Source organism: Panicum virgatum, chromosome 7N, assembly GCF_016808335.1.
Source record: "Panicum virgatum strain AP13 chromosome 7N, P.virgatum_v5, whole genome shotgun sequence".
NCBI classification, from domain to species: domain Eukaryota; kingdom Viridiplantae; phylum Streptophyta; class Magnoliopsida; order Poales; family Poaceae; genus Panicum; species Panicum virgatum.
Window position 1 is genome coordinate 50,310,259 of NC_053151.1, and position 58,869 is coordinate 50,369,127.

The following is a 58,869-nucleotide window of genomic DNA, read 5'->3' on the forward strand; positions in this document are numbered from 1 at the left end:
AATATTAGGTTATGCACCGGGGTTTGCTTGGGAGTAACACTAAGCTAGTGTTAGTACTAACAAGGCCTTGGGCCCTTCCGACTTTGAGCCGGGTCTTTGGTTGCTCCAGCGGGTCCTTCTTTCTTCAGGATGCGTCCACCCAACACCGTCTTGTGGTTTGGTTCCGTCAGCACGTGCTCCACGTCCGCACGTTGTACGTCTAGCGTACCTAAATGATATGCAACGAGGCGAGTGCATGAACATAAAGAAAATAACACATGATGCATTAGTGCTCATGATGCAATGAAATTACAAGAAAGACCTGACTGGGCAATCATTTATCGAGTAAACACGACAAACAAGCTCAAAAGGCAAAAACGGGTTGGTGCTACAATACGATAGTTCATTCAATTTATTTTAGCCTAAAGTGTTTCCTCCAAATAACAGTTACTAAACTTGCTTCGGAGGATTAAACATAGCCCTAAAGCAATATGGATTAAATTATGAACCTAAAAGAAATTACTATCAAGCAACCCTAGGCAAGGTACCTACAACAAGCATCAACCTGGGCCTACAAAATTAGAATGACTAAAACAGGAGCTCACATGCATGAAGCAATTAACTAGCAACACCTATAAAAGAAAAGAGCATAGCTAGAAACAAATTAAAAGCAAGGACCTAACTTACAGATGTGATCTAGAAACAAGAATATATCAAAATAACATGATTTTGATAAAGCATGCCACACAATTTTTCCAATATTTATTGATGATAGAAAGTATTTATTTTAGCTCTAGTAAGGTAAACTAAACATAAATAGATGTACTCAACAGTGCACAGCACCGGCACATGAATTTTTTACGGTGGATTACACATACAAGGAATGAACTACTGCCTAAATTTCACGATTTTTAGAGCAATAGAACAATCGATACAAAATAAACCACCTTAAGCACAAACCAAAATTTTAGCAGGGGCAAAAGTGACATTTCACAAGCATGAATATTTTTCCTATGAAGATCTCGATCTAAGCAATCCAACAAAATTTAGTTTGCATTTTTCTATATTTTTCTACAATTTTTCAAAGTCTCCAGCTAAATAAACAATTTAAAACCCTAAACCCTAAACGGGGCTGACAGCTGAGCCCCACCTGGCAGTGGAAGGCCCAGCCCAGCCTGGCTCCCCTGCTCTGCTCCGCACGCGCGTGCGCACGCCACGGCCGGCGCGCGGCCGGGCACGGCGGTGGCGCGGCGCTCCCCCGCCGGCGGTGGCCGGCCGGCGGCGAGGCCTAGCCGGATCACGGCCAGGGTGGGCAAGGGCATGCACGGGGCGGCGGGGACGGCACGGCGGCGCCCATGGCGGCCACGGTGGTGGCGCTGCAGTCCAGGCGGCCGCGGGGCAGGTGGCGGTGGGGCAGGGCAACGCTACGGCCAGCGCGCAGCGGCGTGGCGCGGGGTCGCACGAGCACGGCCCGCGACGGCGGCGGCATGGCCGTGTTCCGGCGGCGCCCGCGGAGGAAGAGAAGGGAGAAGGGGTCGGGAAGCACGAGGGACGCACGGGAAAGCTCACCGCGTGTTCGATTTGGGCTGAGGGTGGCCGGAGGTAGGAGATCGACGAGCGCGGGCGAAACTCCGGTGAGCGGCAATGGCGGCCGGCGATGGCGAGCGCGATTCGGCCGGGGAACGGCTCAATCGAGCTCGTGGAGGGGCGGGACAGGTACGGGGCGAAGCTAGGGAGCTCGGGGCATGAAGGATTCGAGCGGGGGCAGCGAGGGGTGGCTAGAGCAACGCCGGCGGCGGGCTCTGCTCACACTGCTCGGCACGAGCTCGAAGAAGGAGAAGAAGGGGAGGGGAAAACGATGTTGGGCGCCGCGAGCGGATAAGGACAGTGCACGGAGGGCGAGGATCGCCGGCGCACGCGACGCGTGGAGTCGTCGGCGTCGGTCGCGGTATGGGCGTCGGTGAGCACAGTGTCGCACAGTGAAAACACAGTGAACATTTTGACCGATTTTTGACCCAATTTTGATCATCCCGAACTCAAATTTTCATATAAGAATTTGATATTTGGTCAAAATAGAAGTTGTAGAAGAAGAGAAGATCTACAACTTTTGTTTTGGGCGAAAGTTGATTTAGAGTTTGAATTAGGGAGAAAAACGTGCTCAAATTCCTGCGAGGTTTAAGTAATAACAACAGTCATGAGGAAGCTAATGTCATTACTTAACCATAGTTAACGATAAAACATGTGATTAGCGCTAGGATTAACACAGGGGTGTTACAACTCTGGTGCCACCAGCGAGTTTGGGAGCTGTTGTACAGGAGTCCGGGCTTGGATCTTCGTCGTCCTTCAGGAGATGTTGCTCCTGCCCTTTTGCTTCAAGGATGCGGGATGTGCTGCGGGTGCTGTGGAAGGTGGCTGGCTGGATCTGCCTCGGTCTTCCCTCGACGGCGGGGTTCGATGCCGAGTTCAGATCTAGGAGCAGGATGGGTCGAGGCTCGGCCTCGGTCGATGGGCGACCGCCGAAGGCTTCATCCCGCCGTTCGCGACGGGTGTCTTTTTCGACTCCTTTCAAAGCCAGTGGGCGATGGGATTCTTTCTGCTCAAGGTGATGCCCGGCGTCTTCTTCAGTGGCGGCGGCCGGCGACGAGGACGACGAGTGCCTTCGGCTTGCTTTGGATCCAGAGACTTCAGTGTAATTTTTATTTTCTGTCGGGTCCTTAGCACAGTTCGGCTGGGGCAGCTGTTCGTGTATCCTCCCCGTACGTCTCTGTATTTGTACGCCTACTTATACGTTTTCCTTGCCTAGAAATTCAGATACGTATTATAAAAAAAAGGAGAGGAGGTAACGCACGAGAGATCCCATCCAACAACTCCGCCCCCGCCGTCTCCCTCCTCTGCGCCCGCCGCTTCGGTCCCGCCCGCTTCGCTTTGCTCGGCGCAGGTGAGAGCCGCTTGCTGCTTCCACCTCCATTCCATAGTTCGATTCGGTGCTCAGATCCGAGCGCGCTTGGAATTCCGCTCTCACTTCCCAGCCTGCTGCTCTCTTTGCTCACCTGCAGGTTGCCTTCCGACTCTTTTTTTTTTCCTTTCCCCCCTCCCCTTTCTTCCTACTCCGTCTCCGGGTTCGGCTGGATCCAAATGGGCGCCTGCGTGTCCAGGGTCACCGTCTGCTGCTGCCGCACGCCGCGCAACGGCGTAACCAACGACAACACTGATGCTGGTGGGGTGATGCTTCCGCCTCCCATGTCTGCTTGGCTCTTTCTATTTATGGCGCCTCCTGGTTTTCCATCTCCCAGATATATACACCATAATACTTTTTTTGGCGTTTGCTATATGTCCCTATTTTGTTTTTCTTATCTGGAGTAAGTGTTTCCCCCGCGAGATTGTAGGATTTTTGGGTGTTTGGATTCGCGTATGGTTGCCCCATCCGCATTTGGAAGGTTGTTAGATTGAGTAGAGTGCTTGTTGATTTCTTCCACCCCATTCCAGTTCGATTGCTGATATCTGCAGTTCCGTGTTCACACTAACTACTCCCGAGTCCCCCCCCCCCCCCCCCCCCCCCTAGAGTAACCGTTTCGGATTTCGATGCTACTTCATACCTAGTAGTAGTGATTAAGGCTGGAAATGGGTTTTTGTTAGGCCTGCGGATTACCTTTTCCATGGGATTCGGACTTATTTGAGCGGAACACCTTTCCTCTTCTTTCCATAATATAATAGTGACGGAGGAGCAGGGGGAGGCATACGAGCTACCGGTCTTCCAGGAGTTCACCTTTGAGCAGTTGCGCCTCGCTACGTCAGGGTTCGCCGTCGAGAACATCGTGTCTGAGCACGGCGAGAAAGCGCCCAATGTGGTATACAAGGGGAAGCTCGATGCCCAGCGCCGCATCGCCGTCAAGCGCTTCAACCGCTCTGCCTGGCCTGACCCACGCCAGTTCCTGGTATCCCCCGCTGCCTTCACTTTTACCCTTTCTAATTATGTGCATTTGGTCGTGGGTGAAATCGATAGCTCATTACCTGGTTGGTCATTGTCGGAATGGCAGATTCTTTGCAACTTTTTGATTGACATACCTAAGCCTTCGACTTATCATGGAGGTTGTTGATTTGTACCTGTTCCATAGATGATATGCATGCTTGTTATTTACTTAATTTCACTTTTGGATGGATTATGATGACTTGCAAATGGAATGTGGCACCTACCATCTGCCTAACATTTTTGTTTTGTTTTGTTTGATTATTAGATTCCATTCATAAACAAGTGTTTAGCCGTGTGAGACAGCAATCATATCAGCTGCTATCAGCCCCATCATTTTGTCCATCCCTAACATTTGCCTTTGGTCCCTTCTTTTTCAGATTGAACTGGTTAATGCAAGCTTACACAAATACACATATATCTAGAATTAGAATGCATATATTGTCATCTCAATAACGAAATCATGCCAAGTAAGGTGACTTTTCGGCATTTTTATCCATCTGAATGGTGATGCTTTAATAGTGGCCATCAACTTTTGTCAGCACTTTTTGTATTTTCGATTGATTCTATCAGGTCTACTTCTACTAGTGCTTTTTGTGCCTTGCAAATCGCCATATTCACCCCACAAGAGAAGCTGCCTTAGTGCAGTTGGCTAGTGTCCTTGGGAAAGAGCTGGCGGACCAGGGTTCAAATCCTAATTCCTCATATTTGTTCAGGTCGTGGGGTATTTAGTACCTCCGCGTAGCCCACATCATTTTTTTACTCACCCCACAAGATATTTTATCACTTAGGAGTATGGTTCTGTTAGTCCATTCTAAATTTGGTTTGCATCACATGTAATAGTGTAATACATAGAGGAAAGCATCCTCTTTATTGATGTGGAATTACAGACTTAGACATGCCGAAACTGACCTTTGGGGAAATAAATATTTATCCTTCAGGAAGAAGCTAGATCAGTTGGCCAGATCCAGAGCAAAAGATTGGCAAATTTGCTTGGTTGTTGCTGTGAAGGTGATGAGAGATTGCTTGTTGCAGAGTACATGCCCAATGACACGCTAGCCAAACATCTTTTCCATTGTGAGTCCTTTCAAAATGCTGATGTTTTAATTATTTTTAGCATTACAAACAATTACCATTCTCCTAAATCCATCGCTAAGTACTACAAGGTTGATGCCATCACATTTCTTAACTACTAGCTTCTGTCTGTGCAATTTATTGATAGTGTAATTATGCGCCCCACATTGTTCTGTGCATTTAACAGGGGAATCACAAGCAATGAAATGGCCCATGAGATTAAGGGTTGTTCTCTATCTTGCCGAGGCTTTAGAATACTGCACCAGCAGGGGTCGTGCGCTCTACCATGATCTCAATGCCTACAGAGTTCTGTTTGATGATGTAAGTATAATGTAATTTACTTTTTCAACATGGTCAGCGGTGTTTTCTATAACCTAGTTATGTTGTTTACACGCTGCAGGACTGTAATCCTAGACTTTCCTGTTTTGGCCTCATGAAGAACAGTCGGGATGGGAAAAGTTACAGTACGAATTTAGCCTTTACACCTCCAGAATACATGAGGACTGGTAAAAGGAAATCTCTTCTTACTTTCTAATGACCTATACCTAGTTCCGTTAAATAGCCATTTAATGCGAGTTCAATAGTTAACGCTGGGTTTCTGAGAAACTATTAATAATGTTGTCATGTACTGTGAGATATCGAGATCATACATTTTTATTCTTTGTGAAGCTAATTTGGCTCTGCCAATTCGACGGAGCATCCCAATACAGTGCAAGGTTATTTTATGTTATATTTTAGAACCATTTTATGGCAGTCCTACGATTTGGGCATAACATTACGCACACTAATGGTTTGATTTGCGAACTAAGACGTACTTGATACAAAAGATGATGAAACCTCATAATGCATGCAAATTCATATTTTTGATCGTGTGTCCTTCAGAACGGCCTTATATTTAGCTTAAAAATTATAAATGGCTGGAACTGGTTGGAAGCTACAGACCATTTATTTTTGCGTTCCTTGCACAATTATGTTTGTTTAGCTTTGTATAAACATAAACCTCAAATCATTAACATCCCACTCATATTTTTCTCCTTTTGTTTTACTGGCAGGACGAATCACTCCTGAAAGTGTCATATACAGCTTCGGGACCATGCTATTGGATGTTCTTAGTGGGAAGCATATTCCTCCTAGCCATGTAATTAAGCTTTGATTATTTGAGAAATGTTCTTGTTTTCAGTTGCTTTTAAGTGCTTTTTTACACTTACTGGTATGGCAACATTTGCTATCAATTTAAGGTGAATATGACTAGCTAGCCCATAGTCCATAGAAGGCTTATTTAGCAAGAAATGTACCCTTTCTTTGTCTATATATTTCAGTCTATTGTCTATATGAAGCAATGTGAGTTGATATAATATCGGGTTAGAGGTCCTCATTCATATCAACCACAACCTGCATGCAAGCATTTGGTGTTATCTAGACAATAACAAGGGAAATCTAGTGTGTAGACAATAAGAAGGGAAATCTAGTGATTTGGTTATCATCTTGACTATTTTGAATTGTGAGGAAGAGTGGTCTGATGATGATGGACATACCTGTCTGGGAACTAAGTACAACAAGTCAAACAGTACTGTTAGATAAAAGATTGTTATCACTCATGCAATTCTCATTTTTTTCTTCATCTTTACAAGACTATACTGACTCTGGGGCAAATATGTGCAGGCCCTTGACCTGATTCGAGATCGGAACTTTAATATGCTTACAGACTCGTGTTTGGAGGGTCAATTTTCGAATGAGGAAGGAACGGAACTGGTGCGGTTAGCTTCAAGGTGCCTTCACTATGAACCCCGCGAGCGACCTAACGTAAGATCACTTGTGCAATCATTGGCTCCTCTTCAGAAGGATGTTGAGGTGAATACTTTCCCTTTCTAATGGTACCATGCTCGAATTATAGTGTCTACTATCCATGACTATGCGGAGAAAATTATGCAGTGGGTAGGCCATTTCAGTCATTGTCTTCCAACAGTTCATTTATATCAGCACACATTGTGCATAGCATTTTAGTATGTTCCTAATTTTACCTGATAAAATAATTGAATTAGGCAAGGGCCATTATCAGCCTTTTTGTTTAATTTAGACCATTTTAGCCCTTGTCACAAGATAATGTTTTCCAATCATGTTGAACTAGTATGTAACATTTAAATCTTTTGCAGACTCCGTCTTATGAACTGATGGACATTCCACGTGGCGGTGTATCATCTATCCAATCATTACCTCTTTCCCCTCTCGCCGAAGCCTGTTCCAGAAAGGATCTGACAGCAATACATGAAATTCTAGAAAAGACAGGCTACAAGGATGACGAGGGGACAGCAAATGAGGTTCGTTTCATTTATTCATTTTTCTTTAGAGATTAATAAAATTGCTTGTCCATTCTTTAACAAAACATGATTAGATGCACAACAAAACATAGATAATATTTACCAGTTAATCATTTTGATGCACAGCAGTCTCTTAGAGCAACACTATTATTAATCATAATACGATGTTCATCTGCAGATATTCTGAATAGTTACACAACCAAAAATTCATCCTGCAAAATATCATGGTGTTCATTTGATGTAGTTGCAGCGTGTAAAAAGCCATTCATATGCTACATAATTGTTAATTACACAGATTGCATTACACTGACTCTTTTGGGGGCTTGATCATGTAGTTTGAAATTTGAGATTTTGTACCCTATTTGTTTCACCAAATTGTTCATATTACTTTGCTGTTATGTGATCCTCTTTATGCCCTATCTGCCGCAGCTCTCGTTTCAAATGTGGACAAATCAAATGCAAGATACTTTGAACTCAAAGAAGAAGGGCGACAATGCTTTTCGTCAAAAGGATTTTACTACAGCCATTGATTGTTATTCCCAGGTTGCTTTCTCTTCAGTTCTGCTCGTTTATATGGATGTAACAGAGATATTGGAGTTTCATGATTGATTGTGATTATAATCATGTTTTCCAATTTGTCTCTTAATATTTTGAAGCACTATCATAACCCAATAATTCTGGGTTGCATAGCCTAAAACTTTTGCTGTTCCATGTTTTAACTATGGCAATAGAATGGGAATGTTCATTGGAATTACCTCATGACCGTTGTTGACTTCATCTTTTTTTTGCCAATTCTTTAACATGCAGTTCATTGAAGTTGGCACAATGGTTTCACCAACCATTTATGCTCGGCGCTGCCTGTCATATCTGATGAATGACATGCCACAAGAAGCATTGAGTGATGCAATGCAGGCTCTAGTAATATCTCCAACATGGCCAACAGCATTCTATCTTCAGGCAGCAGCATTACTAGCACAAGGCATAGAGAATGAAGCTCAAGAAGCACTAAAAGATGGTTGTAACCTAGAGCAAAGTAGCAGCAGTGGGCATTGAGTGCGAACAGATTTGTAGTCACAAAATGCACATAATTTTCAGGTACATACTTTCTACAAATCTTAATGTTTTACTAGCTGCCTAAATGGTTACACTTTTTTTTTTGGAGATCTAACCTGCTTAAATACCATGGAAATGTCCTGCTTATCTGAAGGACATGACAAGGGTTTCATCTCTTGTTTTAGTTTAGAACATATTACTCCCTCCGTCCCATAATATAGCTACATTTAGATTTTTCAAAGTTACTTTTTTAACTTTGTTCAACAATATCTCTAAAAATAAATTATTTGAAACAGAAAAGGTTACATGTTATAATAGTTGGTTTTACGATACTAAAATATTTTTTTATGTTATTAGCCTCTATGATTATTTTGCTATTTGTAGTCAAAATTGAAAATATTTGACTTTGAAAAAGTCTAAGCGTTCTACGTTGCTATATTTTGGGACGGAGGGAGTATCTTGATAACTCTTTCCTTCCTGAAACCTTCGAATATTTCTTGGATGCTTTGAGTTCTGAAGTTTGGAATCTGACTAACTGGTCATTATATACTCTTATATATTTGGCAAGAAGACGGGATTTATCGGAACCTATTAATTAATACGAGGCTGGTTTCAGTTTTATCTATTACTAATAAGAACTGGATGGATTGTGCTCGGTGTTCAAACCCCTAGTCACTTGTCGGTGAATTTTGCTACGCAGCATTGTTCCTAGGATCCCTGGACCTTCTTTTTTTTCCCTTTGACTTTGTTGAGACCGTGGTAGTCAATTGAAATTTCATTGAGTTCACCAGTATGGTGTTGTCAGAACTTTGTAGTCGTGCGAAGTTCCATAAGCATGATTATCACTATGGTTTTTCTCATTATTTTGGTTGTGGTGCAGGTGCTTGTTTGAACAGAGTATTATTGGATATGGAAGCAGGTGTTGGTGATTTGTCAATTCGGCTAGGGTTGGTTAACCTTGTTCAGATTTTGTGCGTTTGGAACGTCGTCCCTCCCATATCTTCATGTAGGATGATGTATATATGGAAGAAAGCGACAACAGAGAGGCCCTGAAAGAGATGGCAAAGACATTCAAAGGTGAATAAGTACCGCAGACAGGAAATTAATGGAGAAAGGGAAACTTTTTCTTGGTTCGTCCAGCCGAAAAAGGAAACCCAAGGAAAACGTCAAAAAAGGGGTTGCTCATGTACATGTCCATCGTGCTAGTAGTGGGTGTGTAAACCTGTACAGCGAGCGTTGTTTTTCTTTCGTCTTTGTTTCATATGTGTTAGCTCCCATTGGTATATTTTTGGCGAAGATGGTGGAATTCTTTGCAGAGGCGAAAAATTGCAGTGTTCGATGGGCTGTTCCATTTATGAATCTCCGACGCATTCATCCCTTGCGGCCCTGCTCCAGCTAATTTTCTAGTTCTTGGGTGTGGGTTCCAAAAAAAATATTTATGAATATAAACCCGGTGTTCTAAAAAAAGTACTTGGGGGGGTGGGTATTCGTGCGCCGGTTGCATTGTGTCTGATTGTTCATGCGATGCGTGGGTCGGTATTTGGTATTGGTGTGGTTACTCGCAGATCTTGTGGAAGGGTAACTGCCGTGCGGCGTACAGGCACAGTTGGTGCTCGTTATAGATTCAGATTTGAGCTGCAAATTAAGTGCGAACAACAAATCAAACGCAGGCCGCTGGGCCTCCCAGGCCCCGTAGGCTACGCGATTCTTGGCAAGCTAGCGACGATCCTGCGTGTCATCGACCATGTCAGGTACTTAGGTGTTGTGAATCCGTACCAACGCTTGCAGCTAAAAGGACCTGCTGGGAATGATACCTGTGACATTCCATCCTAGGCCTCGCTAACAGAGTTGGCCAATCGCTCATCTGCTTTTCCCGGCGCTTGCATTGCATAGCAGTTGGTAACCACTCTCCTATCTCCATCCCTAAACCACGCCACCACACCCTCCCGCTTCCAACCTCTTCACCAACTTTTCACTTCACAACGCACAGACAGCAGATACCCAAACGTACAGCTCCTAGCTAGTAGCTCTATAAATCCTCTGTTGTGCGTTGCCCATGCACTACTCAAACGCAAACACAGAGGATTTATAGAGCAGCAACTTCAATCCGAGCAGCGAGCAGCAACTTGAACGCGCGACAACAACGGCCATGATGAGCACCAGCAGCGAGGCCGCCCCGGCCCCGGCCGCGACCGTCATCCCCATCGACGACGTCGCCCGCCACCACGGCAAGGCCCCGGCCGTGGCCACGGCGCCTCCTCCCGCGGCATCGTCAGCGGCCCCCGCGGCTGCTGCTGCTGCTGCGACGACGGCGGCGCCTCGCAAGACGGGGCTCCCGTTCTTCCGGCGCGCCGACCGCGGCAGCCGGTGCGTGGCGCTCGTCGACTTGGTGCTGAGGATCGCGGCCTTCGGTCCCACACTCGCCGCCGCCATCGCCACGGCCACCTCCGACGAGACGCTCTCCGTCTTCACCCAGTTCTTCCAGTTCCGCGCCCGCTTCGACGACTTCCCGGCGCTCCTGTCAGTAGCTAGCTTAGCTTGCATTGATATATAATTATATATTATACCTGATAGCGTCGATGCCCTGCCCCAGCATCGATCAATCGCTGAAGTGCATACCTGCTGCGCGCAGGTTCTTCATGGTGGCCAACGCGATCGCGGCGGGGTACCTGGTGCTGTCCCTCCCCTTCTCCGCCGCCATCGTCCTGCGCCCACAGGCCATCGGCCTGCGCCACCTCCTGCTCGTCTGCGACTTGGTGGCTAGCTAATAACTCTCTCTCGCTCTCTCTAATTTCTTGCACTCGATTATATTATATTGCCTGACGCATAGTATGCTTATTATTGTTGCTGCACGCAGATCATGGTGGGGATGCTGACGGCCGCGGCTGCTGCTGCTGCGGCCATCGTGGACCTGGCGCACTCGGGGAACATTCGCGCCAACTGGGTGCCCATCTGCATGCAGTTCCACGGCTTCTGCCAGCGCACCAGCGGCAGCGTCGTCGCCTCCTTCCTCGCCGTCCTCGTCTTGATATTCCTCGTCATCTTGGCCGCCTTCGCCATCAGGAGACGCTGAACTGAATGCTAGCTGAAGCTCTCTACCCATTTCGCGACTACGTGTGCGCTTTGCTGCCTTGAATCGTCTAATTTCGTGTACTTGTGCTATGAGATGTTTTGTTCCAGTGTGAGCACTGGCTAGTGGAGTGGATTGTTGTAGCTGGTGCATTGAGCTTAAAATTTATTGCCTGCAAATGCAAGCCGATCAGCCAGCGTGGTCTTGATTGCAAGTATATTCAACGGTCTTCTTTGACTCTTCAAGTAAATGAAGTGGGGCAATTGTTCAACGCGTAATCATATGAACAGCAAAGGCGTCATGGAAATGGCTGGAAGTAAGTACAGTACAGTTTCAAAAAAGGAAAAACAAAGGAACATATGCATTTTTTTTTGCAAAATCCGGCCCAGTTAGCCCGATAGAAGCCCGGCCCAGATCAATGTGGATCCGCACCAAACATTAGAGCAAACCAAGGGCCAAATCAGAACAAATCTGGTTCGAGTCGAGAGCTGCTGTCGCCGCCGGCGCTGCGCCTTAGGCCCCGTTTGGGAGGGCTTCACCGCCGCTTCAAGAGCGGCTTCAGGTGAAGCCCTTCCAAATATTTGTTTTGGGACCGGCTTCACGTGTGAAGCCGGTCCTGAAATTATCAGCGACTTACACAGGCAAGGTGAAATCATGAAATTGTGGCTTTACACGGCTTACACATCAATCTAACAAGTGAAGCTGTTGTGCCAAACATTTTCTAAAACGGCTCCAACTCCACCAGAAAAGCCGCTCCATCTGAAGAGCAAGAGCCGGAACTATTTTTGGAAGAGCCGGAGCCCTGCCAAACACACCCTTATCCTCCTCCATCCATCTCTGACTGCACCTGCACCTGGCTTTGGCATTCGAAAAGGGAACTCCGACGCCCACCACCATGCCCATGCTGATGCAATTCCACTCGATCCCCACCGCCTCCCTCGCCCACTCCCCACCTCCCACCTCCCAGGACGACCTTCAAGCCCATCGCCTCCTTCCGCCGCCCCTCCCCGCCTCCGCCTGCGCCCCCCAAAGCCTTCTCCTCCACCCCCGCCGCCTCCTCCCACGAACCCCCTCGCCTCCAAGCTCTGGCTGTCGAGCAAGCTCTCCCCACCGCCGCCTCCGCCGCCGTCGCGCCAGGCGATACAGGAGCCTCCGCCACCGCCGGAACCGGAGCAGGAGGCGGCGCCGCTGCGGCAGGAGGACTTCCGGCACAAGGGCAAGGTCTTCGTAGGGAACCTCCCGCTGTGGGCGCGTAAGCCGGAGATCGCCGAGTTCTTCCGCCAGTTCGGGCCCCTGGAGAAGGTGGAGCTCGTGCGCGGCCACGACGACCCCGAGCGCAACGTCGGCTTCTGCTTCCTCTACTACGGGGGCGACGACCCGGAGGCCGCGGCGGAGCGGGCGGTGGAGGTGGACGGGGTGGAATTCCGGGGAAAATCTCTCACCGTGCGACTCGACGACGGCAGGAAAGGGAGGGCCAGAGCGGAGGACCGGGCGCGCTGGGTCGAAGCCGGGGAGCGGCGGGAGGCTCGCTTGCCGTGGCACAAGGGCAGGGAGGAGGCGTGCCGCGAGTTCCGGAGGGTGCTGGAGTCGCGGCCCGAAAACTGGCAGGCTGTCGTCTCTGCTTTCGAGCGGATACCCAAGGTGGCTTCGCCGATCACCTCACCATTATCACCCGTGCTTATTTTCTTTTTACTGTAGGGTGCCATTTACGCAATTGCAAGGTGTAGGCAGCGTCATATGCTGAAGAATGCAGAGACGGGTGAACTTCTCCTGTCTTTGCGCTATCAATTATCATCTGCAAACGTTGCTGGGATACCAGCTCAGCTCTGATAGGCTCTTTTAAACAGTTGACAGCTCTGCTTAGAATCAGCTTTGCTAGGATGACACTGAATATGTCCATCTTCCTATCCTAGTTGTAGAGATAATTACAATGTTACATGGTGTCTGTTTGATGTCATTTCCAATCATGAGCTGATAGCAAAACTTAATCTCCAACTTGATCAGATAGCCTAGCCTCCTTCTGTTACTAACTCGGGTATTAATCAATGAACAATTTCATTCTTCCTATCCTAATTCAAGTATGAAACCTTTTCTTATTCCACAAGGTACTCTGTATTAGCAACATGCAGCCATACCCCTGATAATTTTGACATAAACTTTGCTACCTTGCCCTACGATTTGTTAGAGATCTGGATAATGACGGGAAAATTAGTGTATATCTCCAACCCTAGATGGGTGGGTATATATAGATCCTATACATGGGCCTCTAGATAGGCCTCTATTCACAAGGGCTCAATATACTCCAACACCCCCCCGCAGTCTGAACTACCGGCACAGCGGTGTTCAAGACTGGACAACAAGAAAGCTAACACCTCTCCCGCAGTCTGAACAACCGACGCAGCGGTGTTCAAGACTGGACAAGATGAGAGTACAAGTAGAGCACAAAAGGGCTAATACCCCCCGCAGCCACAACTAGCCACCGGCTACGTTGAGGCTGGATCGAAACTCCGAGAAGGTCGACGAGGGCAGCCCCTTCGTGAAGATGTCAGCAAACTGGGAGGTAGTCGGGACATGGAGTACCCGAACATCGCCGATGGCGACTCTGTCGCGCACGAAGTGTAAGTAGATCTCCACGTGCTTCGTCCGCTGATGCTGAACGGGGTTGGTGGAGAGATACACGGCATTGACGTTGTCGCAGTAGACGAGCGTGCTCTTGGCGAGCGGGCTGTGGAGCTCCGCCAAGAGCTGTCGCAGCCAGGACGCCTCCGCCACGCCGTTTGCGACAGCCCGGTACTCCGCCTCGGCACTGGAGCGGGAGACAACCGGCTGCCGCTTGGACGACCAGGAGACCAGGTTGCCGCCCAGGAAGACGGTGTAGCCGGAGGTGGAGCGACGAGTGTCCGGGCAGCCAGCCCAGTCAGCGTCTGTGTAGACCACCAGCTCAGCAGAGGACGAGCAGTGAAGTACCAGGCCGAGGTCCACAGTGCCACGGACGTATCGGAGGAGACGCTTCAGCGCAGCAAGGTGTGACTCCCGGGGATCATGCATGTAGAGACAGACCTGCTGAACAGCGTAGGTGAGGTCCGGCCTGGTGAAGGTGAGGTACTGCAAAGCGCCGGCCAGACTCCGGTAGGCTGTAGGGTCAGCGACCGGATCACCCTGATCAGCAGACAGCTTCGCCTGAGTGTCGACTGGAGTGGAGCAGGGCTTGCAATCAGTCATCCCAGCCCGCTCCAGAATATCGAGGGCGTACTGCCGCTGGTGCAGAAGAAGACCAGATGGGCGAGGCTCAACAGTGACGCCCAAGAAGTGGTGGAGCTGACCAAGATCCTTCATAGCGAACTCCTACTGCAGAGAGGAGATGGCACTGTGAAGCAACTGCTGACTGGAAGCTGTGAGCACAATGTCATCGACATATAGCAGCAGATATACCGTCTCATCCCCACGGCGGTAGATGAAGAGAGACGTGTCAGACTTGGCCTCGGTGAACCCCAGTGTCAGCAAGAACGTGGCGAACCGAGAGTACCAAGCCCGTGGAGCCTGCTTCAGTCCATAGAGAGACTTGTTGAGCCGGCAGACCATATCCGGACGACTCGAGTCCACAAATCCCGCAGGCTGAGAGCCGTGAAGAAATGCATTCTTCACGTCCAGCTGGTGCACTGGCCAAGTGCGCGAGAGCGCAAGCGAGAGGACCGTGCGCACCGTAGTGGGCTTCACGACCGGGCTGAAAGTCTCATCATAGTCCACATCAGGCCGCTGAGTGAACCCCCGGAGAACCCAGCGAGCCTTGTAGCGCTCCAGTGTGCCGTCAGCCCGACGCTTATGCGTCCAGATCCACTTGCCAGTCACCACATTGCAACCAGACGGACGCGGCACGAGGTCCCACGTCTAGTTGGTAAGAATAGCCGCGTACTCCTCTTCCATCGCGCGACGCCAGTGAGGATCCGCCAAGGCGTCGCGGACAGAGGAGGGTACCGGAGAGACCCGCGGCTCTCCCTCGGTAGCGGAGAGAGTCGCGGCCTGGGACGCCATCCGCCGAGTCACCATGGGATGGATATGCCGAGGATCCCGATGGACGACTGGCGGGTGGTACACCTCCGGCTCTGCTCGAGAGGGAGCCGGAGGAGGCGGCGGCGGCGGCGGCTCCGGTGTCGGCGTCGCAGGAGCCTCCGGAGCGGGTGGCGGCGCCGGTGTCGACGCGGAACGGCGCTGGTACACCTGCACCGGCTCAGCGTACCGCCGCGGCGCCGAGGTCGGCGCCGAGCAACGCCGGTACACCTGCACCGGCTGAGCGTACCGCGCAGGGGCAGGGGAAGGCACCGGGGCCGCGCGTGGCGCAGCGGGAGACACCGGGGCCGCGCGCGGCACGGCCGGAGGTCTGGGGGCCGCGCGTGGCACGACCGCTGGTACCGGGGCCGCGCTCGGCGTAGCAGGGATCATAGGAAGTGGTGCCGGTGCGCCGGGAAAACCTGCAGGAAAAGGACAGACAGGTAACGGTGGCTGGACCACCAGGTCAGTCGGAAACAGGGACGCCAGCTCGGGATCAGGAGATGGTGTGGAAGAGGTGGAGTAGGGAAATCCGACTCGTCGAAGACAACGTGTCGGGAGATCAGAACGCGGCGAGAGGTGAGGTCAAAGCATCGGTACCCCTTGTGGTCAGGGGAGTACCCAAGGAACACACAACGAGTCGAGCGGGGCGCCAGCTTGTGAGAAGCGATGGCGGACGTGTTAGGGTAACACGCACACCCGAAGACCCGAAGGTGGTCGTAGCGAGGAGGGGTACCGAAAAGAGCGTGGTGTGGAGTGGGAGCAGGAGAAGCAGTGGACGGAAGACGGTTGAGCAGGTAGGTGGCGGTGTGGAGGCTCTCAGCCCAGAAGCGCGGGGGGAGAGAAGCCTGGATCAGAAGGGTGCGCACGACGTCGTTCGTCGTGCGAATCATCCGCTCAGCCTTGCCGTTCTGAGGAGAGGTATACGGACAAGACATACGCAGCTGAACACCCCGAGACAGGAAGAAAGACCGGGAGGTAGAGTTATCGAACGAACTCCCGCCCGTTGTCACACTGGACGGCCTTAACGGTGAGGCCGAACTGAGTGGACACCCAGGCAAAGGGAAGGAGGAGAGAGGAGGGGGAGGAGGAGCCGGCGGCCGGCCATGCTGGCCGGCGGCGGCGCAACAGGGGAGCCCTGGCGGCTGGAATAGAGAGGTGGAAAACCTAATCTACTAATACCATAATGACGGGAAAATTAGTATATATCTCCAACCCTAGATGGGTGGGTATATATAGATCCTATACATGGGCGTCTAGATGGGCCTCTATACACAAGGGCTCAATATACTCCAACACTGGAGTTGGTGGTCATTTAATTTGTTTTATGTGAACAATTATGTTTTGGTTGCAATGTTGTTTTTTTTGGGCATCTAGTAGTCATGTATTAAATATTAACAAGTCCCTTCCTACAAAAGTTCCATAGCTCTTTCGCTAAGTGTGCAGGGCTCCAAATGAAGGGGGAAAATATGTAGGTTGATATTTTTTTCCTTTGGAGTTTATGATCAGAATATAGAGTTGTCTCATAGTTTTAAGGTTTTCCTTTTGGTGGCAATGTGGCATTACTTATAGTCTCTTTTTATCTTGATTTTCAGCCATCAAGGAGAGAATTTGGTCTGATGGTTGTGTATTATGCCAAGCGAGGTGATAAGCATCATGCTCGTGCAACATTTGAGAACATGAGAGCAAGAGGAATAGAACCCAATGCATTTGTCTTCACAAGGTAGGTGCATCGTTCATTCATTCCTGTTGTTTGAAACTTCCTCCGATCACAAATATAAGTCCATCTAGGTTTGTCCTAAGTCACCTCTGTCAGTTTTTCTTTAATTTACTATATCATATGTGTGTATGTGTGTGAATGACTGGCAAATGAGCTCTATCAATGTCTCTATGCTGGCTTGTCTCCTGCATTAAGTTTACTTCATTTCATGCAGCCTTGTTCACGCTTATGCAGTTGCTAGAGATATGTGTGGTGCACTTTCATGCATTGAGGAAATGAAATCTGAGGGCCTTGAACTGACAGTTGTTACTTATAGTATCCTTATCGCAGGATATGCCAAAATCAATGATGCTCAGTGAGTGTTCCCCCCACCCCCACCCCCACCCCCACCCCCATTTACTTCAGCATTGCTCTATGTGGTACTCAACATTCTTTATTCCAGGATTCTGATATAGCTACAACTGTCCTTTCATATATGATACTCGGTCTTTTCATTTCTAGTCTTTCTCGTATCAGTAGTTCAGTACCCTTGGTTTCTTGCTAATCGTTTTACCTTGTTCTGGAAGATCTGCAGACAACTTGTTCAAAGAAGCTAAGACCAAGCTCGACACTCTGAATGGAATCATATATAGCAACATTATACATGCTCACTGGTTAGTAGTTACTGGATACCAGATTCATAAATATCGTAAACTTGAGGGAAAAATTATACAGCTATAACGAAAATGATTGCTACATTGTCTGTTTACCAATAGATTATGTTAAAGCACTCAGATAGTGTACTTTTGCAGCCAATCTGGGAATATGGATCGAGCTGAAGAGCTGGTCCGTGAAATGGAAGCGGATGGAATTGATGCTCCTATTGATGTTTATCACAGTATGATGCATGGATATACTATCGTTCAGGATGAAAAGAAATGTCTAATTGTGTTCGAAAGGCTGAAGGTACGGAAGACATTCCATGTGTTCAAAAGAAAGAATTGCCTTTTCATTTATTATGATCACCTTCTTAACCTACAATATATTTGAGGCTTTTCATATGGGATGGAAGGGGAATGAAGTGCTGTATTGGCCAATCTGATTCGATGTTTTTTTCACACTTTGCAGGAGTGTGGCTTCAAACCATCAATAATATCTTATGGTTGTCTTATTAACCTGTATGTCAAGGTTTGTTCATCTCTTGTATGTTCTCATGTATTGCAGCCCGTTCATCGTGCTGAATATGCTTCATTTTTTCTTCTATCATTTTCCTTTTTGGGTCAATGCATCAAAGTAGCTTTATTAGACTAGTTCTTGGAAACTTCAATGGAAGGTGATTGACAAAATAAGATACTTCACGTGCAGTTTTGATTTAAACTGTGAGGTCATAAAATTGTTTGACGAATCATTTGATCTTGAAGCTTTATATTGTTTGTACATACTCTGTGCACATGTTTGAATGAAAAACAATAACTGATGCCGGTTTGGAATTTCTCTTTCAGATTGGGAAGGTTTCCAAAGCCTTAACTATTAGCAAAGAAATGGAATCATGTGGTGTCAAACATAACAACAAAACTTACTCTATGCTGATCAATGGATTTATCCATTTGCATGACTTTGCAAATGCTTTTAGCATATTTGAGGACATGCTAAAATCAGGTTTGCAGCCTGATCGTGCCATATACAATTTGCTGATAGAGGCATTTTGTAAGATGGGAAATATGGATCGTGCTATTCGCATATTTGAAAAAATGCAGAAGGAACGAATGCAAGCATCAAATAGAACATTCAGGCCTATCATAGAAGGTTTTGCAGTTGCTGGAGATATGAAAAGGGCTCTGGATACCCTTGATCTGATGCGGCGAAGTGGCTGTGCTCCTACTGTAATGACTTACAATGCTCTTATCCATGGGCTAATTAGAAAGCACCAGGTATATTTTCAACTGCATGTTAGGTTCTTCACTCAGACTTACTTCTGGCATGAACCTTTTTTTTTGTGTGCTCGCAGGTTGAAAGAGCTGTTTCTGTGCTTGACAAGATGTCTATTGTTGGCATTGCACCAAATGAGCACACATATACTATCATTATGAGAGGTTATGCTGCTGTTGGAGATATTGGAAAGGCTTTCGAGTATTTCACCAAAATCAAAGAGAATGGTTTAAAGCTTGATGTGTACATTTATGAAACATTGCTCAGAGCCTGTTGCAAATCAGGAAGGATGCAAAGCGCCTTAGCAGTCACACGAGAGATGAGCTTTCAAAAGATACCAAGGAATACATTCATATATAATATTTTGATTGATGGGTACGTACTAATATAAACACATTAGTTAAGGCCAGTTAACTTCATTTCTATCCAGTCTTATGGCATCTGAATATTTTTTAGTTTTTTTACTGCCTCAGTAAAAGGAAATCTTTACAATTCAATCTCTTTTAACATTTTCTTTTACATGTACACCTCTTGGGGAACAATTTTGAAAATTGACCTTTTTGCACAGCATCGTGACATTTGGTGCAATTGTAGAATAGCATATCGCTGTGACCTTCGGCGCTTTCTTCTGTGTTTGACTTGCAGGATCCTACAAGGCAACAATTACGGTGCCAAATGTCAGGTTGTCAGGCAAAAGGGTCCTTTTTCAGATATTATTACCCTATGGGCCCCATTTATGAAAAATGTTTTAAAAAAGGACGAAATATAAAGATTTTACCTCAGCAACTCAGGCACTTTTTTCATTTCATGTTGATTCATTGTTACTTGAGCCATATTATTACTTGGAATACTAATAGTTTTTCAAATTCTTGTTAGAGATTGTATTTTCTTGTATCATCACTTATATTCTGTGCAGTTGGGCTCGGAGAGGAGATGTCTGGGAGGCAGCAGATTTGATGAAACAAATGAAAGAGGATGGAGTTCCTCCTAACATCCATACATATACATCCTACATAAATGCTTGCTGCAAAGCAGGAGACATGCAGGTATGCCCATTTTTCATCAAAATATTTATTACTAGTTTCTGGTGACAGAGCTGGGCATAGCCTGATAGTGATAGTACGATGCAATGGGATACACATTAATGGATGTTGTTTAAGGCAGCCGAGCACAATGCTTGTATGGCCCTGCATTGGTATAATGTGCCTGCACGGCTTCATGTTATTCTTACTGGAAGGTTATGAATGTGAAAGTATTTATCCTAGCCTTTGTTGCACGCTGTTTGTTAACCTCTTGTTGAACTATTTATTGTAGAGAGCAGAAAATGTGATTCAAGAAATGGCAGATGTTGGATTGAAACCCAATGTCAAGACATATACCACCTTGATTAAAGGTTGGGCTAGGGTGTCACTACCAGATAGAGCCTTGAAATGCTTCGAGGAGATGAAAATGGCTGGGCTTAGGCCTGATGAGGCTGCTTATCATTGCTTGGTGACCTCACTTCTCTCGAGGGCAACTGTGATGGAGGGAAGCACCTACACAGGAATCTTGAGTGTCTGTAGGGAAATGTATGAGAATGATTTGACTGTTGACCTGCGAACAGCTGTTCACTGGTCAAAATGGCTTCACAAGATCGAGAGGACGGGAGGGGCACTAACAGAAGCACTTCAGAGAATATTTCCGCCTGATTGGAATTCATCAGAAAATTTGGAGGCTTCAAATTCTGTAAGTGATGGAGATTCTGAGTCTTGCAGTGATTCAGACTTTAGTGACAATGATGAAGATCATGATATTGGTGACCACTGACATAATATTGAGACAGTGCTAACCTTTTTGCAATCCTTCATTACTGCTTCAGGGCCAGAGTTAAGCCATCAAGGTATGCTGCGCACATGTGTGCTTACGATATGTCAAACTTTTTGTGACCTTAGATACATAGTAATTTAGTATGCCTATCATGAATGGATTTACATTTACTGTAAGTTCTTGTAGCAATCATGTTTGAAAGATCCGCCAATATTGATCACTAATTGCCAGTTTGTGGAGTTTCTGATAATTTTGTTCCAGGGCACAGCTAAAACTATTTTCAAATTGATAGTGTTTCTGACGAAGCCCTATGTATCCACTGTACAGGCTATTTGCTTGTGGACTGCCAAAGAGGAGGGTTTTGAATCTTATCGTGTTTTAAGCCTCAGCTGTCTGGCCTCTGCGGCATTTCCTCAAGAGTTGCAGACGCTCAGTAACTGTTCTGCTGGGGCTGAAGGCACAGGCTGTCAATGCAACAGATGAAGGTCACTCAGTTATGTGTGTTGCTGTACAGATCAATGACTCGTAGTACAGGTAAATATTCTCTATACTCTTGAGATATTGACTAGTTCATTCTTGTTATTGCTATTTCTAGTGCAACCTGACTCATGAGTTAAGTTCAGTTTTGTGTGATTGGAGAAAATCAGGCTAAGCTATATTTTTACTTAGCTTATTTGATATCTGTTCCAGGTAGGGTTTTTGTACAGTTACTTGGAGCAACATTTTGTAAAAGGAAATTCTTGGCTGTCTTTCGTGTTGTTCTATGTCAAATGTACCAGCCATAATAAGAAATTAAGAAGGGCTCTGCACTCATTTCATAGTATGACATTACTAGGACCTACGGGAGTAGGGGTTTGTGGGGCTACGGTTGGTTACCACCTCTGTGGCTCTGTCATTGGCATTGAGCGAGCATTTCTCAGCGCAGAACTCGTAACTACACTTGGTCAGGACAGTACTACGTTATACTAGTGTACATACAGTTTGCAACCTCTTCTCTTCATTTGATAAGCTATGAGCTGATTAGCTGAAATGCGTGCTGCGAAAACCAACTGGTGATTTTAAACATGGTAAAATAGGAGTTTAAACATGATGTTAAACCAACTTGCTAGATAATGTGTGTGGATCCTTGTCTTTGTTCTAATGATTTTACACATGGTAAAATAGGAGCTTAGATTCGTGGCTTCTGCTTTAATGCAGCCTGTGTGGCGATTGAATGGGAGGAATTCCCTCTTGAAACTGAAGTACAACTCCAATCAAGTGATACATGATGACTGTTTTCTCATTTAAGGTTTGGCATCTTCCAGTACAGCAGCTTCAATCAAATGAGCCTTAACGTAGCACAGACCGGTTCAGTGTGAGCTTGGAATTGCTCGCCCCTGTCCAAGCTGAGAACTTTTACTAGCCGGGTCACTTGAATGCCTGCCTGCACAAGACGGCATTATATTTCTTGAGACTGGTGTGTGTGTTTGTGCGCTTGTGTGTGATATGAGCTGCGAATCTTAGCTGGCCGGTATCTTTCATTGAATCGAAAGTGGCCTCCCACATTCAAGTCTTGCCACAAGATAAAACAGTGCTTCATTTATGCCCGCTATTTATGCTTGCTTACTGCATTGCCCTTCTGAATTCATTTGCACCATAAATTCTTGCAAGGAAAATCTTAATTGTGGTTGCAGTGCAATACTATGTGGCTTGAATGTCCTTTTCATAAATAATTCGCCGAATAAACCTTTATTATATATATCGAATATGTGTTTCTTTTTTTCTTCTTTTATTTGTGGAAATTCCATGTGAGTTTTCCTTCGGGGTGGGGGTGGGGTTAAGAAATTGCATATACATTAAAAAAAATTGAAGTAACATATGCATTTTCTTAGAGAGATTTTGCAACATTGTGGCAAATAGAAAATCCGGCAGAGTGCAGTGTTTGATTGACGTTGGAAGGTGGAAGGTTAGGTCTATGTGTCCAGCTTCAGCTGGATGATGGGAGCAATATTTTTGTTCCTACAGGAGAAACTGCACGTGATACGGCAAAAGCGCAACAACTCCCATAATCTCGTTCTTTAGGGGGGAAAATGCTGACTTCTGAGCTCATAGGGGTGGAATTTCAGCTGTTTCAAAAGTTAGCAATAATGGCGGCAGTGTATGGTGGTGTTTTGCTTGATCATTTGGTGCAACCTGTAAATCTTTTCCAGTCTTTTTTTTTTGTAGAAAACAATATTTTCCAGTCTGCCAAAGTACTTCCTCTGTTTCAACATACTATCTCAGGTTTATTGGGGGTTATTTCAAGAATGGTTACGGCATGAGGTGTAGCTTTTTTGGTTTGCCCCATACGTGCCCCTGCCTAGAGTACTCCCTTTGGCTATAAATGTAAAGCATATTCTGTTCGAAGGAAACCATAAAAGTAAATTTTGACCTTTGTTGTTTCTTACAATAAGTCAATTGCTATAAAATCATTATTGCTGTGAGTATTTTGAATACAAATCTATTGATGTGACTTTATACCAAAAGATATGTAATTCGGTAAATCATCATAGTCCAAGCTCGTAAAGTTTGACTTTTCTCGATCAAAATGGAACTATGAAAGCTATGCACAATTCAATTTCATTGATTGATTACCGCTGCATTTTCTGTACCACTAGTCTGTGGTTGTTGGACGACATTTTGAAACAGATGCTGCTTGCACGTGTTTGAAATGACCAAGTCCTAGCTAATCATGCGCATGGACTGAGGAAACAAAAATGATTTCTGGGAAAACAGCATGGATGGGCCAAAGTGGCATTCCTTTCTAGAAATATAGGGGTGGCTGTTTTTTTTTCTATTAGTAACCGTATGGAGAATTAGTATGAAACTCTGTTCAGTTGGTTTGTCAGCCAGCCAACCAGCAAAAGTTGTGAAGAAGGGACCAGTGCTAGGTAGCTGGCCTGGCCCTTATTTCGGTTTTTGGCCTAGTAGCAATATAGCATGGCTGTAAAACTAATGGGTCCTGCTTGACCGACCTAAAATGACTTTGATTGCAACTATTTTATTTGGTGGCGACCATTGTAGCTGCTGCAGGAAGACGGTCTTTGATTCAGAGGAGAAGAAGCTCGAATTGAAGTGTTGAGCAGTTGATGCACCGAAGTGGCTCGGCAGTGGCGCCAGCCATATACGCCCCTCTTCACTCCACCCGCGCAACCGCAAGGCACGCTCAGCACAGCGCTATATATAAATGCTCTGGAGCTGCACCATTCTTTGACAAGCCAATCAGCAAGAGCTAGATAGCCTCGCATCTCTGCTCCGCTCTCCTCCCCTCTCCTCTCTTCCGGCCATAGCCTATAGGCAGAGAGCGAGGCAAGTAAGTGAGGAATCGAAGGTGCATGAGCGGCGAGGAGCAGGGGAAGAGGTCGCCGATGTCCGGGGCGGCAGAGTCGTCGTCGCCGGCGAGCTCGTGCGTGTCGTCGGACGCGGAGGACGAGGTGGTGGTGGTGCAGGCGGCGAAGCCGATGGTGGTGGTGGGTTGCCCGCAGTGCCTCATGTACGTGATGCTGTCCGGGGAGGAGGCGCAGCCCAAGTGCCCGCGGTGCAAGAGCCCCGTGCTGCTGCACTTCCTCCGCGCCGACGCCGACGCCGACGCCGACGCCGCCAGCAACAACAACACCAAGCTGCCGGCTGCCACCGCCAGGCGCTAGCCACCACAGCCCACAGCCTCTTCTGTCTGTGTCCCTCTAATTTATATTAATATATTAACCCGTCGTGTGTTAAATCTAATTTGCTCGCTCTGTAGTTTCTTCTTCCTCCTCCTCCATGTCTATTTTCCTCATTCGCGTGTTAATCAGCAGTTTCCATTATTCTATCTTCTATCCGCGCGCACTAGTAGTACCGTATCTTCTCTCCTTTATCAGTTGGAAGTTAGCTAGCTAGCTAGCAAAGGGTGGATTTTAGGCAAGTAATATATTCTTATATATATAATGTATCCATGATGCAGCTGTGAGTTAATTTAGCCGATCCATTCAAATGCTTTCAATTAATCTCAGCTCAAAGCAAAGTTAATAATACACCCGACTGATGGTTGTAAGGATCTTTGCACTCTCTCTCAATTAACCTACTCGTATAGTAGTGAGCTCTTTACCATTAACATATGTCACATCTGTCCCCCTCACAAAAATTTATTGGTTCTTGTCGAAGTCAGCTATAAGCTTACAGTTTGCTTCTTCATTCAGCCTGCTTATTACATCTTTTTATTATGCTTGCTCTCATGAGCTTCGTAGTCAGCTATGTGCAGTGGAGGATAGAATTAAATGGCAGCTACTTTTAATTAAATTTTGGGTAGAGTAGCCTGTGACCATCCCATCCAGGTCGCTTAATTAAAATGGCGAGGAGAGCAATAAAATGGTGGGATGGATCATGCGTAACTTGTGTGCATCTTAATGGCTGGCCGGTTAATTATTGGGCAGATATGATGTATAGATGCATGCATGGAATGCAATAGCAATGGCTACCTGAATCGTCGTCATCATCATGTAATAAACGGGACTTTACTAATATATAGTTAGGAAAATAATAATTAGGAGGAGGAGGGGAAAAGGGGCCGTTGAGAGGAGGAATCGCATCGCATCGCAGCGGAGGCTTGAATTAGCATGTGATGGTGATGAAGCTAGCACGGCCACATTTATTTATACCCAGACCCAGCATCCAGTGACCGGGGAAGCAGGCCAACTTGTCTTTCTGTGCGTGCGTGAGCTCCAGAAAAGTGGTGGTGGTTCGCATCTCGGCCGGTGCGTGGTTCGCACGCACACCTCCTGACCTCCCCTCCCCCAAACACATGATGAGCCACTAGCTCCGCCTTGCTGCCTTTTTATGCCGCCCGGCCCGGCCGGGTTGCAAAGGGAAAGCTTGCTGCTGTATCCTTCCTTCCTCGTCTTGCTCCGCCCCGCCGCCACCGGCACCGGCACCGGCACCGGCACCTTTCCTTTGCGCTCTTCTCTTCTCTCTCACCATTGTTGCATTGGCCGCATGCATGCATGCATCGCAGTGCCCCGCAACTTCCGGCTGCTGGAGCGCGGCGAGAAGGGCATCGGCGACGGCACCGTCAGCTACGGCATGGACGACGGCGACGACATCTTCATGCGCTCTTGGACAGGAACCATCATAGGGCCCCTCAACGTACGTGCCGTTGCCGCCCGCCGTGCGATTCCACTCCAGGATCAACCTCACCTGCGTCAACCCACCCGGACACAGGCCTCGTACGTCGTATACTTGCTGTAATTAACAACCAACTAATAACTGTATCATGCATGCAGGTTGAAGGGAACAAGTTCCAGATGCTGTCCAAGTGGCAGCGGGAGTACACGATGGAGCACATCCTGACGCAGCTCAAGAAGGAGATGGCGGCGCCGCAGAACCGCAAGCTGGTGCAGCCAGCAGCCCCCGGAAGGGACTTTCTTCACCCAACAAGAAAATTAATGAAAAGATATATATGATGGATGCATGGATGTTTTCGTGCTAGTAGGCTAGCTCCAATTAATTTCTTCATGACCGTACCGTACTTGATCAAAGAGGCTGTATGTGTTGTGTGTACTTACGCAGTAGCTAGTAGTGTCGTATTACTATTAGTACGTATGTGCGTCGTCGTCTTATTAACTTATTGATCCAATTGGTAATGATGATTGTTTGCTTGCTATATACATACAAATTAAATATCCTGCACACTGAACACATAACACACTCAGTTTGGTGAGGAAATTGCATGCATTGGGCTTTGTTTCATGTGGACGTTGGGCTTGGGATGTCCAGTCCAGTCCAGTCAGGTTGAGGAATTCGGGCTGCGGCGCCCAGCCTGAGCACAGGTGCCAACCAAGCAGATTAGCCGGCATGTATGCTGCTATATGCAGTATGCTTGTCCCGTGACGCCACCGGCGATCAGATTTATTTTGCTACCGAGCTAATGAGACTCATCCAGTCGATGCTGACCGTCCATATATACTGGGTCAATTGCGGTTCATCAGGGTGTTCAACCCAATCATGCTCATGCCTTAAACAACCCTCCTTTCCTTCCATCCTGGTCGACCGCACGCCAAAAATGCGTCGATCCCTGTCGCCCGCCCGCCCTGGCCGCGCTGCTCATGTCGTCGGGCCTCGTCTGCAACCCGGACGTGGCCTGGGTCACCTTCCACTCCGCCTACGACCTGGCCTACCTCGTCAAGCTCCTCATGGGCCGCAAGCTGCCAAGGTCGCTGCCCGAGTTCCTCAAGTGCGTGCGCGTCTACTTCGGCCCCGAGGTCTACGACGTCAAGCACATGATGCGCTTCTGCGGCGGCGCACTCCACGGCGGCCTCGAGCGCGTCGCCGCCGCCCTCCAGGTGCAGCGCGCGGCGGGGCGGGGCCACCACTCACCAGGCAGGCTCCGACAGCGTGCTCACCTGGGACACGTTCAGGCGGATGAAGAGCCTCTACTTCGCAAAGGAAGGCAGCCTACAGCAGCTCTGCGCCGGCGTGCTCTTCGGACTGGAGCTCCAACTCCAAGAGGACGCCAACAAGCAGCTTCTCAGATGAACTCCCCGACCAAGAGCTTTTCTTTCTTTTCTTTTCTTGTACATACAGTACAAAGCAGCTCGACTCAATTGCTCCTCTCCCGAAATGAATTCGATGGGGACAATAATAATTAAATTAAATTAGATTAGATTGAATTGAATTCTCCTGTACTACTAACTGCCAGTAGTACATGCCAAGGCCGTCCAATTTAAGCCCTTGTTTAGTTGTATAATTCAAAATTCTAATTTTTTTTCCGGCCCTGCATGAAGATTTAAATCTAGACGAAATAAAAAACACATTGCACAGTTTGCCTGTAAATCGCGAGATGAATCTAATGAATCTAATTAGAGCGTAATTAGACGCTAAATTGCTACAGTAATGCTACTGTAAACAATCTCTAATGATGTATTAATTAGGCTCATTAAATTCGTCTCGCGATTTACAGACGAGTTCTGTAATTAATTTTATGATTAGTCTATGTTTAGTATTTCAAATGTAGAAAGATTCCCTTTCAAAAATTTTACGCCTTGCAACCAAACTAATTTCATAAGTCGCGACTTAGCTTGATTGTAATTATTTTTATATTAAATTTACATCTGAACACTCGAATTTACATCTTGATGTGACAGCGATTTAAAAAAATCAAACAAGGCCTAATATTATTTGGTTCGTTGAAGATGGAAAAATTAACCGGCGACTGACCTGACTTGGGCAGGGGCGTGGCTAGTTTACGGTTCACCGTACAGGACCCTCCGTAGATTTTTCGACAGTAATTTTTTTCGTTTTTAGAAATTTTTTTGTCATTTTCTGAGAAAAAAGAATTCAGACGTTTTTTTGAGACAAATAATTTTTCAAGTGAAAATTTGGTGGGTAGAAAAAATTTCAAAAAACAAATTAGTGAGATAAAAAAAAATTACGAGAGAAATTTATCAAATGGAAGAAACAAAAAATGTACATCCAAAATCCGTCGTTGCTTGCGCCTTCGATTCAGGAGTGAACGCCCCAACTGCCGCCCCGCCTGAGCTCTTCCACGGCAACTCTCCGTCGACACTCGACGCCCGTGTACCTGCAACTAAAGACCAAGCACACGATCACACCGCACGGTTGACAATGCACCCATCACAGCCAGGAGAGAGTACTGCTCATTCCTCAATCTCCCCCTTGATGAGTGCATACTCATCACAGACAGGAGTGAGTACTGCTCATTCCTCAATCTCCCCCTTGATGAGTGCATTGTCAACACACCACCTATAACCAGAGAAGTGATAAAGATAAAAAGTGGCAAGAAAAGGTGAAGAGCTCAAGCAAGTGACAAAAAGCTCAGAAAGGCAAGAACAGTCACTTACTCAAGCAAAGATCGATTCCCTAATACAAAGGCAACGGCTCGACGCACTCGATCAAAAGCCAAAACATGACTCCTCATAGACAGAGGTGAAGCTCGACGCAGTCATGCAAGAAGCAGAGGAAAAACGAGGAAACCAGGAGCCAAACAAAATAGAAACTCCCCCTGAAATGCATTTCCCCCTCACAAGTGCAACTCTCACCGCATGTATGCACTCTCAAAGCCCTGTGCGCAACAAGTTTTTCAAAAATCAAATAGGTCACCCCCTTGTTCGATCACTTCTCCCAAAAATTCTCCCCCCTGTTGGCACATGCACACATCAAGCCTAAAATATGCCTAAAGCTCCCCCTAAAATCATGCTATGCAATGAATATCGTGCAGAGGGTGTAAGTGAAACACTCAGGCATACACAGATATGATCAACTAGTGACAGGCATGTGTGCTTCATAAACAGGAACTGAATCTAGCTCAACAGGGTATATCTATCAAGTCTAGAGCTAGCAAGTTCAGTTCAGTAGAAATAAAAGCATCACCCATGATCTAGCAACAACAAGTAGGAGAAAGAAAGCAGTGCTGACCAAACTCATACAAGGTGATCCAAAGCAGCCAAAATGATTTATCATGAAACAGTTCTGCATTTCAAAACTTGCATTTTAATAAAGATTTAACATGTTATATCAAACAAGTGATTCTGCTAGGGGTTGAAAGCTTGTCATGCTTTACTTAGCAGCGAGGCCAAACCTATACCAAAGGCAGTTAGAAGTTTAAGGCACTCACTTCAGTCATGCACAGGCTTGCCCAGGTTCTCACTAGTGCTATGTGAGCCGTCCCGAAAGCTCGATTAGTGCGACAATCAATCCCACCTGGATCTTTTCATTCTATTTCAGACATATATTAAACAAATTTATCAATTTTCAACTCATGTCCAAGATTAAGAGTCACACTAGCATGAATAAGATAGCAAAGCATATCGATACATCCTAACATGCTAGTAGCCAAAACAGGGTGATCATATTTTCAGATTTTCAAATCAAAATAACTTAACTCAGATGATATGACATAAACTGAGGAGCAAGCTATACATGATCAAGTTTAAGAAATTACACTAGCAAGCACTAGAGGATCATAACAGTGTATACAAGAATGCCAGTACAGTGAAGAAATGTCAGAATGCAGAAATATACAATGCATATACACAATGCAACTACCAAACCTAGAAAACGAAGAGAAGGACAAATAAAACATACAAAGCTAACCAAAGAAAAGTCTGCGATCAAAAGGGGTAACAAACTCCAAGCTCCCCTCGCAAGCGAGCAAAGATGTCCTGCTCAAGTGGTTTGAGGAGGATATCTGCACTTTGCCTCTCTGAAGGGACATGGATCAAGTCTATGTGGCCTCTCTCATGGTTATCTCGCAGAAAATGGAACCAGATATCTATTTGTTTGGTTCTGGAGTGTAGGACAGGGTTCTTTGCAATGCTAATAGCTGACATATTGTCTACAAAGATGGGAACCCTACCGAAACTCAAACCATAATCCTGCAAGGTTTGTTTCATCCAAAGGATCTGGGAGCAACAGCTAGCAGCGGCAACATACTCAGCTTCTGTGGACGAAAGCGCTACGCTAGCCTGCTTGCGAGAGGACCAAGACACCAAAGATGTACTGAGAAATTGACAAGTGCCGGATGTCGACTTGCGATCCAACCGACACCCACCGAAATCAGCATCAGAAAAGCCCACCAAAACTATAGAAGAATCTGCAGAATACCAAAGACCAAATTCAGGAGTGAATTTCAGATACCTGAAGATGCGTTTCACCACCTGCCTGTGGGAGGTGCGCGGCGAAGCCTGATACCGCACGCAGAGGCCGACGCCGAACTAAATGTCCGGCCGAGTTGCCGTCAGGTACAGGAGGGAGCCGATCATGCTCCTGTACTCCTTCTGGTCCACCGCCTCGCCATCCAAGTCCTCATCAAGCACTGTCGAAGTGCTGATCGGAGTCGGCTGAGGAGACAAGTCACTCATGTCGAACTTCCGCAGTAAGTCCCTGGTGTACTTGGCTTGATGGACAAACGTGCCCTGGGAAGTTTGCTTGATCTGCAGCCCGAGGAAGAACTGCAGCTCACCCATCATGCTCATCTCGAACTCCCTGGACATCTGCTCAGAAAACTTAGAGATAAGAGCATGAGAAGAGCCACCAAAGATAATATCATCCACGTATATCTGAACTAATAAAAAGTCAGATCCAGAGCGCATGAGGAACAAAGTCTTATCAACACATCCCATTTTGAAACTTTGAGCAAGTAAGAATGTTTTCAGTCTATCATACCAAGCTCTAGGTGCCTGTTTCAAACCATAAAGTGCTTTCTGAAGTTTATAAACACGGTTTCGAAATTTGGGATTTTCGAAACCAGGGGGTTGTTTCACATAAACCTCTTCTTCGATAAAACCATTTAAGAAGGCAGATTTCACATCCATTTGGAAAACCTTAAAACCCATGGAAGCAGCAAAAGCAAGAAAGATCCGAATCGCTTCCAAACGAGCAACTGGGGCAAAAGTTTCCTCAAAATCAATCCCTTTTTTTTGGCAAAACCCCTGGGCAACAAGACGAGCCTTGTTTTGAACAACCAACCCATCCTCACCCTGCTTGTTTTTGAAAACCCACTTCGTTCCGATGGGATTACAAGCAGGTGGAGGCTCGACTAAAACCCAAACTTGGTTTCTTTCAAAATTTTCAAGTTCCTCATGCATGGCATTGACCCAATTAGAGTTAGAAAGAGCGTGTCCAATATCTTTGGGCTCAAAAGAGGCAACAAACGCTGAATGAGCAAAGCCAGCGATACTTGTTAACTTGGACCGTGTGACTCGCTCGTTGAGATCACCTAGCATCTGTTGAGGTGGATGACGACGCTGAATGTGTCACGAAGCTTCCCTTGTCGAAGTCGCCTCCTCGTCAACCAAATCTGGTGTCTCCTCAGGCGCAGCTGGTGCAAGCTGAGTCACCTGGACGACCGGCCCCCGGGAAGTAGACGTAGTCGGATCGGGGCCGTCGTCATCGTCCGAGCTCGTGGCGGAGGCTGCTGGGTCCACAGCACGCGTGGTAGCCACAGCGTCACCCTCCGCACCTTCTTCCTCCTCATCTTCAAAGATGGGGGTGCCGAGCTCCTTATCTCCTGCAACTTCAAAGACAGAAGAATTGCACGGTGCAGTCTCGTCGAAAGTGACTTCATAAGTCTCTCTGACGATGTTAGTATCAATAATCAGCACACGGTACGCTCTAGAGTGAGAAGCATAACCGATAAAAATACCATCAGACGACCGAGACTCAAACTTATCAAGATTTTCTTCCTTCAGCACAAAGCACCGGCAACCGAAAACTCTGATATGGTCAACATGGGGCTGGCGTCCAAATCGCAACTCATAAGAAGTCTTGTGCATGAAAGCACGCAAGAAAATACGATTGGACACATAACAAGCGGTATTGACCGCCTCAGCCCAGTACTTTCAAGGAGTCCTATGCTCGTCGAGCATCGTCCTCGCCATCTCAACCAGCGTCCGATTCTTCCTTTCTACAACTCCATTCTGCTGTGGAGTGTAGGGGGAAGAGTACTGGTGGTCAAGACCTTGATCACTGCAAAAGGTGTCAAAACGAGTGTTTTTGAATTCTGTGCCATTGTCACTGCGGATCGCTCTCATGGCCTGGGGTAACTCGTTTGTCCTCTGCTTCTTGCATGACTGCGTCGAGCTTCACCTCTGTCTATGAGGAGTCATGTTTTGGCTTTTGATCGATTGCGTCGAGCCGTTGCCCTTGTCTTAGGGAATCGATCTTTGCTTGAGTAAGTGACTGTTCTTGCCTTTCTGAGCTTTTTGTCACTTGCTTGAGCTCTTCACTTTTTCTTGCCACTTTTTATCTTTATCACTTCTCTGGTTACAGGTGGTGTGTTGACAATGCACTCATCAAGGGGGAGATTGAGGAATGAGCAGTACTCACTCCTGGCTGTGATGAGTATGCACTCATCAAGGGGGAGATTGAGGAATGAGCAGTACTCACTCCTGGCTGTGATGAGTGAATTGTCAACCGTGCGGTGTGTGAAGCGCCCCGACCCGAAGATAAAGGCTAAACCATGTATTAATTACCGAATAAGGTCTCCAGCATAATACATGTTACATCATGTGGAGTCCAGAGTCATACAGAGCTTTATTCAACTCGTACACGAGGGGTAAAGTGACAACATAGCGCTACACAGAATAACCACAGGATAACAACTAGCATAACGGCATGGAGGACTAGCTCTTCATCCATCACGGCTCCAGTCGATCAGCTTGGGTGCGGACACGATCTACTCGCAGTCTTCCGGCACAAAGTCAGGATCCTCTGGGGGAAAAAATTCAACAGGGGTGAGTACAAAAGTACTCAGCAAGCTCCACCTCGCCCTACGGGAGGGGAAATGACATGCACGACACCAAATAAGCAAAATCTATTAACAATGCAAATAATGATCTGCCAACCCTTCCCGACACAACCCACACTAGGTAGTTCACTAGTTGTTAGGACCACACCGTATCCTGCCCATACCGTGGGCACGGACCATTCGAATGGATTGTATACTCTGCAGAGGTCGTACACTGTACCCACAAGCTCGACTGCCCGAGCGGACAACCGACATAGCCGACATCCAGCCGTGGTCACACCCCAGCCCGGTCGCACAAACCCTCGGGCTCTGACCCCAATGGTCCATACCCGTAAACCATCCCCTGCGACCGTCAGGCTAACCAGTGTGATTAGGCTAAGTCCGGCCCATACCGGAACCTGTGGTGCCGGCGGCAGTGCGCAGTCCCGTCGTGGGGCCGGCGTGTCGCGCGTGCGCGAGCGAGAGTGAGCGGGTGAGGACGGCAGGGGGGCCTGGGCTACTGTGTGCGCGAGCGAGGGCGGCATGAGTGAGGCAGTTCGGCGGAAAAAATCTCGGCCGGCACTTTGCTTGGCGACCCGATTTATGGCGAGGTGGGTGCTGCCATGACAGGTCATTTCAAGGTCAATGGTGTGGGTACTTTGTGGCTTCCAGGGAATGATGAAGTTATGGCGAAGGAGGTAGGTTCTATCATGATTGTCTGGAAATTATAGCGTGGTACGGTGACTCGAGAGGCTTCTATGGAGACGAGATGATTTTGGTCGTAGGTGCAAGCATGCGTATGCTGGTTACTGGAGGGAACGAATTTTCTAGCGCAAGGCACGGGCATAAAATAGTTTGCCTAGTAATTAAGTAATACCTTATATAACGTTAGTATTATTTTACATTACTAGTTTAACTGCAACCTAAGTTTTATTTTAGTGATTGTTGGAAATTGAGGTGGCCCTACTAAGTTGAGGATCTACCCCTATAACACACCAACTCACTTCAGAGTCGGTCAGCTTCTAGTTACTTAGTGTACCGGGTCCTTTTGACGGCAGAGCCGCCTTTTGCTTCCGGGAGGCAGAGCCTACCAACAGATGAAGCTGGCTTCCGGGTGGCAGAGCCAACCTTCGATGAAGCCCAGACCCTTTTGTGATCCCGGGTGACAGAGCCAACCTTCGATGGATCACAACTTATACACTAAGTACTAAGCTTGACCGGGAGACTAACACTTATAAAGACACTTACCTTATTGGGGCAACAAAGGAACACACACCTTGTGGTGGCTAACCTAGCACACTCTACCTATGCTCACTTCTACCATGCCCTTGGATGTGTGTGGGATGGAGTGGAGTAGTATGGCATGGCAAGGGGTGGCACCCTCCTTATATAGGCACCCATACCCTCTTGGATGAGTGACACATGTCACACTCTAGGAAGTTCCCTATAAATATCTAAGTTCCCTACAAATATCTATTTCTAGAAAATTCTAAATTTTACCATGACAAGAAAATATCCAAGCTTCATGTCTTCTTATGATTCTTGTGGAATATTCTAGAACCTTGTCACGGTGAACAAAATTATGCCATAGTTTATCCTTATTTATATAGAATCTTCTAGAAGTATATTTCAACACTCCCCCTCAATAGTGATGAAAACTGGGATGTTACAAACCTACCCCACTTAGGTTGAATCTCGTCCCCGAGATTCATCTTCACTACTAAAGAGACTGGGAAACTCGGCTCGGAGCGCGTCTTCTCTCTCCCAAGTTGCTTCTGCTTCCGAATGCCTACTCCACTGAACTTGGCAAATCCTGACTTCTGAGTTGCGGGTTCTTCGCGTCACAGTGTCCAGAATTTTTATTGGTACCTCTTGATATCTGAGATCATCCTGCAGGTCGATTGTCTCTGGGGCCACTTGTTCTTCTGGTACTCGCAGGCACTTTCTGAGTTGAGACACATGGAATACATCGTGCACATCCGACATCTCTACTGGCAACTGAAGCTTATAGGCCACCTCTCCCACTTTCTTGATAATTGGGAAAGGTCCAATGTAACGTGGAGCTAACTTTCCTTGTACATGGAATCTGCGTGTGCCGCGAATTGGGAAAACTTTAAGGTACACATAGTCTCCAACTTCGAAGCTGAGAGTACGTCTTCTTTTATCGGCATAACTTTTCTGGCGGGATTGAGCTGCCTTTAGATTCTCTCTGATTTCTGCTATCTTGTCTTCTGCTTCTTTAATAAAATCTGGGCCCTCAATAATGCGGTCACCGACTTCGGTCCACATGAGAGGTGTGCGACACTTCCTCTCGTAGAGAGCTTCAAACGGCGACATCTTCAAGCTGGACTGGTAGCTGTTGTTATAAGAGAACTCCGCATATGGCAAACTGTCTTCCCAATTTTTGCCATAAGTAAGAACACAGGCTCTTAGCATGTCTTCAAGGATCTGATTAACTCTTTCGGTCTGGCCATCAGTCTGAGGATGATAGGCTGAACTGAAGTCCAACTTTGTACCAAGTGCTTCATGTAACCTGCTCCAAAATCTCGAAGTGAACTGGGTGCCTCTATCTGACACAATCCTCTTAGGTACTCCATCCAACTTCACAATACACTCAATATATAACTTGGCTAATTTATCACCTCCATAAGTGGTACGCACTGGAATGAAGTGTGCCACTTTAGTGAGTCGATCGACAATTACCCAAACTGAGTCATGACCGCTCTGGGTCCTCGGTAGACCGGTGATAAAATCCATACTAACTTCATCCCATTTCCATACTGGAATCGGCAATGGCTGAAGTAATCCACTGGGCTTCTGGTGCTCTGCCTTAACCCTATTGCACACATCACACTGAGCGACAAACCGAGCGATATCCCCCTTCATACCATTCCACCAATACTTCTCCTTAACGTCCAAGTACATTTTCATAGTGCCGGGGTGAATAGAATAGGCTGAGTTATGGGCTTCATCTAAGATGGTCCTGCGGAAATGACCTTGCTTATGCACACATAATCTCTTCTTGAACCACAATACTCCATCTTTATCTACTCTGAAATCTGGGGCTTTGCCTTCACTGTTGCGACCTTTAATCCATACCAATCTCCTATCCTCCATCTGAGCTTCCTTGATCTGGTCATCCAGGACGGGGTGAACACTAAGGTTGTAGTTGCAAGAGCGGCGTACAACCCTTAGGTTCAACTTCCTCATTTCTTCACTCAGCTCCGGGGCTTGTGTGACTAAGTGATGGCAATACGCTTTACGACTGAGTGCATCAGCGACCACATTAGCCTTTCTAGGGTGGTAGTGAATTTCCAAATCATAGTCTTTGATCAACTCCAACCATCTTCTCTGCCTAAGGTTGAGATCCGACTGGGTGAAAATGTACTTCAGGCTCTTGTGATCCGTGTAAATTTCACACTTGTTTCCAATCAGATAGTGTCTCCAAATCTTGAGAGCATGCACTACTGCAGCTAACTCCAAGTCATGGGTGGGATAGTTCTGCTCATGTGTTCTCAACTGTCTTGAGGCATAAGCTACAACTCTTCCTTCTTGCATAAGCACACAACCTAATCCTTGTCGGGATGCGTCGAAATAGATGACAAAGCTCTTCTGATTATCTGGCAAGACTAGCACTGGGGCAGAAGTTAGTCTCCTCTTTAGCTCTTGAAAACTTCTCTCGCAAGCTTCAGACTAGACAAACTTCGTGTTCTTCCGGAGCAACTCGGTCATAGGCCGTGCTATCTTAGAGAAACCTTCGATAAATCTCCGATAATAGCCGGCTAATCCCAAGAAACTCCTGATCTCCGAGGCTGAGGTTGGTTGCTTCCATTCTGATACGGCCTTGACCTTTTCTGGGTCCACTTCAACACCTTCAGCTGTTAAGACATGACCCAGAAAACTGACTCTCTGCAACCAGAATTCACACTTACTAAACTTGGCATACAACTGGTGTTTTCTGAGCTTTCCCAGCACAACTCTGAGATGTTGTCCATGCTCCTCAGCGCTCTTAGAGTAGACCAGTATGTCATCTATGAATACCACGACGAACCGATCTAACTCCTCCATAAACACCTTATTCATAAGGGTCATGAAAAAGGCAGGGGCATTAGTCAGACCAAAAGACATCACTGTGAACTCATACTGTCCATACGGGTCCTGAAGGCCGTCTTAGAGATATCCTCTGGTCGCACTCTAAGCTGATGATAACCTGACCTCAGATCTATCTTGGAGAAGAACTTAGCTCCCTTCAGCTGATCAAACAAGTCATCAATCCGAGGTAGATGGCACTTGTTCTTGATGGTGATTGCATTCATATCACAGTAGTCCACAAAAGTCTCATGCTCCCATCTTTATTCTTCACAAAGAGCACTGGGGCTCCCCACGGAGAAGCAGCGGGTCTAATAAATCCCTTTTGTTGAAGCTCTTCAAGCTGCTTCTTCAACTCGGCAAGCTCTGGGGCTGCTAACCGATAGGCATTCTTTGCTATAGGCTTGGTTCTAGGGACCAAGTCAATAGTGAACTCTACATCTCTTTCTGGAGGCATACCGGGTAATTCATCTGGAAACACATCTGCGAACTCCCGAACTACTGGCACATCTTCTGGGGATTCTGCTCGGATGTGGTTCACCATGGAGCCTGACAGGCTAGGCTGGATTTGGCATGTGACTGTTAACCCTTGGCGGTTGGTGACTGTCACTGCTCTCTCAGCACAGGCTATGTTTCCGCGGTGCTTGGTGAGCCAGTCCATACCGAGTATGACATCTATCCCTTTGGAACTAAGGACTACTAGGTCGGCAAGGAATACTACCCCACTTAGGTTTATAGGGATGTCTAAGACACCAAAGTGGCAAGGTATATGACCTCCAGGGGAACGGGTTATTAGTGGCCTCTTAAGGGCTATAGTAGGTATATCATGCTTTTCCACAAAGTGGAAGGATATAAAGGAATGCGATGCTCCAGAATCAAAAAGCACCGAGGCTAGAGCTGATTGGGCCAGAAACTCACTGAGAATCACTCCTGGTGCATCCTCTGCTTCTTCAGCATTCACATGATTCACCTTTGCCTTGCCGAAGGACTGTTGCTGGCTCTTAGCTGGTGTTGCACGGTTGGCTCCAGTCGGCTGCTTTGTTCCTTGAATAGAGTTGGAGAAAATAGAAGGGGCGGGCTGATTGAGATGCAGATAGTTGGTCTTGTAATGTCTGGTCTCGCGGCAGTGGAAACAGGCCTTCACATTGGTCACTTGACTTCCACCCGACGGTTGAGTGTGTAAGGTATTCTGGGTCTTCATAACAGGAGCTGATTGGGCTGGCTTCTGGAAAGAACCGGGGTGCGCTTTGAATGAAATGGCACCCTGGCTCCTCGGGCCTGAGTGAGCCGGATACTGGGTCCTCTGAAACTTCAACAACTGCTGGGGTTTCTTGCTTTCAAACCGACGTTTGCGCTCACTGAGTTCTGCCTTCCTGTTTCTCTCAGTGGTGATTGTTGACCATAGCATTAAAATCACTATGGGTGGTGACTTCAACCAAGGTCCTGATTTCAGGATTAAGCCCACCAAGAAAAGCTTCTTTCTTCTTCTCGTCATCCTTGATATCTTCTGGTGCGTAACAAGACAACTCTGTGAACTTATGAAGATACTCTATCACAGTCATACCACCTTGACGAAGCTTTCTGAACTCATCCCTCTTGAGCTTCATAAAACTGCTGGGAATGTGATGTTCTCTGAAGATCTTAATAAAGTCAGCCCATACCATCACGTTAGCATTTTCATTTATTTCCCAGTAGCTCTGCCACCAAGCAAGGGCTGGCCCCTTTAACTACTGTACTGCAAGCAAAACCTTGTCTCTGTCATCTGCATGGACCACTTCGAGCTTCATTTCAATCTCTCGCAGCCAATCATCTACCTCTATAGGGTTATCTGATCCTCCAAACTTAGGTGGCTGCAAGCGGTTGAAATCTGCAATTCTGCTGCCATTGCCATTATGTTGCATTGCAGGTCTATTGTTGCCAAGATTGCCTTGAGCTTGAGCTGTGAGAGTGGTCACAAGAACTTGAAGGAGTTGGTTCTGCTGCTGCAATATGGCTGCCAAATCAATGGGTGCTGGGGCACGGGGAGGTGGTGGCAGTAGGTGTCCATTTTCTGGTGCTTCTGGGGCTACATTCGGAGGGGCTTGGTTTCTCGGGTTGACCTCGTCACCGTCTTCCTGTGCATGGAGTCCCTGGACTCGGCTCGAACGACGGGACATCTGCGGTCAGGGAGGGATAAGGTAAGATTAGGTGACTCTCCTAATTTATTACTAGGGTAGATTTGTGTGTGTGTGTGTGTGTGTATATATATATATTATAGCACACAACACAAACAAATCATTCAAGCACCACACAAGCATTCATTCAAATAAGCAGGGATACATGACACGACGGATTACAATACGCGGCTCGACTTTTAAGGGTCGGCCAAAACAACTCGGCTACTGGACACTACGACACGGTCTTCGGGGTCACTGTCTCCGGGATCTCGGGGAGAGGCGGGAGGTGTGGGTGGCACTGATTCACCAATCCTCCTGAGTGGTTGGGACAAGGGATACATCGGAATTCCTTCTAGGATTAGTGGCTCCGTGGTAGTCCTGGGATGGCGTTCCTTGCGCTTGGCATGGTCCACTAGGTAGACACCCCTAAGGAGCTGACTGTGGCGATCTGCCTGCTCCCTAAGGTTCTCTTCGGCCACGGCAAGGCGGCTTTCAGCTTCGGCTGCTCGGGATTCTACCTGGGCTACGGCCAGTTTAGCCTTACGCCAACGGGACTCCGCTCCCTCAGCACGCTGGATTAAATCTCTCACACGCTGATGCAGTTGGTCGCACAAATCGTCGAGGCTAAGTAAATAGCCAGACATAGCGACAACTGTGGGGTTCTTCTCTGTCCCTACGGGGCTCTCCAGGTTGCGGATCCTTGCCGCCCAAGCAGGACGGTTACGATCCAGCGGGGGAAAGTACTTCATGGGGGTGGAACCCAAGTGCCATTCAAACATCTGGCACAGGTACCGTAGCGCCTTGCGAGCTGCAAGTTGAATGGTGTCGGGCATACGGGCTCCAGTGGCGGTGACGCTCCAGGGTTGCATCTCCAAGTACTTATCACTGGCGCCAATATGGATGGTGACCTCACAGCTTTCGGTGCCATGCTCCATGAACTCGCGACCCACATACTCCGGACGTTCCGGAATACCAAGTCGCACCGTGGCAGCATAGAGCACCCTGGGGAATCCATCTTTGTTGATGCAGTAGGTGGTGGTCCAGTCATCAGCCATCTGATTTTCAAGGATAGGGTTAGCATAACAATGATAAAGTTAAGGGGCAATAGGGTTTAAAGGATTGACCATCCTAGGGCTCCTACGGGCATCGTTCACTACCGGTTCGTGTCCTACAGCCAAGCATGGCTCTGATACCACCTGAAGCGCCCCGACCCGAAGATCAAGGCTAAACCATGTATTAATTACCGAATAAGGTCTCTGGCATAATACATGTTACATCAAGTGGAGTCCAGAGTCATACAGAGCTTTATTCAACACGTACACGAGGGGTAAAGTGACAACACAGCGCTACACAGAATAACCACGGGATAACAACTAGCATAACGGCGTGGAGGACTAGCTCTTCATCCATCACGGCTCCACTCGATCAGCTTGGGTGCGGACACGATCTACTCGCAGTCTTCCGGCACAAAGTCAGGATCCTCTGGGGGAAAAAATTCAACAGGGGTGAGTACAAAAGTACTCAGCAAGCTCCACCTCGCCCTACGGAAGGGGAAATGACATGCACGACACCAAATAAGCAAAATCTATTAACAATGCAAATAATGATTTGCCAACCCTTCCCGACACAACCCACACTAGGTAGTTCACTAGTTGTTAGGACCACACCGTAGCCTGCCCATACCATGGGCACGGACCATTCGAATGGATTGTATACTCTGCAGAGGTCTTACATTGTACCCACAAGCTCGACTGCCCGAGCGGACAACCGACATAGCCGACACCCAGCTGTGGTCACACCCCAGCCCGGCCGCAGAAACCCTCGGGCTCTGACCCCAATGGTCCATACCCGTAAACCATCCCCTGCGACCGTCAGGCTAACCAGTGGGATTAGGCTAAGTCCGGCCCATACCGGAACCTGTGGTCGTACTAAAGTAAGCTAGGTGAGATGTCAAAACATCTCGGTCCTTATGGTTCACCAAGGCAGCAACCATTCCTCAACATACCACTGACACCATTCAACTTGCAGCTCGCAAGGCGCTACGGTACCTGTGCCAGATGTTTGAATGGCACTTGGGTTCCACCCCCATGAAGTACTTTCCTCCGCTGGATCGTAACCGTCCTGCTTGGGCGGCAAGGATCCGCAACCTGGAGAGCCCCGTAGGGACAGAGAAGAACCCCACAGTTGTCGCTATGTCTGGCTATTTACTTAGCCTCGACGATTTGTGCGACCAACTACATCAGCGTGTGAGAGATTTAATCCAGCGTGCTGAGGGAGCGGAGTCCCGTTGGCGTAAGGCTAAACTGGCCGTAGCCCAGGTAGAAGCCCGAGCAGCCGAAGCTGAAAGCCGCCTTGCCGTGGCCGAAGAGAGCCTACCACCACGGTAGCACTCACTTGCCAGTCTACCACCACGGTAGCGCCGGCTCCAGCACACCCAGCTGCCCTGGTCTCAGCCAGATCCCTTCATATCCTAGTCTCAACTCTGGATATGCATGATTACTCAGATGCATGCATGAGCACACTCAATCACTCAAGCACTGTATATGTACTCGTTCCTAGACCCAGGCTACAACTAAACGTCCTCACATGGATGCAACCGCTCACGTAGGGGTCGATGAAACTTGCATTCGCTTGCGTACGCGCCGGCGGCGGCGGTTTCCTGCTTGCGGTCCAGGTCTTCTGGCTCCTTGGCAGGCTCCTCCTCGGTCACTCCGTGATCTACGGGCGAAAACGGCACAACCGGCAAACAAACACAAGCAAGCAATAAAATAAGCTCGGAATAGATATTATATGATTTGAGGAGAGTTTAGGAAAAAGAGTTACGTGAAAAGGAGTTGATATGAAGGAGATATTGAGTTTACAGTATTGGTTGGTAGAATGATTTGGATTAAGTGCTCACGGCCTGGTGGGTGTTTTGGGCCTTTATTAGTGTTGTGGGGTTAATGGTCGGGGGAGCTGCCTGCCATCTCACCTTGGCGCAGAACAGCTCGAGGAAGAGGGTCAACTGTTGGAGCTTCATCTCGTGAGTGAGCTGGTCTCAGGAGGAGTGGTTTAACTTGCGGAGCGAAGCGGCTTGGTGTGCTTGGGCTAGTGACGGGGCTCGGTACGGCCTCGCTCCTTTTATAGGCGAGGAGAGCAGCAGCGGTGTGGCACAAGGACGAGCGACGGCGTGGGCTGCGGCAGCTCGTCGTCAACGCGAACAGTGGCAGCACTGAAGGCGCGCCGAGGCGGCAAAGCCGGCGAGGGCGCTGCAGCGGCGTGGGCGAGGTGGGGACGCAGGAGTGGGCGGCACGGCATGGTGCCGGCGGTAGTGCGCGGTCCCGTCGTGGGGCCGGCGTGTCGCGCGTGCGCGAGCGAGAGTGAGCGGGTGAGGACGGCAGGGGGGCCTGGGTTGCTGTGTGCGCGAGCGAGGACGGCGTGAGTGAGGCGGTTCGGCGGAAAAAAATCTCGGCCGGCACTTTGCGTGGCGACCCGATTTATGGCGAGCTGGGTGCTGCCATGACAGGTCATTTCAAGGTCAATGGTGTGGGTACATTGTGGCTTCCAGGGAATGATGAAGTTATGGCGAAGGAGGTAGGTGCTGTCATGATTGTCTGGAAATTATAGCATGGTACGGTGACTCGAGAGGCTTCTATGGAGACGAGATGATTTTTGTCGTAGGTGCAAGCATGCGTATGCTGGTTACTGGAGGGAATGAATGTACTAACGCAAGGCACGAGCATAAAATAGTTTGCCTAGTAATTAAGTAATACCTCATATAACGTTAGTATTATTTTACATTACTAGTTTAATTGCAACCTAAGTTTTATTTTAGTGATTGTTGGAAATTGAGGTGGCCCTACTAAGTTGAGGATCTACCCCTATAACACACCAACTCACTTCAGAGTCGGTCAGCTTCTAGTTACTTAGTGTACCGGGTCCTTTTGACGGCAGAGCCGCCTTTTGCTTCCGGGAGGCAGAGCCTACCAACAGGTGAAGCTGGCTTCCGGGTGGCAGAGCCAACCTTCGATGAAGCCCAGACCCTTTTGTGATCCCGGGTGACAGAGCCAACCTTCGATGGATCATAACTTATACACTAAGTACTAAGCTCGACCGGGAGACTAACACTTATAAAGACACTTACCTTATTGGAGCAACAAAGGAACACACACCTTGTGGTGGCTAACCTAGCACACTCTACCTATGCTCACTTCTACCATGCCCTTGGATGTGTGTGGGATGGAGTGGAGTAGTATGGCATGGCAAGGGGTGGCACCCTCCTTATATAGGCACCCATACCCTCTTGGATGAGTGACACATGTCACACTCTAGGAAGTTCCCTACAAATATCTAAGTTCCCTACAAATATCTATTTCTAGAAAATTCTAAATTTTACCATGAAAAGAAAATATCCAAGCTTCATGTCTTCTTATGATTCTTGTGGAATATTCTAGAACCTTGTCATGGTGAACAAAATTATGCCATGGTTTATCCTTATTTATATAGAATCTTCTAGAAGTATATTTCAACACTCCCCCTCAATAGTGATGAAAACTGGGATGTTACAGTGTGATCATGTGCTTTGTCTTTGGTTGCAGGTACACGGGCGTCGAGTGTCGATGGAGAGTTGCCGTGGAGGAGCTCAGGCCGAGCGGCAGCTGGGGCGTTCACTCTTGGATCGAAGGCGCAAGCAACGACGGATGGCGGGTTTCTTGGTTTGCGCCACAAAACCAAGGAGGCGGACGGCGGTTGAAGACGCCAAGTCGTGGAGGCATGGGCGTCGGTCTCGGGACTGACGGAGGCGACGGGCGTCGACGACGTCTAGGGCCTCGCTGCGGGCGAGGAGGTGATGGGCGTCGGGCGCACTCCTGGCTGTGATGAGTGAATTTTCAACCGTGTGGTGTGATCGTGTGCTTGGTCTTTGGTTGCAGATACACGGGCATTGAGTGTCGACAGAGAGTTGCCATGGAGGAGCTCAGGTCAGGCGGCAGCTGGGGCGTTCACTCCTGGATCGAAGGCGCAAGCAACGACGGATGGTGGGTTTCTTGGATTGCACCACAAACCAAGGAAGCGGACGGCGGTTGAAGACGCCAAGTCGTGGAGGCACGGGCGTCGGTCTCGGGACTGACAGAGGCGACGGGCGTCGATGGCGTCTAGGGCCTCACTGCGGGCGAGGAGATAACGGGCGTCGGGCGTCTAGGGCCACGGCGTGGAGGCGGGAATCTTCCCGCGCGTGGAGTTTTGGCGGTTTTCTCAAAACCGGCCACTTACCCGGGTTTCGCGGACCCCTCCAAAACCGCGGACCGGATCTTCATCGACATGGCGGCATCGCGGAGCAGACTTCGAGTCGAAGAAAGAAACTCCGCCGATGGATGAAATCTTGTACCCTTTTCCGGTTTTGCCCCTACGGGCGTTGTAGTGTGTCGTTTGAGGGTGGAGGTCAATTCTGGGAATGGACCGGTCTGACCGGTCACCCCCCCCCCCGGGTCGATAAATATGTCTCACCTGCCCCCTTGGAAAGGTGATCCTCCAAGCCATGAGTCATTTTCGTTTTCTCCATGCTCCTCCCTCTGTTCTAGGGTTAGGCCGAGGTCTCCATGGGAAAAGTGGTCTAGATTATAGCTAGGTCCACAAATTTGAGAGGGTGGATGAATGGTTGGAGGTCTAGCTCTTGTATATGTGAATTCCTCTATAAATTACGATGGATTTGAATGAAATCGAGGTCTCCTTTGGGCAGCTCTTTTGTGTACTCGTTCATCCCTTGCTCTTGGATTGATTTCCTCTTTTTTGGTGGGTTTTGAGATCGAAGCTTTCTCTTGGACGTTTTGGTGACTCCGTCATTCGGTTCTTGACCATCTAGCCTAGGGCTAAACTCCCAAGAATCACGAGTCCCTCGGATTGAGGTTTTTGGCATCTTTGGAAAACCCTCTTTTGCCTCCTTCCCCCACGAATTTCTAGTGATCCTTTGCATTTTGGGTTGATTCCTTTTGTGGAGAGGTTCGTCTCGCTCCCAGGAACCCTTCTGCAAATTTTGAGATCGTTTGGTGATGATTCGAATGAGTTACCTTTGAAATCACCTCGAGTTCGCGGGCTGGAACTCCGTTCTGGACAGAAACCGGTCTGACCGGTCGAATCAACCGGTCTGACTGGTCTGAATCAATCTGCTCCAGCCAGACCGCTCTGACCGGTCAGAGTGAGCGGTCAGACTGGTTAGCTCCAGTGAAGCTGCTGTTTGGAGTGTTTCTTGCTATTGCTTCCGCTTCGCTTCCTAGGGCGTTTTGCTTAGAGATAGCTGGTCCATAGCTACCCTCTCATCCTAGGTTCGAGGGCTTGTGGTGATTTTTGAGATATAGGCCGACGGATCGATTTCGAGAGAAATTTTGATCGGCTCCCATTCACCCCCCCCTCTAGTCGCCAGTTTCAGTCTCTGAATTGGTATCAGAGCTTGGTTGAGGTTTTCAGTACCTTAACCGGTTCGAAAACCATTTGGCGACCATGGCGAGTCTTGGAAAGATCTCTGTGTTTGCCGGCGAGGATTATGCTTATTGGAAGGTTCGCATGCGAGCTTTCTTACCGAGCATGGGAGCCGAGATTTGGGAGATCACCAAGAACCAGACCTGCGAGGTGCTTGCCGTTCGGACCACACCTCTTCAGGTGACCGAGCACGAGGCTAACGCCAAGACTGTCAATGCCTTGTTCGCTGGCGTTTCTCGTGCAGAGTTCTCACACGTCTAGGGTTTTCAGGAAGCCCACAAGGTTTGGGCGTGCCTTGAGAATTACCACGAGGGCACACCTCAGGTCAAGGCTAGGCTATTCAAGACTCACCGGCGTGAATACGAGAACTTCACACAGGGGCCGGGTGAGAGCATTGGCGATATGTTCAGTCGGTTTCAATCGATCGTGAACAAAGTCAGTGCGAGCAGATCTGCTAGTGCCCTTGACTACACAGAGCATGAGAAGGCCCTCAAGCTGCTCTACGCACTTGACCGCTCTGTGTAGGATCTCAAGGTGAACACGATTATCGAGTCTGCAGGCTATGAGACTCTAATCGTGAATGAGCTTTTTAGCAAGCTCAAGGCCACCGAGGTGGATAAACCAGACATGAGCCAAGCTCAATGGTGCCCCTACTTCCAAGAGCATCGCTCTTGTGACTGGCCCAGGTGGATCGAGCTCTAACGCTAACTCTGCTCTTGGCTTTTCTCTTGCCTCTTTGCCTTCTGTTTCAGATGAGCAGTTAGAGACGCTGGGCGACGACGACTTGTGCCACCTCATCAGCAAGTTCCAGCGGGTCTACCACAACAGGCGGAGGAAGAAGAACCCCGGGTGCTACCACTGTGGCGATCTAAACCACTTCATCGCCGATTGCCCCAAGAAGTCCGGCGGTGGCCAGAACAACTCTTTCGACTACTACCGCCACCACGACCGCGACGAGGGAGGCTCCAACAAGGAGCGTCGGCGCCACAAGCACCGCAGTCGTGAGCGGGGAGGATGTTTCGACAAGGTGTCACTCAAGAAGCGCTTCCAGTACAAGGCCAAGAAGCGGGAGAAGGCCTTCCTGGCGCAGCTCAGCGACCTCCACAAGAGCTCCGACACCGACCGCTCTTCTTCACCGACCTCTGACGACGACGACAAGAAGAAGAAGAAGCGAGACAAGGAAGCCACCGGCTTCATCGGCCTTTGCTTGGCGGCCGGTTGGCGCAAGAGCTTCTGCACCATGGAGGGTGAGGCCAATGGTGCTCGTGCGTCTTCAGGTGGACATGCTACACCGACGCACGATGACTCTTGTCCTGGATCCGAGAGTGATTCAGAGGTAAACTCCACCATCGACCTCCTTGATACTGAGGTTAGGGAGTTGTACGCTGCTCTCAACAACCAGAAGAGGCTGCTTAAGGACGCAGCTAGAGAGCGTAGAAAGCTTAGGGCTGAGTTGGCTTGTGCTAGAGAAAAATATGGTGAGGATGAATGCGCTGGTTGCATATCTCACATGAATGATCTTGTTGCTCTCCGTGCCAAGCATGATGAGAACGTCGCAAACTTAGATGTTGCTAAGACTTCGCTTGCTGACATGTCTCATGAGCTAGCCAAGACCAAGCATTAGCTTGAACTTGTCAAGGACGCTCCCATCATTAGTGATGTGCTTGAATGTGATGAGTGTCCTATCTTCAAGTCTGATCTAGCTTTGTTGCAGTCTAAGTTTGCTATTGTTGTGTGCGAGCTAGAGGAGATGAAGTCTAGGCCTGTTCTGCTTGGTGCTAGCAAGCTTTGTCTCACACTTAGGTCGGAGCTAGATGAGAAGAACGCCTTGATTAAGTCTTTGGGAAAGACTAAGGTTGTGGAGTCTAGCCCACCTATTGATTGTCATGTTTACCCTGGTTTGATTTCTAATCTTGATAGTCTTGCGGTAGAGAAAGCCAACTTGGAGAATGAGAATACCTATCTTAGGGCGATTCTTGGTTGGGTTTCTAGCAGTGAGCCGCAGTTGGGCTTGATGATCAAGCAATTTAAGCGTGGTGATGGTTTTGGGGTCGGATACACCTACACAAAGTCAGACTTTGACAAGTTGTATGGCAAGATCAGTAAGGCTGCTCTAAACACTACTAGTACAAGCACGCAGCCTTCGCTTGTTGACCCCGTGGATGGTGTGCTGAAAGAACCACAAAAAGCACCTCCACAGAAGTAGGTTTTGGTTCCAAAGCCCAATGAACTGAGGAATCCCCTCGACACACTCCCTGCTACCACAGCTCAGGTAGCCCAGAAGAAGGGGGTTGCTCCTCCCCGTCCAAAGGCAGGGCCTCCACCTCCCAAGAGAGAGGTGAGGTACCACTGCGAGTTCTGTGACAGAGAAGGTCACTTGGAGGAGTTTTGCTTCAGGAGGAAGCGGGCTGTGAGGCGTGAGCAGGAGAGACGCAACTCGGACATGTACTCTGCTCGGGTGCATGGTCCTCCTCGGTGTGGTGGTAGGCAAGTTGCTAGGGCGCGCCGTGTAGGTGGAGGACAGGAAGACGGTGGTGCTTACCGTGCTCCAGCGGGTGGACGCTTTGCCGGTCGTGCTTCTGGTCATTTTCAGTACGGCTATGGACCACGGGACTGAGGCTTTGGAGGATGTTACGATGCACCACGCTTTCCTCGCGGTGGTGGTCGTCAGCCTCGCGGTAGACAGGACAGGAGATACGCTTTACCTGATTTTGCTAACCCTTCTATAGAGCAAATGGCTCGACACTGGTTTGCTTCACACTTTGCTAACCCCAGTGTTGAGACTTTTGCTTACCCTTTGTCTCGCTACTGATGTGCAGGTTGGAGGTTTGGAGAACAGGTGGATCATGGACTCCGGTTGTTCATGCCATATGACCGAGAATGACAAATGGTTCTCCAGCCTCACCCCGATGCGCTCAAAGGAGTACATTGTGTTCGGGGACAATGGAAGAGGAAAGGTACGTTGACTTGGCGTTGTTCGTGTTTCAGATTGTTTTACCTTGAGGGAAGTTGCTTTGGTTTCGAACCTTGGGTTCAATTTGCTCTCTGTTTCGCAACTTCTCGATGAGGGGTTTGAAGTTCGCTTCAAGGAGGGATGTTCTCGTGTTTTAGATTCCAGAGGAGATTTGGTTTGCCGGATTTTACCTCGCGATCGGGTTTTCTTGGCTGACTTCTCTGGAACATCTCTTGGCCCTTCTCATTGCTTGTTGGCTGGTCCTTCGTCTGATCTGTGGAAGTGGTATAGGAGACTTGGACATTTGAGCTTTGACTTGTTGTCCAGACTTAGCTCACTTGGCCTAATCCGAGGATTGCCCAAATTGAAGTTTGAAAAGGACCTTGTGTGCCATCCTTGTCGCCACGGGAAGATGGTTGCCGCTTCTCATCCGCGTGTTACTCAAGTGATGACCTCTCACCCTGGAGAATTGCTACATATGGACACTGTCGGTCCTTCTCGGGTGATGTCAGTTGGTGGGAAGTGGTACGTTCTTGTGATCGTGGACGACTTTTCTCGCTATTCTTGGGTCTTTTTCATGAGAACCAAGGATGAGGCTTTCGAGTTTGTTCGAGACTTGATCTTGAGGTTGAAAAATGAGTTACCCTAGGCCATGAGAGCGATCCGCAGTGACAATGGCACAGAATTCAAAAACACTCGTTTTGACACCTTTTGCAGTGATCAAGGTCTTGACCACCAGTACTCTTCCCCCTACACTCCACAGCAGAATGGAGTTGTAGAAAGGAAGAATCGGACGCTGGTTGAGATGGCGAGGACGATGCTCGACGAGCATAGGACTCCTTGAAAGTACTGGGCTGAGGCGGTCAATACCGCTTGTTATGTGTCCAATCGTATTTTCTTGCGTGCTTTCATGCACAAGACTTCTTATGAGTTGCAATTTGGACGCCAGCCCCATGTTGACCATATCAGAGTTTTCGGTTGCCGGTGCTTTGTGCTGAAGGAAGAAAATCTTGATAAGTTTGAGTCTCGGTCGTCTGATGGTATTTTTATCGGTTATGCTTCTCACTCTAGAGCGTACCGTGTGCTGATTATTGATACTAACATCGTCAGAGAGACTTATGAAGTCACTTTCGACGAGACTGCACCGTGCAATTCTTCTGTCTTTGAAGTTGCAGGAGATAAGGAGCTCGGCACCCCCATCTTTGAAGATGAGGAGGAAGAAGGTGCGGAGGGTGACGCTGTGGCTACCATGCGTGCTGTGGACCCAGCAGCCTCCGCCACGAGCTCGGACGATGACGACGGCCCCGATCCGACTACGTCTACTTCCCGGGGGCCGGTCGTCCAGGTGACTCAGCTTGCACCAGCTGCGCCTGAGGAGACACCAGATTTGGTTGACGAGGAGGCGACTTCGACAAGGGAAGCTTCGTGACACATTCAGCATCGTCATCCACCTCAACAGATGCTAGGTGATCTCAACGAGCGAGTCACACGGTCCAAGTTAACAAGTATCGCTGGCTTTGCTCATTCAGCGTTTGTTGCCTCTTTTGAGCCCAAAGATATTGGACACGCTCTTTCTAACTCTAATTGGGTCAATGCCATGCATGAGGAACTTGAAAATTTTGAAAGAAACCAAGTTTGGGTTTTAGTCGAGCCTCCACCTGCTTGTAATCCCATCGGAACGAAGTGGGTTTTCAAAAACAAGCAGGGTGAGGATGGGTTGGTTGTTCGAAACAAGGCTCGTCTTGTTGCCCTAGGGGTTTTGCCAAAAAAATAGGGATTGATTTTGAGGAAACTTTTGCCCCAGTTGCTCGTTTGGAAGCGATTCGGATCTTTCTTGCTTTTGCTGCTTCCAAGGGTTTTAAGGTTTTCCAAATGGATGTGAAATCTGCCTTCTTAAATGGTTTTATCGAAGAAGAGGTTTATGTGAAACAACCCCCTGGTTTCGAAAATCCCAAATTTCGAAACCGTGTTTATAAACTTCAGAAAGCACTTTATGGTTTGAAACAGGCACCTAGAGCTTGGTATGATAGACTGAAAACATTCTTACTTGCTCAAAGTTTCAAAATGGGATGTGTTGATAAGACTTTGTTCCTCATGCGCTCTGGATCTGACTTTTTATTAGTTCAGATATACGTGGATGATATTATCTTTGGTGGCTCTTCTCATGCTCTTATCTCTAAGTTTTCTGAGCAGATGTCCAGGGAGTTCGAGATGAGCATGATGGGTGAGCTGCAGTTCTTCCTCGGGCTGCAGATCAAGCAAACTTCCCAGGGCACGTTCGTCCATCAAGCCAAGTACACCAGGGACTTGCTGCGGAAGTTCGACATGAGTGACTTGTCTCCTGCAGCCGACTCCGATCAGCACTTCGACATGGCGCTTGATGAGGACTTGGATGGCGAGGCGGTGGACCAGAAGGAGTATAGGAGCATGATCGGCTCCCTCCTGTACCTGACGGCGACTCGGCCGGACATTAGTTCGGCGTCGGCCTCTGCGTGCGGTATCAGGCTTCGCCGCGCACCTCCCACAGGCAGGTGGTGAAACGCATCTTCAGGTATCTGAAATTCACTCCTGAATTTGGTCTTTGGTATTCTGCAGATTCTTCTATAGTTTTGGTGGGCTTTTCTGATGCTGATTTCGGTGGGTGTCGGTTGGATCGCAAGTCGACATCCGGCACTTGTCAATTTCTCAGTACATCTTTGGTGTCTTGGTCCTCTCGCAAGCAGGCTAGCGTAGCGCTTTCGTCCACAGAAGCTGAGTATGTTGCCGCTGCTAGCTGTTGCTCCCAGATCCTTTGGATGAAACAAACCTTGCAGGATTATGGTTTGAGTTTCGGTAGGGTTCCCATCTTTGTCAGCTATTAGCATTGCAAAGAACCCTGTCCTACACTCCAGAACCAAACAAATAGATATCTGGTTCCATTTTCTGCGAGATAACCATGAGAGAGGCCACATAGACTTGATCCATGTCCCTTCAGAGAGGCAAACTGCAGATATCCTCCTCAAACCACTTGAGCAGGACATCTTTGCTCGCTTGCGAGGGGAGCTTGGAGTTTGTTACCCCTTTTGATCGCAGACTTTTCTTTGGTTAGCTTTGTATGTTTTATTTGTCCTTCTCTTCGTTTTCTAGGTTTGGTAGTTGCATTGTGCATATGCATTGTATATTTCTGCATTCTGACATTTCTTCACTGTACTGGCATTCTTGTATACACTGTTATGATCCTCTAGTGCTTGCTAGTGTAATTTCTTAAACTTGATCATGTATAGCTTGCTCCTCAGTTTATGTCATATCATCTGAGTTAAGTTATTTTGATTTGAAAATCTGAAAATATGATCACCCTGTTTTGGCTACTAGCATGTTAGGATGTATCGATATGCTTTGCTATCTTATTCATGCTAGTGTGACTCTTAATCTTGGACATGAGTTGAAAATTGATAAATTTGTTTAATATATGTCTGAAATAGAATGAAAAGATCCAGGTGGGATTGATTGTCGCACTAATCGAGCTTTCGGGACGGCTCACATATCACTAGTGAGAACCTGAGCAAGCCTGTGCATGACTGAAGTGAGTGCCTTAAACTTCTAACTGCCTTTGGTATAGGTTTGGCCTCGCTGCTAAGTAAAGCATGACAAGCTTTCAACCCCTAGCAGAATCACTTGTTTGATATAACATGTTAAATCTTTATTAAAATGCAAGTTTTGAAATGCAGAACTGTTTCATGATAAATCATTTTGGCTGCTTTGGATCACCTTGTATGAGTTTGGTCAGCACTGCTTTCTTTCTCCTACTTGTTGTTGCTAGATCATGGGTGATGCTTTTATTTCTACTGAACTGAACTTGCTAGCTCTATACTTGATAGATATACCCTGTTGAGCTAGATTCAGTTCCTGTTTATGAAGCACACATGCCTGTCACTAGTTGATCATATCTGTGTATGCCTGAGTGTTTCACTTACACCCTCTGCACGATATTCATTGCATAGCATGATTTTAGGGGGAGCTTTAGGCATATTTTAGGCTTGATGTGTGCATGTGCCAACAGGGGGGAGAATTTTTGGGAGAAGTGATCGAACAAGGGGGTGACCTATTTGATTTTTGAAAAACTTGTTGCGCACAGGGCTTTGAGAGTGCATACATGCGGTGAGAGTTGCACTTGTGAGGGGGAAATGCATTTCAGGGGGAGTTTCTATTTTGTTTGGCTCCTGGTTTCCTCGTTTTTCCTCTGCTTCTTGCATGACTGTGTCGAGCTTCACCTCTGTCTATGAAGAGTCATGTTTTGGCTTTTGATCGATTGCGTCGAGCCGTTGCCTTTGTATTAGGGAATCGATCTTTGCTTGAGTAAGTGACTGTTCTTGCCTTTCTGAGCTTTTTGTCACTTGCTTGAGCTCTTCACCTTTTCTTGCCACTTTTTATCTTTATCACTTCTCTGGTTATAGGTGGTGTGTTGACAATGCACTCATCAAGGGGGAGATTGAGGAATGAGCAGTACTCACTCCTGTCTGTGATGAGTATGCACTCATCAAGGGGGAGATTGAGGAATGAGCAGTACTCTCTCCTGGCTGTGATGGGTGCATTGTCAACCGTGCGGTGTGATCGTGTGCTTGGTCTTTAGTTGCAGGTACACGGGCGTCGAGTGTCGACGGAGAGTTGCCGTGGAAGAGCTCAGGCGGGGCGGCAGTTGGGGCGTTCACTCCTGAATCGAAGGCGCAAGCAACGATGGATTTTGGATGTACATTTTTTGTTTCTTCCATTTGATAAATTTCTCTCGTAATTTTTTTTTATCTCAGTAATTTGTTTTTTGAAATTTTTTCTACCCACCAAATTTTCACTTGAAAAATTATTTGTCTCAAAAAAACGTCTGAATTCTTTTTTCTCAGAAAATGACAAAAAAATTTCTAAAAACGAAAAAAATTAATGTCGAAAAATCTACGGAGGGTCCTGTACGGTGAACCGTATACTAGCCACGCCCCTGCCCAAGTCAGGTCAGTCGCCGGTTAATTTTTCCTTCTTCAACGAACCAAATAATATTAGGCCTCGTTTGATTTTTTTAAATCGCTGTCACATCAAGATGTAAATTCGAGTGTTCAGATGTAAATTTAATATAAAAATAATTACAATCAAGCTAAGTCGCGACTTATGAAATTAGTTTGGTTGCAAGGCGTAAAATTTTTGAAAGGGAATCTTTCTACATTTGAAATACTGAACATAGACTAATCATAAAATTAATTACAGAACTCGTCTGTAAATCGCGAGACGAATTTAATGAGCCTAATTAATCCATCATTAGAGATTGTTTACAGTAGCATTACTGTAGCAATTTAGCGTCTAATTACGCTCTAATTAGATTCATTAGATTCATCTCGCGATTTACAGGCAAACTGTGCAATGTGTTTTTTATTTCGTCTAGATTTAAGTCTTCATGCAGGGCCGGAAAAAAAATTGGAATTTTGAATTATACAACTAAACAAGGGCTTAAATTGGACGGCCTTGGCATGTACTACTGGCAGTTAGTAGTACAGGAGAATTCAATTCAATCTAATCTAATTTAATTTAATTATTATTGTCCCCATCGAATTCATTTCGGGAGAGGAGCAATTGAGTCGAGCTGCTTTGTACTGTATGTACAAGAAAAGAAAAGAAAGAAAAGCTCTTGGTCGGGGAGTTCATCTGAGAAGCTGCTTGTTGGCGTCCTCTTGGAGTTGGAGCTCCAGTCCGAAGAGCACGCCGGCGCAGAGCTGCTGTAGGCTGCCTTCCTTTGCGAAGTAGAGGCTCTTCATCCGCCTGAACGTGTCCCAGGTGAGCACGCTGTCGGAGCCTGCCTGGTGAGTGGTGGCCCCGCCCCGCCGCGCGCTGCACCTGGCCTCCTCCTCCGGTTCCAACTTCATCGACTATCCTTCTTCCTCTTCTTCTTCAAGCTCTTCCGCCTCCTCCCTCGACTCCATCCCTGAGAGCCGAGAGCCGACGCCGAAGTACGACCCGATGGCGGCGTACGAGGCGCTCGCTCCTCTGCACTGGGATGCAGAGGAGTTTGACTTCGGGATCACCTCCGAAGACGACGAGCCCAAGACCAGTGGTGAGGACCTCCGACTCCTGTTCCAGGAGGAGCCGGCAACAGCGACGACGACTTCTCCTGGGATGGAGCCGATTCCTCCTTGGAAGAGGAGATCGGCTCCTCCTCCAGCGACAGCAACCCGACGGATGGGAGCAACTTCCTGTTCCTCGGGTCCTCTGAAGAGGACAGTGAAGAAGAACGCAGCGGCGGAGGCGGCCGGAGCAGCGACGCCGAGTCCGGTGGCGGCAGCAGCGCCGCCGCCGCCGACGACAACAGCAACAGCGGAGACGCACCGGCGCGAAGCCCCAAGCATTGTAGGTACCTAGGTACCTACGAGTGGTAGAAGTAGGTAGTACTGTAGGAGTAGTACTTTAAAGCCGAAGCAATCATCCTTTGTCAAATCGGCTTCTTGCTTGTAAAAAATCCAACCTTTAATGAAGTCATCTATCTTTTAACTCGTTTACTCGGATTATTCCCCAAAAAGCAAATGGCACCGCATCAGGCTTTACTAATATCCAAGGGCCGATGAAATTCAAAATTGGAAGCAACCCGCATAAAACAGAACACGACTTCCACTCTGAATCCAACTCGAAATAGATACTCCAAATCCGAGCGCAATTCGAGAATCTCGCTCCACAAGTTCAAGCGCAGACTCACAAAGCATCCAAAATTCGAATCAGAGCCCGCAAAACAACCAAACCCTAAGTCAGCAGATCTGAACCATGGCGGACTCCGAAGCTAAAACAACGAATTCTTCAGTTGATGATGCGGCAATCTATGGTCTGAAGGTAATATTCAGCCTGTCCTTTTAACTTTCTTCAGTTCATCAAAACCTCCGAACGAATTAAACTCTAAAATATGACACCACATATAAATTTCTGAATCTTTGAACTTCAGGTGTCAGACATCCTTCTGCCGCATCCTTCCAATCCTAAATCCTTTTGTCTTAGACCACGAACTTATGAAAATCCCACAGATTTAATCTCCTGTGAAGCAAATAGGATCTCTTTCGTAAGCCAAAACATTGATTTGAATCTCTGGGCCGACTGCTTAAGAGCCTGGCCTAACCCTCCTGAGAGCTGGACTACATGGTATAGCAGAGTAGCAAAAACTTATATGCCCTTGTGGCAGGAATTGAACATAGCTGATGCACTTAGCTTATCATTATTGCCCCTTGATAAAGATGAAAATCTTCTGAAGACCATCAGCTATTTTTTGTCCGACGCTCTGAACTGTTTCCTCTTTGGCCACGGTCCCATGACTCCTACTCTGCTAGATGTCACCATGATCACTGGCCTAGACATTGGATCCCCTAATCCTGCTGCCTACAAAATGGCAGAAGTCCCCTTCAAACTTTCATCCAAGGCAAACTGCACAAACTGGAGCACTTACATGAACCAGCACATGAAAACAAAAGGTCCAGTGACTGAAAAGGAACACACAGCCTTTTTAAATCTTTGGTTAGAACATTTCATCTTCTGTGATCCTTCCTTAGCTCCAACTAAGAATTACCTTCCTTTGGCCTACCACCTGGCCCATGGCAACCGCACCGGCCTAGGCAAACTTTTTCTTGGAGAAACTTACAGATGTCTCCACCTGATGACAACTAATTTGCTTAACTAAAGGAAACTCAGAACTGGAGGCCCTTGGTGGTTTATTCAGTTATGGGCACAACTTTACTTTCAGCATCAGATCCCAAACTTTTAAAGCCTGACCAAGAATTCCTTCCCTGATGAGAATGGCAAGCCAATTAGATGCACTAGCTATGGCCAAGCCCTATTCAGCCTCCCTGGCAGCAAACTGAATTCAACAGATGCAGCAAACTGGTCTAGAGTCTTCTACAAGGGTCTAGACAATCCCCTCTACTTTCCATTCACTGAATCTGAATCCTTTGAGAACCCAACTGCCTTTAGGCTGGATAGTTTTGCCGATGACGACAGCACTCGGCATCTATACTCCCTGATGATTCGACCTGGCTTCCTCCCTGTTGGCATGAGTACATCCAACAGAATTATCAAACCAGGTTATGAAACCTATCAACCAGTCATAGCAGCTCGGCAATTTGGCTTAGGACAAGTCCCTCCCCACTTCCATATTCACCACTTGGTGGAGAGTAGAGCTAATTTGCCCGATGGTCTCACCAGTTCAAGATGCTACAACATGTCTGACAACCGCCACATTCCAATACCAGCCGATCTGTCCTTCACTCCCTCATCAATCGACTTCAGCACATGGTGGGGAATGTGGAAAACTCATGTTTTCAGAAAAGCTTTAGGCCCTCTGCAGCAGCAAATTGACCCTGAATATGCAATCCCCGAGGAAGAGGTACTGAATCCATGCACTTATTCTTTCTAAGTCATCTATCCCTTTGCTTGGCTAACCCTGCTCACCTTGCTTACAGCAACAAGATGATCCAGAACCTGTGACCAGTAATGGGGAGCCATTCCACTTCCTTCCAACTGCTCCTGATGTTCTCTTTTGCAATGGATCACCATCAATGAAGAAAGTAAAAATGGCTGCTCAGCCAAACTTACTCCAGTTGGCTTCTAAGCGAAGACAAACCTCTGCAAGTGTTGCCCCCCCCCCCCCCGAGTCCCGACTAAGAAAAGGAAGATGATCATGAGACGAATCATCAATAAATCAGCACAACCTTCCCCGAGTCCATCAGAGTCTAACACCAACCAGGTAATTGATCTTTCCGAAACCTCTTCCTTATTGCATACATATGTATTCTGGTTGACTGTAATTCTATTTCCAGGACACAGCTGAAGACATCCTTAATACTGGTAGCCCAGTACAACATGAAGTAACCGTTCATGAAGCCGACACTGGAACAACTAAAACTTCCAATGCTCTGACGAATGTGCATGATGAACAGGATGACATAATCGAAGCCCCTGTTGTCGCCTCCAATCCAACTGGATCGATCGCACTCGAATCGATCGTCACTTCTTCTTCAAAACAGGTAATACTACAAGAGCCGACTCTAAATCAGCTGATCACTCCATTAATGCACTTTGTTCCCAACTAATCTTTATCATATCGGCAGGGCTTCAACATTTCAGATCTACTCTCCTTTGACCCAGCATCAACGGGTCTGAATGCACCGAATGCAGAAGTGCAGTCACCACAGCGGCCGATTACAATTACAGATCAGCTTCAGAACATCAAGAGTCTGCTCTCTGCTCCAATTACTGCTCTAGTTGGTGATTCCAGCGAAATAAAAAACATTTTTGAGCAAATAGAATCCCAACTCCCGGAGCCGCTGCAAATCAAGCTCTGGCCAGCCAGCAATCTTCCATTCTTCCGGGTAGAAGTGAATAGAGCACAACAAAGAATAGAAGCACATCATTCTCAAGCCTCTCTGAAAGCTGACATTGCTCAAAAGTGCAAGGACCTCAACCAGAAGAAGGCAACTCTAGATATCAAAGCGGACGTGTCTGCCAACATGAACCGACTCGGTCTCCTGTTGAAAGAATTGGCAGAACTCGAAGAAACGGTCCGCACCACCAAGAAACTCATCCAGGCCGAAGAAGCTTCAATTGCAAACTCCAAGCAAGAAACCCAAGAAATAGCCGAGCAGATACAGGCAGAGTTTGCAGAGATAAACACCTTGAGTCGGCAGATAATAACAGGCGATGGCAAGGATGACGAAGCAATCATAGCACGAGCAGACGCTGTCCGCACAGAAGCCATCCATGCCATAGAAGAATTCCTGAACTAGTAGATAGGCTCAAGAAACATTTAGTATTGCCTGTTAACCTGAAACTTGTAACTGTTAAAATCATCTTTAGTCGATGGCTAACATTGGCTGTCATAAGCTAAACTCCTTATATTCTGCTGGCCAACTCAACGTGTTGGACTCTCTTTTTTGTTATTCTTTTTTTGCTGGCCAACTCAACGTGTTGGCCTCTCTTTTATTATATTTTTTTAACTGGCCAACTCAACGTGTTGGCCTCTCTCTTTTTTTTAAACCGGCCAACTCAACG

General features: G+C 47.6%; 4 protein-coding genes and 2 pseudogenes across 6 annotated transcripts; all 6 read left to right on the forward strand.

The window, feature by feature from the left end:
• The first annotated feature begins 2,802 nt into the window (after nt 1-2,802).
• LOC120682139 (probable serine/threonine-protein kinase BSK3) lies at nt 2,803-9,770 on the forward strand. Of its 2 annotated transcripts, none has more exons than XM_039963894.1 (12): nt 2,803-2,917; nt 3,036-3,196; nt 3,694-3,914; nt 4,888-5,023; nt 5,208-5,341; nt 5,421-5,526; nt 6,073-6,158; nt 6,683-6,871; nt 7,174-7,338; nt 7,768-7,881; nt 8,146-8,433; nt 9,266-9,770. In XM_039963894.1, the coding sequence occupies exons 2-11, from the start codon at nt 3,115-3,117 to the stop codon at nt 8,389-8,391; spliced, it is 1,479 nt and encodes a 492-aa protein (XP_039819828.1). In that variant the 5' UTR covers nt 2,803-2,917; nt 3,036-3,114; the 3' UTR covers nt 8,392-8,433; nt 9,266-9,770. The 2 variants fall into 2 exon arrangements, with proteins under 2 accessions (XP_039819828.1, XP_039819826.1); XM_039963892.1 differs by having other exon boundaries at nt 9,272-9,770.
• A 697-nt stretch (nt 9,771-10,467) lies between these two features.
• LOC120683266 (casparian strip membrane protein 1) lies at nt 10,468-11,675 on the forward strand. Its single transcript, XM_039965322.1, has 3 exons — nt 10,468-10,911; nt 11,024-11,147; nt 11,249-11,675. The coding sequence occupies exons 1-3, from the start codon at nt 10,541-10,543 to the stop codon at nt 11,462-11,464; spliced, it is 711 nt and encodes a 236-aa protein (XP_039821256.1). The 5' UTR covers nt 10,468-10,540; the 3' UTR covers nt 11,465-11,675.
• Nucleotides 11,676-12,362: 687 nt separating this feature from the next.
• Nucleotides 12,363-22,565, forward strand: LOC120680808 (annotated as a pseudogene). Its single transcript, XR_005677794.1, has 12 exons — nt 12,363-13,102; nt 17,104-17,231; nt 17,443-17,583; nt 17,795-17,881; nt 18,020-18,173; nt 18,336-18,395; nt 18,710-19,138; nt 19,216-19,511; nt 20,053-20,182; nt 20,451-21,015; nt 21,270-21,476; nt 22,107-22,565. The product of XR_005677794.1 is annotated as a pentatricopeptide repeat-containing protein At5g04810, chloroplastic-like (transcript).
• Nucleotides 22,566-23,274: 709 nt separating this feature from the next.
• On the forward strand, nt 23,275-26,578 carry LOC120680810 (protein GL2-INTERACTING REPRESSOR 1-like). The gene has a single exon (XM_039962361.1). The coding sequence runs from the start codon at nt 24,296-24,298 to the stop codon at nt 24,605-24,607; it is 312 nt and encodes a 103-aa protein (XP_039818295.1). The 5' UTR covers nt 23,275-24,295; the 3' UTR covers nt 24,608-26,578.
• On the forward strand, nt 25,722-26,615 carry LOC120680809 (ubiquitin-conjugating enzyme E2 variant 1C-like). Its single transcript, XM_039962360.1, has 2 exons — nt 25,722-26,081; nt 26,219-26,615. The coding sequence occupies exons 1-2, from the start codon at nt 25,776-25,778 to the stop codon at nt 26,396-26,398; spliced, it is 486 nt and encodes a 161-aa protein (XP_039818294.1). The 5' UTR covers nt 25,722-25,775; the 3' UTR covers nt 26,399-26,615.
• Nucleotides 26,616-26,789: 174 nt separating this feature from the next.
• LOC120681399 lies at nt 26,790-27,533 on the forward strand (annotated as a pseudogene).
• The last annotated feature ends 31,336 nt before the right edge of the window (nt 27,534-58,869 follow it).

What these genes read in the sequence shown, in the direction of transcription:
- LOC120682139 (XM_039963894.1), top strand. Translation starts at nt 3,115, where the DNA reads ATGGGCGCCTGCGTGTCCAGGGTCACCGTCTGCTGCTGCCGCACGCCG. An exon ending in AGCCAAACATCTTTTCCATT is followed by an intron (nt 5,024 to 5,207) that starts GTGAGTCCTTTC and finishes TGCATTTAACAG; the next exon opens with GGGAATCACAAGCAATGAAA. An exon ending in AGCATATTCCTCCTAGCCAT is followed by an intron (nt 6,159 to 6,682) that starts GTAATTAAGCTT and finishes AAATATGTGCAG; the next exon opens with GCCCTTGACCTGATTCGAGA.
- LOC120683266 (XM_039965322.1), top strand. Translation starts at nt 10,541, where the DNA reads ATGATGAGCACCAGCAGCGAGGCCGCCCCGGCCCCGGCCGCGACCGTC. An exon ending in GACGACTTCCCGGCGCTCCT is followed by an intron (nt 10,912 to 11,023) that starts GTCAGTAGCTAG and finishes TGCTGCGCGCAG; the next exon opens with GTTCTTCATGGTGGCCAACG. An exon ending in TCCTGCTCGTCTGCGACTTG is followed by an intron (nt 11,148 to 11,248) that starts GTGGCTAGCTAA and finishes TGCTGCACGCAG; the next exon opens with ATCATGGTGGGGATGCTGAC.
- LOC120680810 (XM_039962361.1), top strand. Translation starts at nt 24,296, where the DNA reads ATGAGCGGCGAGGAGCAGGGGAAGAGGTCGCCGATGTCCGGGGCGGCA.
- LOC120680809 (XM_039962360.1), top strand. Translation starts at nt 25,776, where the DNA reads ATGCCGCCCGGCCCGGCCGGGTTGCAAAGGGAAAGCTTGCTGCTGTAT. An exon ending in CCATCATAGGGCCCCTCAAC is followed by an intron (nt 26,082 to 26,218) that starts GTACGTGCCGTT and finishes TCATGCATGCAG; the next exon opens with GTTGAAGGGAACAAGTTCCA.